Below are 71,674 nucleotides of genomic sequence, written 5' to 3'. Positions count from 1 at the left end.
CAGAAGTCTAGAGCTGACCTCCCCTCACCACAAGGCCAAGTTGTTTTTGTTTTTATTTTTTCAGAAAGAGTTTTGCTCTTGTTGACTAGGCTGGAGTGCAATGGTGGGATCTCGGCTCACTGCAACCTCTGCCTCCCAGATTCAAGTGATTCTCCTTTCTCAGCCTCCTGACTAGCTAGGATTACAGAAGCATGCCACCATGCCTGACTAAGTTTTGTATTTTTAGTTGAGACAGGGTTTCATCATATTGGTCAGGGTGTTCTTGAACTCCTGACCTCAGGTGATCCGCCTGCCTCAGCCTCCCAATGTGCTGGGTTTTCAGGTGTGAGCCACCGCACCCAGCCAAGGCCAAGTCTTTTACTGTTGGAGAGACACATGTTACATATCAGGCATATGAGATGATGCTCCTCAGTGATCACGATGGACCAGGACAAAAACAAGGGCATTTTGTAACTGTATTTCTAAAACTGGTAGAAGTAAACATATTTCAAATCATAAACATGACCAAAATTTTTATCTTCTTACCAATGTGACTTGTAATTCTCATACATCCCATAGTCATTTATGTCTTCTGGTCATATTTATCACTATGGCATATTACACCCTTGCTGACAGCAGGTATGGCACTGCTGGTTTTGGGGAAGAAGGTACTCAGAGGTACATGAGATAACTTTTGGTATTATGAGTGAAAGAAAAATTAGGGTTGAGGCAGGGCGCAGTGGCTCATGTCTGTAAATCCAGCACTTTGAGAGGCTGAGGCAGGAGGATCACAAGGTCCAGAGTTCGAGACCAGCCTGGCCAATATGGTGAAACCCCGTCTCTACTAAATAATACACAAAATTAGCCAGGTGAAGTGGTGCATGCCTGTAGTCCCAGCTACTCAAAAGGCTGAAGAAGGAGAATTGTTCAAACCTGGGAAGCAGAGATTGCAGTGAGCCAAGATCGCACCACTGCACTCCAGCCTGGGCAACAGAGTGAGGCTCTTTCTAAAAAAAGAAAAAGAAAAAGGAAAAGGAAAAAAAAGAAAAATTACGGTTGAAATAAAAATTAAAGTACATAAGCATGAAAAGTAAAATTTACATGAGGAAAAATATGCCTGGCATTGAATCCAGGTAATGCTGATTCACAATGTCCAAATAACAACAATGTAACATTATAAGCTTGATCTAATACATGACACCAATGGATATTTTATTATAGCTTCTTAATTATTTAAAAAGAATAACATTTGTTAGTATACAGTTATTATAAACAGTTAATTGTTTACATTCATTATTTGTATTCAAAGAATCCTGGCCGATCTGAAGGCTTTCCCATACTGCTTACATTCATAGAGTTTCTGCCAAGTGTGAGTGCTTCCATGCATTTGAAGTCATGAGGCTGATCTGACGGCTTTCCCACATTGCTTACATCGATACGGTTTCTCCCCAGTGTGAGTCCTTTCATGATATTGAAAAGAACTGGAAGAAGTGAAAGCTTTTGCCACATTGCTTACATTCATAGGGTTTCCTTCTGGTGCGTCTTTACATGTCTATGAAAGCAACTAAGCAAGCTGAATGCTTTCCCACAATCCTTACATTCATACGGATTCTCTCTCGTATGAGTCCTTTCATGTATATGCAAGGAAGAAAAATAATTGAATGCTTGTCCGCATTCCTTACATTCATAGGTTTCTCTCCAGTGTGTGTTTTGCATGTATTCAAATGATCTTGGCAGATATGAATGCTTTCCCACAATGCTTACATTCTTAGGGCGCCTCTCCTCTGTGCACCTTTCATGTATTTGAAAAGAAGAGAAATTATGGAACGCTTTTCCACATTTCTTACATTCATAGGGTTTCTCTCCATTGTGTGTCCTTTCATAAATTGAAAGGTTCTTGACAGATCTGAAGACTTTCCCACACTGCTTACACTCATAGAGTTTTTCTCCACTGTGAGTCCTTTTAGATATCGAAAGGAACTGGAACAATTAAGGCTTTACCACATTGCTTGCATTTGTACGGTTTCTCTCCAGTGTGAATTTTTTCATGTGTTTGAAATAACTTGGCAGAATAAAAGTGTTTCCCATATATCTTATATTTATAAGGTCTTTCTCCAGAGTGCATTCTTATGTGTTTGTGTCCTTTCATGAAATCGAAAGTTCTGGACATATCTGAAGGCTTTCCCACATTCCTTACATTCATAGGGTTTCTCTCCAGTGTGAATCCTACGATGCATTCGAAGTTGTGAGGCAGATCTGAAGGCTTTCCCACATTCCTTACATTGATACGGTTTCTCTCCAGTGTGAGTCCTACCATGCAATTGAAGGTTTCGGGCAGATCTGAAGGCCTTCCCACATTGCTTACACTCATAGGGTTTCTCTCCAGTGTGAGTCCTTTCATGATATCGAAAGGAACCGGAACGAGTGAAGGCTTTACCACATTGCTTGCATTTATAGGGTTTCTCTCCACTGTGAGTTTTTTCATGTCTTTGAAATGACTTGGCAGAATAAAAGCCTTTCCCACATGTCTTACATTCATAAGGTCTTTCTCCAGAGTGCATTCTTATGTGTGTTTGAAAACTTGTAAGAGAGGATAATGCTTTCCCACACTGCTTACATTCATAAAGTTTCTTCCTAGAGTGGGTCCTTTCATGTCTACGAACATAACGGGGACACGTGAATGCTTTTCCACATTCCTTACATTGATAAGCCTTCTCTCCCGTATGACTCCTTTCATGTCTGTGACAGGATCTGGGACTATGGAATGCTTTCCCACATTTCTGACATTCATAAGGCTTTTCTCCAATGTGAGTTCTTTCATGTATTCGATGGGTAGCAGAGTAACTAAAAGATTTACCACATTGTTTACATTCATATGGTTTCTCTCCAGTGTGAGTTCTTTCATGGATAAGATATAAACTGAGACAATGGAACGCTTTCCCACAAAACTTACATTTATAAGGTCCATCCCCACTGTGCACTACCATGTGTCTTTGAATGCTTGAATGGTAAATAATGTTTTTTCCACATTCTTTACAAGCATAGGGTTTCTTTCCAGTGTGATCCCTTTCTTGTGTTCTAAAGGAGGGGTGATATCTGAATGTTTTTTTAGGTTGTTGAGTCTTACATGGCTTTGGTCCATATTCCTGACATTCATATGCCTTGTGTCCAATGTCACCTCTGATGTTCATATTAAAAGATGAGTTACCTAGGCCAACTTCTGCACACACAAAGCTGTCACATGATTTTACTTCAGGAGAAGCTTTCTTCTTCTGGAAGTTCAGCCTGTCATCTGGAACTGGGGTAAAAGTTTCTCCACAATGACTGTCTTGTTTAATTTCATTGACTTTCTCTTCTATGACACTCCTGTCAAAAATGAGAAACAAATTATGAAGAGTTTGTTTATAAGTAATTTTATATTAATCAACAAGTATTGCACTTGCATTTTTAACACTGTCCATCAAAGTGTAGGCTTTCTGCCCTGTCTGAATTGTTTGAAGGTGACTGGACAACACATTCTACAAGGTGACCCAGCCATACCTATTATTTAAAAAAATGTTTATAAGAGGCTTCTTAATACTCTTCCCATGTAAACTATTTTACAAATACTAAACACTCTGTGTCATTTTTCTTTTGTTTCAGGGTCTTGTCCTGTTGCCCACACTGGAGTGCAGTGATATCATCATAGCTTACCGCAGCCTTTAACTCCTGGGGGCTCAAGTGATCCTCATGTCTCAGCCTCCTGAGTAGCTGGGACCACGGATGCATACCACAATGCCCAGCTAATTTTTTGCTGTTGTTGAGATATGGTCTCGTTATGTTGCGCAGGCTGTTGTTGAACTGCTGGCCTCAAGCTATCCTCCTATCTCCATGTCTCAAAGGACTGGGATTATAGGAGTGAGCCCTCAGCCTTGATCACATTTAAATATATATTTTTAGATAAAATATTGTATGAATAAATGAATTTGGTCCTGGACTTAGTTCTTTGTTTTACTTATTTTTAACATAGTCTCATATTCTAAGATCGTGTAGAGAGACACTGCTTTCTCTTATAAGTGCAAATTACCTGAAGTTTCTCCTGGGGTTTTGGTACTCATATTCAATGTTCTGGTCTTTCCACTTTTTTCCTAAAATACAAACACAGAAAAATAATCCTGAGGCAGTATAAAATTGTGAAAAAATTATTAGACCTATGCCCATGATTTACAGCAGCCATGCCTCATTTATTCATCAAAGTATTTCCTGTCTGTGTTCCAAATCACTCAACAGCATTGGTGAGCTAGAAACATTGGTAAACTAATGCACTGAGGGAAGGAATATTGTCATCCTTACCTATAGAGGTCAGGTTCCAGAAAGTTTCCAGCATCACTTCCCTGTAGAGATTCTTCTGGGAAATATCCAGCAAAGCCCACTCCTCCTGGGTGAAGTTCACAGCCACATCCTTAAAGGCCACTGGATCCTGAAACATCTCACATGTGTAGAGGAGGATGGGTGAGAGTGACAGCATTGGGGGCCTAGACTCTACTCCCAAGAAGTTCTCAGGATGCCGTGGACTCCAAACATTTATTCCCTGCTTTGGTCATCAGATCCCTTTCTCTCTATCTATACTTACTTTCTTCCATAAAGCAATTTTTTTTTAATTTTTTTGAGACAGAATTTCACTCTTATTGCCCAGGCTGGAGTACGATGGTGCAATCTCGGCTCACCGCCGGGGTTCAAGTGCTTCTTCTGCCTCAGCCTCCTGAGTAGCTGGGATTACAGGCATGCGCCAGCATACCCGGCTAATTTTGTATTTTTAGTAGAGACAGGGTTTCTCCATGTTGGTCAGGCTGGTCTCGAACTCCCAACCTCAGGTGATCCACCTGCCTCAGAGTCCCAAAGTGCTAGGATTACAGGCATGAGCCACCATACCCAGACAGCAATTTTTTTTTTTTTTTTTTTGAGATAGTGTATCGCTCTGTCAGCTGCCTGGGCTGTCCCTAATGTCTCTTTGGACTGTGGGTCTGTAGCACCTGTCATAACAGAGTACTATGAATTAATATGCAGAAAAAAGTTAACATTAGCAGTCCTGAAGCTGTGTATCCTTGAAAATGCCTGTTCCCAAAGTGTAATCTTTGATGACATTGTTAGAGAAGGCAGAGAGCTAGCCAAGAGCAGGAAGTGTAGCCCCTGGGAAATCCCACAACCCCAGGGACCACCCAAAACAGGCATGCTAGATATAAGCAGAGAGGAGGGGAGACACCTAAGTAGAAAGAAACATCCATTATGATGCCCAGGAATCATTCAGTTTGCAGTTATCCTGTCAGAATGTAGCTAGATAGATGCTGATAAGAAGGGCAAACAGGACATTACTAAAAAAAACAAGACCGTAATTACACAAGAGGGCAAACAAGAAACTCCTAAGAGATACCCACGTGTAATGAGCACAGATTTAACCACTATACGACCTTCCTGGGGTGGCAGTAATGAGCAATGCAGCCACCCACATATCCATTGATGGCTGAATGGATAAACAAAATGTGGTAAGCATATACATACAATGGAATATTATTTAGTCTTAGAAAATAACATCTTGGCCTGGTGCGGTGGCTCATGCCTGTAATCCCAGCACTTTGGGAGGTGGAGGCGGGCAGATCACCTGAGGTTGGGAGTTCAAGACCAGTGTGATCAACCTAGAGAAACCTTGTCTCTACTAAAAATACAAAATTAGCCGGGCGTGGTGGCACATGCCTGTAATCCCAGCTACTCAGGAGGCTGAGGCAGGAAAATTGCTTGAGGTTGGGGTCAGTCAATATTGTGCCATTGCACTCCAGCCTGGGCAACAAGAGTGAAACTGCATCTCAAAAAAAATAAAAAATAAAAATAAAAAAGAAAGAAAACAATATCTTGGCCCATACTACAACATATATGAAACCTCAGGATAATTGCAAAAGGCAAAATACAACAGAATTCATCTTAGAGAACTTATATAGATTTGTCAAACTATCTCAATTGTACATGTAAAATTCCTTAAGCGTGTTGGCTTATGCCTGCAATCCCAGCACTTTAGGAGGCCAAGGTAGGTGGTTCACTTGAGGTCAGCAGTGTGAGGCCAGCCTGGCTAACATGGTGGAACTCCATCTCTACTAAAAACACAAAAATTAGCCAGGCGTGCAGCGCGTGCCTGTATTCTCCGTTACTTGGAAGGCTGAGGTGGGAGAATCCTTTGAACCCGGGAGGCAGAGGTTGCAGTGAGCCAAAATCCCACCATTGCACTCCAGCCTGGGCGACAGAGTGAGACTCCATCTCAAATCAAACAAAAAATGAGAAGAATGTCCTAATAGAGGCAGAAAAGGCATGTGACAAGCCTTAACCCATTTGAGCCCACTGTTCCATTTCTGGAACGCTAAGCATGTGGGAGTTATTTGTATCCTACTGCTCAAGGTCATTACCAAAGTCTGATTTTTCACACGTCTGCAATTCAAAAAATTGCAACCTCTAGCATAAATGGGTTGATATCTCCTCATGATTAAAAACACTTAATAAACTAAATCTACAAGAGAAGATTCCATATGATCACAAGAGAGGCACTAGGAACATAGAAAAATCTACTATAAAGACAAGTATTAAAAATGCAAAACCGGAGGCCAAGGCAGACAGATCATTTGAGCCCCGCAGTTCGAGACCAGCCTGGGCAACATAGTGAGACCCTGTATCCATAATAAAATAAATAATTAGACATGGTGGCACAAAACAAATGGTACTGAAACACCTGGATTAGCAAATGCAAAGAAATAAATTAGACACAGAACTGCACCTTTTACAAAACTACCTCCTGATGAATCATTTACTTAAATGGAAAATGCAAAACTCACAACTTCTAGAACTTAACACTTGTGAAAACCAAGACAACCTTGGATTTGGCAATCAGGTTTCACACACAACACAAAAAACATGATCTGTGAGTGAGAAAATCTATAAATTGGACTTCATTCAAAATAAAACTCTGTTTGGGAAAAGAGTCTGTTAAGAGAATAAAAAGACAGGCGGCAGACTGGGACACAATATTTGCAAGACACCTATCTGATCAAGGACTGGTACCCAAAAGATATGAAGAACTCCTAGAATTCTATAAGAAAAAAGCCAACTAATCAAAAAATAAAAAGGCCGGGCATGGTGGCTCACGCTTGTAATCCCAGCACTTTGGGAGGCTGAGGAGGGTAGATCACTGAGGTCAGGAGGTTGAGACCAGCCTGGCTAACATGGTGAAACCCCGCCTCTACTAAAAATACAAAAATTAGCTGGGCGCGGTGGCATGAGCCTGTAACTCCAGCTACTCGGGAGGCTGAGGCAGGAGAATCACTTGATCCTGGGAGGCAGAGGTTGCAGTGAGCTGAGCCGAGACTGTGCCACGGCACTCCAGCCTGGGCCAGAGAGCCAGACTACAACTCAAAAAAAAAAAAAAAAAAAGCAAAATCTTTCCAAGCATACCTCTCTCTAAAGACATAATTATGGCAAACAAACATATGACAGGATGCTCTACATTACATGTTATTAAAGAGCAAATGAAAACAGGCTGGGCACGATGGCTCATGTCTATAATCCAACACTTTGGGAGGCCGAGGCAGGTGGATCACCTGAGGTCAGGAGTTTGAGACCAGCATGACCAACAAGGTAAAATCTCATCTCTACTAATAATACAAAAATTGGCTGGGCATGGCGGTATCTGCCTGTAATCCCAGCTACTTGGGAGGCTGAGGCAGAAGAATCACTGGAACTGGGGAGGCAGAGGCTGCAGTGAGCTGAGATCACGCCATTGCACTCCAGCCTGGGCAAAAAGAGCAAAATTCCGTCTCCAAAAAAAGAAAAAAAAAAAAAAAAACAGAAAACAACAATGAGGTAACAGTAAATACCTGTTGCGGTAGGTGAAATCCAAAACACTGATACTTCCAAATGCTGGTGACAGTGAACTCTCATTCACTAGGGATGTGAATGGAAAATTCTACAGCCAATTTGAAAGACAGTCTGTGGAGTTCTGAAGAAAATAAGCATGGTCTTATGGATTCAGTAGTCTCATTCCTACATATTGACCCAAGTGACCTGAAAACTGATGTCCACACAAAAGTCCTCCCACAAACATTTTTAGCAGCCTTACTCATAACTACCAAAATTAAAATCAAACAAGGTGAGTCTTAAAAAAAAAATAGAGGAGTTCTCACACTGTATCTACCAGGCTGTTCTCTAACTGCTGGCCTCAAGCAATCTTCTCACCTCCGTCTCCCATGTAGCTGGGAATTCAGGGATGAGGCATCACACCAGGCTCAAGATGAGCCTTTCAATAGATGAATAAAAAAACAAACTATGGTAACATCCGTACAATGGAATGTTACTCAGTGATGCAAAAAAATGAGTGGCCGGACATGGTGGCTCACAAGTGGAATCCCAGCACTTTGGGAAGCTGAGGTGGGAGGATCACCTGAGCTTGGGATTTTGTGACCCTGTCTCTAACAAAACAAAAAAATTTTTAGATAAATAAATAAAAACTAAATGAGTTGTCAAGCAACAAAGTTATCGCGAGACCTTCAATGCATATTTTTACATGAAAGAAGCAAGTCACCCCATTTCTGCCACCCAGGACCAAGAAAAGATAGGAGAGTGCACTAAAGACACAATACTCCTTTATGTTTCCAAAGGGGAGCCTCAACCAAAAGACAATCTGATCTCTGTTTCCACGATAGATGAAAGGAGGAGCAGCACACATACTTTTACAGGAGAGTGTCTGGTGGTGATTCCCTGAACATTTCACATAGAGGAAAGGAGAAGCGCTCAATGACGATTTCCCACCAACACGTCATTGTGTCCCCTGTGTACCCCCATGTATATTTTGCTTTTGCAGGCTATTGTTCCACCCTGTTGAAGTGGCCTTTCCTTTTCTTTTGGGATATTTCTCTCTTCACAGTTGAGACAATCCAGAAGACAGGAATCATTTCTGTTTTCCCTCAATAGCAACATCCAATTGGCTGACCGGCCATGTGTCTCCAATTAATGGAAACTGGAGTTGGGAGGGAGAAGCTGAGCACTCAGAGAATTGGTTATCTAGATGAAGCGTATACCAGGCATCTCTGTCACCATAAGGCATTCAGCTGCTCCCTTGGGAGGCCCCACTCCCCTAGGCACTGATACCCACTAGACCCTCCAGGAGACATGGCAGTTGTGGGGATCTTGAGTCAGCCCGAGGCAGTTCTAAAACCCAAAACCAGGAAAAGATAGGAGGGTGTACTGAAGACACATCACCCTGTACAGTTTCCAGAAAGGAACCGCATCCCAAAGACATCCTGATAAGGTGTCTGTGTCTCGGAAAGATAAGAGAAGGAGAGGCAGAAAGGTTTTTTCGGGAAATTGTCTAGTGGTTATTCTCTGCTTTCCTCTCATGTGAAATGTTCAGAAACAGATTTTACTGCAAGCCCTTGAAGAGTTAGGCTCCTGTATGAGGTTGGAGGATTTGCGGCCCTGTATCCCATATATTTGGAGAATGCAGGGGCAAACCAGTCGCCCTGAAGAGTATGAACAAATTTAAATAAGAAGCAATGAGGCCGAACTGTCTGTGGTGTCCTAAGGTCCTACCTAAGGGTTGGGAGCCAAAGACTTGAGGGTCGTGACCAACTCAGCATTCCACTGGAGGTTATATGATCATACAGTAAACTGTTTATCATAAATGCAGAATGTGGGCAAACTCGCGTCTGCGCCTGCTGCCAGAAGGTACACTGAGGACAATCACCCTGGCGCTGTGCTGCTTGAGGTTATCTACTGGGACATCTGGAGTCTATTGTTCAAAGAATGCAGTCATGCAGGCCTGCTCTAAATCAAGCAGCTGACCTACAACCACCCCCTTCTATCTCCTTTAATCAATAAATACGAAGGGCACTAGAAGCTCAGGGCCCTTGTTCACTAGAAGCAAGGTGCCCCTGACCGCTTCTTCCAAACACATTCTTTTGTCTTTGTCTTTATTCCCGCGTTCGTCCTCTGTTCAGTACAGCAGGGTCCGTGGCAAAGCGGCTCCCGTGAACAGGGACTTGAGGACGTGAACGAAGAAAGCTTGCTGGAGCAGAGGAAATGAAATTCACCACACAAACGGGGACCCCGGGATATCTGCCGGCAGCTGATATAAAGTCAGTGCCCTAAAGAGACACTGATCAGTGCCCTAAAGAGGTACTGGGAGCAATATAAGGTAGGTGCTCTAGAGAAGTACTGGGAATAGGAAGTTTCTGAATCAGGGTAACATGGGGCAGTATTTGTCTATTGAGGAGCAATAGACAATTTTTTTTTGTATTTTTTTTTGTATTTTTAGTAAAGACGGGGTTTCACCATGTTAGGCAGGATGGTCTTGATCTCCTGAACTCATGATTCACCCGCCTCGGCCTCCCAAAGTGCTGGGATTGAGGAGCAACATTATGTGCAGTTGCTTAAAGTTTTACTTAAACAGTCTGGTACTCAGGTTAGTTCTCAGACACTAAGATGCTGCAGGAGGTTATTATGCATAACCCATGGTTTCTGCAGACAGGCACTTTCCATGTGGAAAATTGGGACACAGCAGGTGAAGGATTAAAATGGGCTCATCAAAAAGGTCTAAAAGTTGATCCTTCTGTTTTCTCCACTCGGAGTTTAGTCCATACTGTCCTTCTGCCACTATCTCCTTCTTATTCTGCTAGACAGCTGGAATCATGTTCTGAGTTTAAAAATCTGAAAGAATCTGTTGTCCCACTCACAGCGCCAACTGAAAATAATAAACAGGAGAAGGAGGATAAAAACTGGCCTATACCGCCCCCTCCAATCGCAGAAACACCTGTACTGCCTCCTTCGGTAGCAGAAATAGAGACCTCAAAACAAACAACTTTATGCTCTGCTGCCATAGCTGGAGAGCCCTTAGGACCTTGCGTTTTTCCTGTTTCCATAAGGCCCGATTCAAATAATCCACAGCAGTTTATTCATGAACACACCCCCACTGGAGTTTAAGTTGTTGAAGGAATTAAAAGCTAGTGTAGTTAATAATGGAGTACAGAGCCCATTTACTTTAGGATTACCAGAATCTCTTTTTGGTGCTATGCGCCTTATACCCTTTGATGTAAAACATTTGGCTCAGATTTGTTTGTCTGCTAGCGCATACCTAACACGGAATTTAAATTGGGAAGAAATGTGTGCAGACCAGGCTAGACAGAATCGTGCTACTGGACATAGAGACATTACAGAGGATATGCTGTTGGGTAATGGCCCTTATTCAGACCTGGAACATCAAATGGCACTCCCAGACGCTGCTTATAAGCAGTGTGCACTGGCTGCTAAATGTTCCTGGGCCACAATTCCAGAGGAAGGGGTTCCAGTACAATCCTTTTTACATATCACACAAGGGTTGCAGGAGCCCTGTGCACATTTTCTTGAAAGATTACAAGAGGCAGTGAAGAAACAGATTCCTCATACCATGGCTGCAGAGATGCAAACTGTAACTTTAGCTTTAAAGAATGCAAATGTAGATTGTAAATGTGCACTAGCACCTGTGAAGTATACAGAAGAGTTGGGAAATTTTCTCAGAGCTTCTCAGGATGTAGGAACTGAGCTTTATCGTTCTACAATGTTAGGTCAAGCAATGGCTAATTTAGTAGTTGACAAATCTAAAAAGAGCCAAGGGTCAAACCCTAAAATGGGATATCAGAGCAGAAAAGGCTTAGAAAAGTCCCTACAGGGAAACCCTGATCCTATATCAATAAGTGGGCAAACAGATAGAAAAGGGCTAGGAGTCAGGATTTCTGATGGGGGTCATTGATACTTCTCCTTCACCTACTGCCTTACCATTAGAATGGCTCAGTGACAAACCTGTGTGGGTGGATCAGTGGCCCCTATCACAGGAGAAACTAACTCCACTTCAGCACTAGAAAAAGAGCAACTGGATGCAGGACATAAAGAGGAGTCGGTTAGCCACTGGAATTCACCAGTGTTTGTAATTCCAAAGAAGTCAGGAAGATGGCGACTGCTGCATGATTTGAGAGCTATTAATGCACAAATTAAACTGATGGGTGCATTACAACAAGGCTTGCTATCTGCAGCCATCATTCCTAGAGACTGGCCTCTTGTAGTAATAGACCTTTCTTTTTTTTTTTCGAGATGGAGTCTCGCTCTGTCGCCCAGGCTGGAGTGCAGTGGTGCCATCTCGGCTCACTGCAAGCTCCGCCTCCCGGGTTCACGCCATTCTACTGTTTCAGCCTCCCAAGTAGCTGGGACTACAGGTGCCTGCCACCATGCCTGGCTAATTTTTTTTTTTTTTTTTGTATTTTTTAGTAAAGACGGGGTTTCACCATGTTAGGCAGGATGGTCTTGATCTCCTGACCTCATGATCCGCCCGCCTCGGCCTCCCAAAGTGCTGGGATTACAGGCGTGAGCCGTCGCGCCCGGCATAGACCTTTCTTTACTATACCCTTACACGAGAAGGATAAGCCTGGATCTGCCTTCTCTGTGCCTTCTATTCATCCAAGAGAACCTGTTTCTCGTTATCAAAGGAAAGTTTTACCCCAAGACATGCTTTACAGTCCTACGCTATGTCAGCATTTTGTAGGACAAACATTGAAGGAGACTCTGAATATGTTTCCTACTGCTCACATCATTCATTTCATGGATGACATTCTTTTGGCCACTCCTACAGATCAAATCTTACATCAGTTATTCAGAGAAAGAAAGCAGGCTTTGACTAAATGGAATCTCAAAATTGGTCCAGAGAAAGTACAAACAACTTCCCCATACCATTACTTAGGCACTATTGTTACTGAAAGAAGTGTTCGGCCTCAGAAAGTAGTTCTCCATAAAGACAGGTTACAGATTTTAAATGATTTTCAACAGTTGTTAGGGGATATTCATTGGCTGTGCGCAATGCTAGGTATTGCAACTTATCGACTCAAACATCTTTATCAAACCCTGCAAGGAGACTCTTCATTAGATTTCCCCGCAGCAATTGATCAAAGAGGCAGAAGCTGAGTTGCAACTTGTAGAACAGATGCTTCAGCAGAGACATGCCTCATGGCTGTAGCCACAAAAGCCTTTGCTTATTCTTCATACCCCTCATTCTCCAACAGGACTCCTGGGCCAGTGCTTAGACAAGTCTGTATCAGTAATAGAATGGCTCTTTCTACCTAATCAAACAGTTAAAACCTTGCAAGTCTATCTTCCTTTAATTACACAACTTGTGACTATAGGTAGGCATAAATTAAAAGTGCTTATGGGATATGATCCAGATGCAATTATTGTTTCTTTGGATTCCCAACAACAGGCCACAGCATGGGAAATATCGACTGTGTAGCAAATTGCTCTTGCAGATTTTGTGGAAATAATAGACAACTACTCTCCATCGGACAAAGTTTTACAATTTTATAATGTCTATTATTTTATCTTCCCTGTGATTACTCATCACGAGCCTATTCCAGGTGGTCAGGCCTATTTTACCGATGGCTCTTCCAAAGGCGTGCAGCTATGTTGGGACCTAAACATACTCAAACAATAAGCATCTCTGGACTTTCAGCTCAACGCTCAGAGTTAATTACAGTCATTCTAGTTTTAGAGCTCACAGCTTCAACTCCCATTAACATTGTCTGTGATTCAGCCTATGTCGTAAATGTAGCCAGTCGCATAGAAACTGCTACAATTAAAAGCACACTAGAGCTAGAACTGCTTAGCTTGTTTCTAAGACTTCAACAAGCTGTTCGCTCTCATGCTGCTCCTTTACATATTTCTCATATTCGCTCTCACATACAACTCCCTGGACCACTATCTCTAGGTAATGATAGAGCAGATAAACTGGTTGGTTCTGTATTTCAACAAGCTCAAACTTCTCATGCAATACTGCCTCAAAACACCTCAGCCCTTACTCGTATGTTTCACCTGCCTCACAGCCAGGCTCGAACTATAGCGCAAGCCTGTCCCACTTGTCAGCATGTCCCTGGTGTTATACCTGTGGAAGGATGCAATCCACAGGGCTTGGCTCCAAATGAAATTTGGCAGATGGATGTTACACATATAGCAGCCTTTGGCAAGCTTAGCTATGTTCATGTAACTATAGACACTTAATCTCATATGCTGCATTCTACATGCCAAACAGGTGAGACAGCTGGTCATGTGCAGTGACATTGCCTGTCATCATTTGCTCATATGGGGATCCCTAAACCATTAAAAACTGACAATGGACCTGCTTATACTTAGTCATGTTTTTCAAAACTTTTTACAGTTATGGACAATCACCCACAAAACAGGAATACCTTACAATCCCCGAGGACAAGGCATTATAGAGCGGGCACATCAAACATTACAATGCATGTTGAAAAAACAGAAAGGGGGTATAGGAGACCAGCTACCACCTCAAATAAAATTACATTTAGCCTTATTTACTTTAAATTTTTTGACTCCTGGTCCGGATGGTAAGACTCCAGCAGAAAGACATTGGCAAGTGTTAGAGGAAAAGAGGAAAGTTTATCTGAAAGTGTTATGGAAATCCCTGGGAGAAGGACAATGGAAAGGTCCGGTGGATTTACTTACATGGGGATGAAGGTATGCTTGTGTTTCTACAGGAGATGGACACACCATGTGAGTGCCCTCAAGGTGCGTGCCACCATGGAATGGGAAACTGGAGGGACCCATGGTGGCCAACAATGGGCTTGGTCCCTCCGGTACAACCCATGAGCCAGCTGAGCCTGAGTGTGAAGACGGAGAGAAGGCTGACCGGAGTCACAACGACATCAACCCCCATAACCTGGGGACAACTCAAGAAAACCACGCAAGAAGCTGAGAAACTACTGGAGCATCAGGGACAGGCAAAAACCCCTGATGCCATGTTCTTGGCCTGTCAGCCATAATGTCCTGTGCGGTATGTTTTCCCTGTACAGAGGTAAAAACATATTGGGCATATGTTCCCAATCCCCCAGCAGTACGGCCTATACTTTGGAGTGACACTCTTTCTGAAATCTTTCATGATCAGGGAGCGTGGGCTCCAGGACCCCTAACTCCCCATGACATAGAACAGTTAGACTCTTAGAACAATGTCATCAATTATACCACCCCACTAGAAGGACTCCCTTTGTGTATCACCACAGAGATGTCACTCAACAGTAGCTGTCTTATAATTCAAGCTCAAGCATGGTGGAATCACTATGGAAAAGTCATGTGCTTATTATGTCTTGGTTCCATTAATGTAACTGGTGTGCTAACCAACCATTCCCGGCCCAGTCACCCCAACTGTGCTGACTATATGGAATGGATTCCCTTCCATAGTTCCTACCCCCCTTCATGGACCCAGAGTCTTGGCCCGTAGAAAACAATCTATGTTAACTGCAGACATTGTGGATTGGGGACCTAAAGGTCAACTAGATGGAAAAGATGAAAATTAGAAATCATGGCACAAACTTGGCTGGCATTGGTGGTAAGCTTTTAATGCTTATTCTTTATACCACACCGGGATCCAATCCCAGTCTGCTGCCCAGATTGCTTGGCGTGCAGCAGGCTTTAGCTCACCTCTTCCTCAGTGGCATTATCCAGGGAGGCAAGGACCAATCCAAAAGACGTTATGGAAGGCAGCACCTTCATTTATGAATGGCAGCATCGGGGTTGGGATACTATCCAATAATAGCAATAGTAAGCAACACAGTTTTAATGCTACACTTGTAAAGAATATCACCACTCAATTTACGGTTTGTGTTTTTAATCCTTATGTCTTTTTGACAGCTAAGAAGGATTAGCTCCAGGTAAACAATACCCAATTGACCTGTAAATCTTGTCAGTTATATCACTACATTAATCATAGCACATTGCAAACACACAATGTCTCTTTTTTTTTTTTTTTTTTTTAGACAGAGCCTTGCTCTGTTGTCAAGCTTGAGTGCAGTGGCACGATCTCGGCTCACTGCAACCTCTGCCTCCTGGGTTCAAGCGATTCTCCTGCCTCAGCCTCCTGAGTAGCTGGGATTACAGGTGCCCGCCACCATGCCTGGCTAATTTTTGTATTTTTAGTAGAGACGGGGTTTCACCATGCTGGCCAGGCTGGTCTCGAACTCCTGACCTCGTAATCCACCTGCCTTGGCCTCCCAAAGTGCTGGGATTACAGGTGTGAGCCACTGTGCCTGGCCACAAACACATAACATCTCTACTTTGATGATTTTGGGTTGCATCCCTAGGCTATGGATTCCCATTAATCTGTCCAAGCCTTGGTCTGCCACCCCTGCTTTGCACTTTGTGAAACTTCTTCTAACTCAGCTTACTCATCGTGCCCGTAGAGCCTTAGGCATGATAATTTTGGCTATTGTTTCCTTGGTCACACCAATAACTTCTGTTGTGATGTCCTCCATCACTTTGCATAGTTCTATTCAAACAGTTCAGTACGTGCAGAACTGGATGCGTACAGCCAACCAAGTGTGGCTACTTCATAATAGAATTAACACTGAGTTACAAACTGAAGTGGCAATGTTGAAATCCATAGTTCTATGGTTAGGGGAACAAGCACAAAGCTTACAATTGCAACGGCAATTGTGCTGTCATCTTAATCCCACTCATATTTGTGTAAACAACTTAGAATATAACCAAAGTGAGCATCCACGGGACCTTTGATATTGGTGAACTGCAAAACAAAATTCTGGACTTAAATAAGCAAACTCAAGAGTTTCAGCCTTCCTTAGAAGTCTGGAGTGAATTCCTGCAAGGCCTAGAGAGCCTCAATATTTGGACCAAGCTAAAGCACTACATTAACATCTCATATATAGTTATTGGAATGATGTTTTTTAGTCTCTGTTTTTTGTTCATAGTCTGTAAAATCAGATGGACCGCCAATCAGAAAATGAGAGCTGCTCAACCTGGCCTTACATTCATTCAATTAATGCATAAACAGAAAGGGAGAGATGTTGGGAGCCCAAGGCCCGAAGGTCGTGACCAACTCAGCTTTCCACTGGAGGCTATATGATAAACAGTGAACTGTTTATCATGAATGCAGAATGTGGGCAAACTCACATCTGCTCCTGCCGCCAGAAGGTATACTGAGGACAATCACTCCCTGGTGCTGTGCTGCTTGAGGTTATCTACTGGGACATCTGGAGCCTATTGTTTGAAAAATGCAGTCATGCAGGCCTGCTCTAAATCAAGCAGCTGACCTACAACCACCTGCTTCTCTCTATCCCCTTTACTCAATAAACATGAAAGGCGCTAGAAGCTCGGGGCCCATGTTCACTACAAGCAAGGAGCCCCCTGACCCCCTGTTCCAAACACATTCTTTTGTCTTTGTCTTTATTCCCGCATTCGTCCTCCTTTGTTGAGTCCAGTAGGGTCCGTGGTACCTAACGACCCTGAAATCAAATTGAAATACAACTCTTGAAAATTACTAATTTAGGCCAGGCGTGGTGGCTCACACCTGTAATCCCAGCACTTTTGAGAGGCCGAGGCAGGTGGATCATGAGGTCAAGAGTTCGAGACCAGCCTGGCCAACATGGTGAAACCAAGTCTCTACTAAAAATACAAAAATTAGCCAGGCGTGGTGGCGGGCGCCTGTAATCTCAGCTTCTCAGGAGGCTGAGGCAGGAGAATCGCTTGAAACTGGAAGGCAGGGGTTGCAGTGAGCCGAGATTGCACCACTGCACACCACCCTGGGCAACAAGAGTGAAACTTTGTCTCAAAAAAATAAATAAATAAAATTACTAATTTATAGAAAAATGAAATTTATGCTTAATCAGGCACAGTCCACCAATTAACCTCTGATTACATAACTAGAAATTTTCTACCTATATAGGCTGTTGCAAGAAGTAAGTCAGGCCAGCCATGGTGGCTCGCACCTGTAATCCCACCACTTTGGGAGGCCAAGGTGGGTGGACCACTTGAGGACAGGAGTTGGAGACCAGCCTGGCCAACGTGGTAAAACCCTGTCTTTACTAAAAATACAAAAATTAGCCGAGTATGGTGGCATGTACCTGTAATCCCAGCTACTTGGGAGGCTGAGGCAGGAGAATTACTTGAACCTAGGAGGTGGAGGCTGCAGTGAGCTGAGATTGCGCCACTGCACTCCAGCCTAGACGACAGAGTGAGACCCCGTCTCAAGACAAACAAACAAACAAAAACAACCAAGTAATTCAAATATTTAAGCTGGTGGATCTCTAAACTGTCTTGAAACAATGTGATCATGGGGTTGAGTCACGTGACACACAGCTTTCAAACAGCCAGCTGGAACACATCTTTCCTTGATTACAGATTCGCCTTCCTTCTTACCTATACTGTTTTATAAAATGTTGTAAATGACTGAAGGGAAACAGGAAAGACCCTTTCCCTCTTTGCTATTTTTAATTTATTTAATATGATTTTTCGCAATTGAGATGGTGGGGGGGGGTCTCACTATGTTGCCCAGGCTGGTCTTGAACTCCTGAGATCAAGCCATCCACCTGCCTCAGCCTCCCAAAGTGCTGGGGTTACAGGTGTGAGCCATCCCACTGGGCCCCTCTTCACTACTGATCTCTGTAGTAGACTAACTTCCCTCTTAACTTTCTCACACAAAGACTTCATGGTTATCACATTATCTTCAGCTGGAATGTTGAATTCACTCTTTTAAATTGAAAAGGAAATAAAAACCAGCTAGAAAGAAAAGAAAACAAGTGCTGGGGGAAAAAAGCAAACCATAACAAATTAAGTTGTTAGCCAGGTGCACTGGCTAACGCCTGCAATCCCAAGACTTGTGGAGGCCAAAGAAGAAGGACTATTTGAGGCCAGGAGCTAGAGACAAGCCTGGGCAATGTATCGAGACCCCACCTCCATAAAAAATTAAAAATTACCCAGGTGTGGTAGTGGGCGACTATAGTCTCAGCTACTTGGGAGGCGGAGGTGCTCAAGATGGGGAAGTCAAGGCTGCAGTAAGCCGTGACGGCACCACTGCTCCAGCCTGGGCCACAGAGCAAGACATTGCCTCAAAAAAAAAAAAATTAAATTGTTGTACCTCATACATCAGCCTTCTATGGAAAACGTAATCCTGTTATATTTATTTGCCTTTTGCCTATATGAGTGTTAGGGAAGCAGGTGCCTAGGGGAGCCAGAGTAACACCAATTTAAGTTCAGCTCCACCTTGACACTAACAAGAAACACTCCTTGCCAGTCACAACCCATGATCATAAAGTTTCCCATGAAGAAAACAGCCTGAAGATGCCTGCAAGTATCCTTACACTCCCACAACACCAGAATGTCCTGATGTCCCAATACCTATAACAATATGTGCTTTCAAGGTAATTATAGTTATGCTTTAATGCACTTGTGCACTAAAATGTAAAGGATAGTTTTCTTTAAATCAACAGAGTAATAAATTTTGTGACGCTGTCAGCCCACATGCAGGTAGGCACAGCTTAGTTTAGTCTTTACATAGACAAGATCCCTACATAAGAAAAGACAGTACATTCCTCCTCTTGCTGTATGAGGATGCCCTACTCTGTAACAAAGAAGCTTTCTTTCTTCTTCTTCTTCTTTTTTATTTTTTTAAATAGAGACAGGTTCTCGCTGTGTTGGCCAGGTTGGTCCTCAACTCTTTTTTGTTTGTTTGTTTTGTTTTTGTTTTTTGAGATGGGGTCTCACTCTGTTACCCGGGCTGGAGTGCAGTGGCGCATCCTTGGCTGGGCTGCAACCTCTGCCTCCCAGGTTCAAGTGATTGTCCCACCTCAGCCTCCTGAGTAACTGAGACTACAGGCACAGGCCACCACACCCGGCTAATTTTTCTTATTTTTGGAAGAGACGGGGTTTCACTAAGTTGCCCAGGCTGGTCTCGAACTCCTGAGCTCAAGTGATCCTCTCGCCTGGGCCTCCCAAAGTGCTTGGATTACAGGCCTAAGCCATCATGCTGGCCCAGAGTAGCTTTCAATAAACTCTCTTCGCACTGCACTTTGTGACTCATCTTGAATTCCTTCCTGTGTGAGATCCAAGAACTGTCTTGGGGTCTGATCAGGACCTCTTTTTTCAGTAATATAAGCAAGAACATAACTTCCAATTTTGGAGTACTGAGTCCATTTTTCTGGAGTCTGTGTTTTGGTCATTGCTATCTTTCTGCTTGAATAAACTCTTCCAACTGAAATCTGAACCTTTCGATTATTTCCGGTTGACAAGTCCACATAAGGCGACTGCATCTCTGCAACCAATCAAGCATTTATCTGGTTTGTCTCCCCATGTACCTTATAAAAGCCTAGCCTTAAACATGTAAAACAAAAATAAAAACATATCTTCTGGCATGGCGATGTGGCTCACATCTGTAATCCCAGCACTTTGGGAGGCCTAGGCGGGTGGATCACTTGAGGTCAGGAGTTTGAGAACAGCCTGGCCAACATGGTGAAACCCCATCTCTACTAAAAATACAAAAATTAGCTGGGGGTGGTGGTGCGTGCCTGTAATCCCAGCTACTCAGGAGGCTGAGGCAGGAGAATCCCTTGAACCCAGAAGGCGGAGGTTGCAGTGAGCCGAGATCGAGCCATCGCACTCCAGCCTGGGCGACAGAAGGAGACTCCGTCTGAAACAAAAACAAAAACAAACAAAGTATCTTCCCAGTTAAGTGAAGTGACCGGCTCTTGGCCAAGGGAACCCCCCAAAAGCCCTGAAAATTGAGTGCCTGTGTATGACAGGATGGGAGGTGAGACAGGCCTCCTGACACCCTCTCCCTTTAGGAGTTTAGATGCAGCAACTGACGCACATTCATGTAAAAATAGACATTCTCTGACTGGAAAAACAGACTCCTTGTGACAACAAGATACCAAATTACAAACAAGACCTAAGGCCACGCAAGACAAGGGTAAGTCACGCCTTAGAATTCATAAAATCTCGAGAAACAGGTCTGTTTTCTGGCTGGGATGGAATCAAGTGGCAGATAACAGACCCCCTTCCTTCAGCATTCCTTCCTACCTCCTCCAAACTTTAGACAAAGCTTCACACTCTCAACCAACTGCCACCTACAGAATCCCTCAACCACCTGTGCCTTCTAACCCCCCTTCCACAGGTCCCGCCCTTTCTGCTAATGGAACTTACACCTTCCAGCCTTGATCCATCATTTTCCCTGCAATTCCTGTCTCTCTGAAATGAATAAAACCAAACTGTCTTGAGCCGCCTCGGGACCACTTACTCCAGGCTTCCTGGGGTTGTGTTTCCCTCGGCCAAGGTCTCTCCTACTCGGCTCTGAATACACTTCTGTATTTTACATAGTCTGTTTTTTTTCCGTTGACAAACCACAAGCCAGGACCGGGTGTTTCTCATTCGTGAATGGCTGTTTCCTCAAATGAACTTTTTGTTAATGTACCTCGGTATAATTTTTAACAGGAGAAAGTGGAGGCTGTGGGCCCACAGACCGCTGCTCCTCCTACGGACGAAATCCACACCCGAGTCGAAATCCGCCCATGACCCTCCCGTGGCCCCTGCACAATCTGGGGAGACGTCGGGCTGCGGGCGCGGAGCTGCACAAGAGGGCTTCGGGGCCAAGGCCGCAGTAGACGGGCAGGGACGGGAGAGGACGCCCGGAGTCCCGGCTGCCGGCCCACCCACATCCAGCGGCCGCGGGGACCGAGGGCCGAGCAGCTCCAGGAGGACTCGGTCCCAGACCCCGGAGTCGCCCACAGGGAGACCCGGGTCCCGCCAGTTCCAGGCAGCCCCTCCCCCATCTCACCACTCCCGGGCCAGCACACGCACCATTTCCCGGGTTTCAGATGTCCCGGGGTCCTCTCTACAGCTCCTGTGAGTACAGCAGGGCATAGCGCAGGTGACAGAGCGACAGAAATCTGGGTAGAGGCACTAGGTCCCTCTCGGGGCTGGAAAGGCCAGATCCCAACCGCCGCCCTCGCAGCGACAAAGGTGACGGCAGGAATGCAACATCCTCCGTGCCTGGATGCACAGTGGGCAGGGCCCCGTCCCAGTGCCTCTGATTGGATGGAATGTTCGGCCCCGCCCCCCACGTCTAAGTGACAGCGGAAGCCCTGGGTATCAGGCCCTGCGAAGCCAGACTGACAGATTCTAGCAACAGCTTCTCTAAGCTTACACGAGCTGCTTCCTGCACTCGGGTTATTGGATAGTTGCATTTCAGCCAAACTTGATATTGTTAGAAGAGAACACTAGCGTCTTCCTCACTCAAAGGACTGTCCCCGCTCCTTCGTTCTGCACGGGGTCACAGGAGTGTGCCAGGAATTTCAGACTCAGTGTCCACAGGAGCCATCTCCTGCCTCAGAGCAGCAGGGGAACCGAGACCAGGCCAGGCAAGACTGCACCAGGGGGAGAGGCATATTTCCTCGAGCGGGCCGGAATTGGGGATGAGGCATGGCCAAGACTTGCTCACACACCCCCATCCCCTCCTCACAGTATGAAAATGCTCCGTCCTTCCAGATCTTCATTTTCACCAGCAGGAAACTCTCACCTGGGGTTAAGCTTCGGACCTAAATAAACTGTCAACCTCATAAACCCTTTATCCAGGTGAGGCCACCAAACAATTGTGTCTCTAGCCTGATTTTCACACATTTTCTTTATATATACAAATAACTCTGACTCCAGCGACCCCATGTATGTCAAACCCCAAACCCTGCCCAGAAGACAGCCCCAGGCTCCAGAGGTACAACACCAGAAAGGACAGAACCCCACAAATGCGTCTGCACGTAGGTCTTCTGCTTTCCAGGGCCCTACAGCTTCTCGGAATCCACACTCCTTCTGGAGCTGCTCTGAGCAGCTGGAGGCCACCTGTAGGGGACGGCGGGCTGCCCAGGAAGCCCCCAGGAGAGGCTCCTTTCCCTTCCTTTGCAGGCTCCAGACTGGCCTCAGCGTGGAGTCACTGGCCTCGGGCTCTGCTGCCCCTGCAGGTTATTCAGCTACTTCTCACCCCATTGATCAGTTCCATGACACAAACACCCTCAATCCCATTGTGTGAATAAGATACCAGCAGAGTCCCTGCTCTCCTCCTATGTTTATGTATAAAGTGGGGAATGAAAATTCTAAGATAACTTAAGTACATTTAAAAGACTTCCAGATCGCGGTGGAGGTGGCAGTGGAGGGACCCACGGTCAATGACACTGCAGCACCTCCAGGCCTGGCTGGTCAGAGAGAGGGTGGAAAGCTGGAGATGGATGTGGATACATGGAGGGAGCAGCCCTGGGAACTGGGCTCTGCAGCAGCACGGCTCTAGGGCCTGGAGCCCGGGAGAGCACAGATGGGGGCTCCTGGGACAGGACGCTCAAAGAAGAGTCAGGTAGCTTCCATGAAATGGGGTGCTATGGCAGCTGGTGAGGGCCTGTGGCTATCATAATTTGGGACGTGAAAACTTGGATTCCGTGGGAATTTATGAAGAGGAAGGCTCTGATGACAAAGAAGTCATCGATGAGGAGGGGGATGAGGGTCACTGGCAAGCTCGCTTCCTTATGGAAAGAAAAGTGAACAGTCAACTACTGCTGCAAAATGGGGTCAAAGGATGAGACTCTCACTGTCAGGGAATAAACTGCTGCAGAACTTTTAGAGATTGCAAAGACCTTTCAACAACAGCCTGGGAGGCCGGGTGCCATGGCTTACACCTGTAATCCCAACATTTTAGGAGGCCAAAGTGGGAGGATCACTTGAAGCCCGAAGTTGAAGACCACCCTGAGCAGTGAAGTGAGACACTCCCATCTCCATAATTTTTTTTTTTATTAGCCTGGAGAGGTGGTGTGTACCCATAGTCTCAGCTACTCAGGAGCCTGAGGCAGGAGGATTACTCGAGCCCCAAAGTTTGAGGCTGCTGTGAGCTTTGATCAGGCTACTGCACTTCAGCAAGACACTGTCTCAAAAAAAAAAAAAAAAAATCCCACCAAATTCCCTGGGGAAACCCTGACCCCCTTGGATGGTCTAATTCTAAAACACAGAGGGTGGTGACGTTTCCTTATGGACTGGATCATTCTAGCCATGTAAGAGGCTTGGCCTACTGAGGATTTACCAGGCGGGATGACCTCCTTGCTGTCAATGTAAAAGGCCCCTGGTGAAACCATCCCTTTAAACTTTATCAAATTCATCAGGGAGGAAGGGAGGAGGAAAACTTAAACCAAGCTTGCAGCACCTTCAGCATTAATCATTAAGTCAGCTTGTTCTCTGACCTTCCTCATATTTGTTTCATACCTAGTGTCCTAGAATCCCATAGACCCTAAATGATAGTTCCCGTTAACTGCTCTATAGACATCAACTTGAACATTAGATGTTCTCCCTTTGAATTTCCATTCGAAATATTTCCTTTTCAGGGCTGGGTGCATTGGTTCATGACTGTAATCTCAGCACTTTGGGAGGCTGAGGTTGGGGAATCACTTGAGCCTGGGCGTTCAAGAACAGCCTGGAAAATACAGTGAGACTCCATCCATACAAAAAAATTTATAAACAATTGGGCATGGTGGCATGTGCCTTTATTCCCTGCTACTTGGGAGGCTGAGGCAGGAGGATCCCTTGATCCCAGGAGTTTCTGCAGTGAGCTATGATCCCACCACTGCACTCCAGCCTGGGAAACAGAACCACACTATGTCTCTTAAAAAACAAAAAAGAAAAAAGAAATCCAGACATTTGTTGGTCTCTGGATTATTGGAGAGCATTTATCTGACACTTAGCCCAAAGTTTGATACCAATATATAGAATTATTAGAAAGGGGCACTTTGAGACTGGGACACAGCTCTGCAGGAAGTTTTCGACAAGTTAATGTGTTAGTATGCTGCCATACTAACTTCAGCAAGACCTGGTCTCAAAAAAAAAAAAAAAATCCCACAAAACTCTCTGGGAAAACCCTGACAACCCTTGGATGGTCCAATTATAAAACACAGCAGGTGGTGATATTTCCCTATGGACTGGATCACAAGCCTCAGGGACACCTTTAGAGGGTAGAGCTGTGACTTGGGATGATACAGCTGCTGCTGCAGGTACAAATTGGGCCTTATGGCAAACACAGTGTGGTAAATCAGTTCCTTTAGGATTTTGGTTGTAATTATGACATAGAGATGAAACCAGACACTCTTGAATTGAACAAGTGCTGGCAGTATATAATGCTCTCAAGTAGGTAGAATCCTTAAAAAAGAGCCTTTCTATGACTGTGAGAATGGGACTACCATGCCTGGCTAATTTTTTGTATTTTTAGTAAAGACAGGGTTTCAACATGCTGTCCAGGCTGGTCTTGAACTCCTGAGCTCAAGTGATCCACCCGCCTCAGCCTCCCAAAGTGCTGGGATTACAGGTGTGAGCCACTGTGCCAGGCCTCCCACTAAGTTTCTTTCATTTGGCCTGGCACAGTTTCTCACGCCTTAATCTCAGCACTTTGGGTGAGCGAGGTGGGTAGATCGCTTGAGCCCAAAATCTTGGGCTATGACCACCCTGGGCAACATAGTAAGACCTAGTTTCTATTTACTTTTATTAAAAAAGAAAAAATATATATACACACACATATAAAAGAGGCTGAGCGCAGTGGTTCACACCTGTAATCTTAGCGCTTTGGGAGGCCAAGGCAGGTGGATCACCTGAGGTCAAGAGTTCGAGACCAAGCTGGCCAACATGGTGAAACCCCGTCTGTAACTAACAAAACGAAAATTATCCTGGCGTGGTGGTGCACACCTGTAATCCAAGCTACTCGGGAGGCTGACGCAGGAGAATCGCTTGAACCCAGGAGGCAGAAGTTGCAGTGACCCGATATCGCGCCATTGCACTCTGGCCTGGGCAACAAGAGCAAAAACTCCATTTCAAAAACAGAGAGAGAGAGAAAGGAAGTTTCTTTAACTCCCTAGTTGTTATGGGCTATCACTACTATCACCAGAAGTTGCCTATGAAGCAAAACCTATTCTCACAATGGGTACAAGAGGAAAAGTAGAAGACTTGGAGACATTCCAGGTAGATCCAAATGCAGCACTTGTACAACAGTATATGGTTAATGTGAGGACTCTTGGGGTGACTTAGCTCAGGCTGGTATAACAAAATACCATGGACTCAGTTTCTTAAATGGCAAACATTTGTTTCTCACAATTCTGGAGTGTGGGAAGTCCAAAATCTTGCTGCCAGCAATTTTGTTCCCAGTGAAGGCTATCTTCCTGGCTTACAGCTAGATGCCTTCTTGCTTTGTCCTCCCATGCTGCAGAAACAGAGAATTCTCTCTCTTCTTACTAATCCCATTATGAGGGCTCTCCCTTATAAATGTATGTGATCTCCTAAAAGGTCTGTGTCCAAATATGACCCTGTTGGGGTTTAGGGCTTGTAAGTATACATTTTGTTTTAGAGACAGGGTCTCCCAGTGTGGCCCAGGCTGGTTTTAAACTCCTGGGCTCAAGGGATCCTCCTGCCTTGGCCTCCCAAAGTACTGGGATTACAGGCATGAACCACCGCACCCGGCCTCTAAGTACACATTTTGAGGAGAGTAAATGCAGGACACACCAAGGGGTAAATAGAAGTCCATAAAAGAGGCTTTGGAAACAATGTAATCAGACAGTGTTGGAGGCTGAAAGAATGGGGGTCCCGATCAACTCAGTATACCACTGGAGGCTAATGAGCAAACAGCAAACTCTTCTCATGAATGCAGCTTGTTGGCAAACTGACAAACTACGTCTGCCACCCAGAAAGAATGCTGAGGGCAGTTACGCCCCAAGCGCAGTGTTTCTTGTGATTATCTACAGGCACATCTGAAGCCTGTTGTACAAAGAAAGTAATCATGTGAACCTGTGATAAATCAAGCAGCTGACCAACCATTACCTCCTCCTCCCTGCTCTTTCTACCCAATAAAAACAAAGGGCTATAGAAGCTCAGGGCCCTTGCTCACTAGAAGCAAGGAGCCCCCTGACCCCTTCTTTAACATAGATCTTTTGTCTTTATTTCTGCATCTGTCCTTCTTTGTTCAGTCCCATAGTAACCATCACAAGACAGGACTTTATCACATAGCAGATGGGGAGCTAGAGTTAAAAAGGAGTGAGGTCCAATTTCAGAATGCCAGAGAGAATGGACATCAAGGTAGCTGTATGATTGCATGAAGGATCAAAATGCATGCCAGGGCCACTACATGGAAAATTATTGTAATGATCTAGGAAAAAATGAGAATAAGAAAGAAAAACAAGTAGTCATAATGAAAATGGAAAACAGAAAATGAAAAACAGAATAACCTTTGTTAATATGTAGTTCTTAAAGATTTTAAATAAAATATTGGTCAGAAACATGTACGGATATCTTGTTTTTTTTAAAAAAAAAAACAACCCTCATTGCTGAGTGTGGTGGCTCCTATTTGCAATCCCAGCACTTTGGGAGGCTGAGGCAGGAGAATTGATTGAGCCCAGGAGTTCGAGAGCAGCCTGGGCAAAACAGTGAGATCTCTGTCTCCACAAAAAAATTTTTAAAAATTAACTGGGCAGAAAGCTGAGGTGGGAGGATTGCTCAAGCCCACGAGCCTGATGCTGCAGTGAGCAGTGAGTGACCACTGCACTCCATCTGGGCTACGGAGCAAGACTGTCTCAAATTAAAAAAAAAGAAAAAAGGGAAAAAAAGCCCTACAAATTAGTCAAATGTAAGAGGATGACTGGAATCTGCTACACAGAAGATGAAAGATCATATAAGAAAAATGCTCAACCAACGGCAACAAGTAAAAAGCAAAAAGAAACACAGAGATTCTGTCTAAGAGTAGACGTGCAACAAAAAGCGAGTCAAAGTGTTGGCAAATCACAAGAATAAAGACGTGCATGAAAGGTGAGATGGTTAACTCATAAGTTACATTCATACTCTATCCACATTTCCTAGTAAATTTGAATTTATCCATAGTCTACAACCCAGCAATTGTTTCCCAATGTGTAAAAATTTGTGTTGTATTTCCAATTAGGAATAAAAACAAGAAGAGCATTATCAATAAGATCAAAAGATAAACTTGAACCAACTCAAGTCCCATTAAGCAGTGGAATGGGCAAGTCAATTACGTGACCCACAGCTTCACGGAGCAGCATGTTTGCAACAGGCTCAGGCAAGAAAACCAGAAAGACACCCTCTCAGCATAATACTAATGGTGTATTAATGGTAATATTCTGTTACTAAAAATTCAAAAGTGGCAAAATTCTGCTTTGTGACAAAGAGATGACAAAGCTACAAAGAATAACGAAAAGAATCAAAATTTTGATCACCTTTGCGTATCAAAAATAAGTGAGACACACCAGAAATGCCCAAGGCCTATTTATTTTTTGGGGTGGTATGTGTCTGAGTATTCATATTTTTATTATTTTGACTTGGCATAAAACAGCTTATTTCAAGAACTCATTTTCCTTCTTCAAACATTATCAAACTATTCACTAAGGTTCCAACCAGCTAATTAAAATCCTAACACTCAAATCATAAAATAAAATTCTTAAATGTGGCCAGGTGCAATGGCTAATGCCTGTAATCCCAGAACTTCGTGAGGCCGAGGCAGGTGGATCACTTGAGGTCAGGACTTTGAGACCAGCCTGATCAACACGGTGAAACTCCGTCACTACTAAAAACACACACAAAAATGAGCAGGGTGAGGTGGCATGTGCCTGTAGTCCCAGCTACTCAGGAGGCTAAGCAAGGAGAATCGTTTGAACCTGGGAGGCAGAGGTTGCAGTGAGCCGAGATTGCGCCACTCTACTCCACCCTGGGCAACAGAGCGAGACTCTGTCTCAAAAAAAAAAAAAGAAAGAAAAGAAATCCCCCATCCTTTGTGTTGTGCAAGAGCACCTTACTGCAATGAAACACCCTTCACATTATGACTTAAATGGTGCCACGTTTGTTACCTATGACAAACCCGATACAGACTAGACATTCCAGTATTTACCTCACAAACCATTAGGTGAATAGCTTTGTCTTTAGTGATCAGTCAAAATGAAATATCTATTAACCAAAGCATGCTTCAGTTTCTCTCCTTCCTCCAGGTCCCTGAACTTTTTTCTTTTTTTGAGACAGTCTTGTTCTGTAGCCCAGGCTGGAGTGCAGTAGCATGATCTTGGCTCACTGCAACCTCCGCCTCCCTGGTTCAAGTGATTCTCATGCCTCAGTCGCCAGAGTAGCTGGGTTACAGGTGTGTGCCATCATGCCCAGTTAATTTTTATATTTTTCGTAGAGATGGGGTTTCATCATGCTGGCCACACTTGTCTTCTGACCTCAAGTGTTATCTGCCCACCTCAGCCTCCCCAAGTGCTGAGATTACGGGCATGAGCCACCAGGACCAGTGGCCCCTGAATTTTTGACTGACCCATTCTAAGCCTATATACAATCCCATTTATTTATTTATTTTTTTCGGGGGGACGAAGTCTAGCTCTTCTACCCAGGCTGGATTACAATGGCGTGATCTTGGCTCATTGCAACCTTCACCTCCCGGGTTCAAGCGATTCTTGTGCCTCAGCCTTCCGAGTAGCTGGGACTACAGGCGCCCGCCACCACACCCAGCGAATTTTTGTATTTTTAGTAGAGACAGGGTTTCTCCATGTTGGCCAGGATGGTCTTGAACTCCTGACCTGGGGTGATCTGCCCGCCTCAGCCTCCTGAAGTGCTGGGATTACAGGTGTGAGCCACTGGGCCTGGCCTTATTTAATATTTTTATTTTTACTTACAAGTTCAGTACCTAGACTCCTTTTATGACCTCTCCTAATGGCAAGCTGACGTCTTTTTTTTTTTTCTTTGATACAGAGTCTTGCTCTGTTGCCAGGCTGAAGTGCAGTGGCATGATCTTGGCTGACTGCAACCTCCGCCTCCCATGGTCAAGCGATTCTCCTGCCTTAGCCTCCCGAGTAGCTGGGACTACACGCATGTGCCACTACACCCAGCTAAATTTTGTATTTTAGTAGACAGGGTTTCACCATGTTGGCCAGGATGGTTTCAATCTCTTGACCTCGTCATCAACCTGCCTGGGCCTCCCAAAGTGCTGGGATTACAGGCGTGAGCCACCGTGCTCAACCCGCAGGACAAGCTGGCTTCAAGGTCTAGAATTAAAAGTTATTTCTTACCTAAACTCACATTTGTTTCACTACAAATGTCTAGGAAAAGCCCCATGACAAAAATTATCACTTGCGGAGGGCATCACTGACTACTGTATCTGCCTGTGGATCCCTAGCTTTCCAAGGATCTCAGATTCTCTCAGTATAAAGGGCTCCTCCCATGGTCAATGTGAGTAGCTGGGGCACCTGCAGGGGAAGAACCAAGTGAGCTTTCTTTTTTTTTTTTCCTTTGAGACAGAGTCTAGCTCTGTCGCCCGGGCTAGAATGCAATGACATGATCTCAGCTCACTGTAACCTCCGCCTCCCGAGTTCAAGCGATTCTCATGCCTCAGCCTCCTAAGGGATGGGATTACAGGCATGAGCCAATACACCCGGCTAATTTTCGTATTTTTAGTAGAGATGGGATTTCGTCATGTTGACCAGATTGGTCTCGAACTCCCGACCTCACATGATTTGCCCACCTTGGCCTCCCAAAGTGCTGGGATTATAAGTGTGAGCCAATGCGCCTGGTGTGAGCTTTCAATGACCTCTCTTTGTAGGCTTGTCATTGGCCTTAGCTTGCAGTCCCTGGACTCAGGCCTCTGTTTCAATGAGAAAATACCCACTGTTTGAAGAATCCAGCAAAATCTCTCAAACTCAGTTTATGTTTACAGGCAGGCAGGAATTTATAAGGCACTTACCTTTCATCCTCATCAGGGAAAGTAAAAGTATCTAACCCTTTCAGTCAATAAACATATTGAGAAATGTGTTTACACTACTATGTAATTGCTCCTTCCCTGGGCATGTCAAAAAGATTCTCTTCCTTGTTCTTAGGCTGTAAATGATTAGAAAAGACAGAGAAGAGCCAGAGGTAGGATCCTTTTGAGACCACTACCCCTCCTTACAAAAAGTTAAAGCAGGCTGGCTGCAGTGGCTCACGCCTGTAATCCCAGCACTTTGGGAGGCCGAGGCAGGCGGATCATGAGGTCAGGAGTTTGAGACCAGCCTGACCAACATGGTGAACTCCGTCTTTACTAAAAATACTAAAATTAGCCGGGCGTGGTGGCACATGCCTGTAATCCCTGCTACTCAGGAGTCTGAGGCAGGAGAATTGCTTGAACCCGGGAGGTGGAGGTTGCAGTGAGCTGAGATTGCGCCACTGCACTCCAGCCTGGGCGACCGAACAAGACTCCATCCAAAAAAAAAGTTAAAGCAATCATCCTAGAAATTTGGTAGCTGCAACCTGTCTAATCACTGAAATGTGTGCACTGGCCTTGTATGGAAAATGTCACCCTGTTAAGCTTCATTTTGCCCTATAGAAGAGAAGACTCAACTTCCCCGTGTTGGAGCACTGACCCCACTCTTCAGGATATCTGTTTCCCCAGTGGCTATCCTCAAACTGTGTGCTCAGATAAACTCAGCATTTAATCATATTCTCTGAATCTTATTATCTTATTAAGGTGCACAATATCATTTCATTATTACTTCCATGATAACAAAGCACATACTACACATTAATCATATGTGAACACAAACATATGACAACAGTTGCCAGCCAGGTCTTACCCCACAGATAACAGGAAGAAGAAGAGTTATCCACCATTACAAGTTCCCCAACCTGCAAAGGAGGACTGGTATTTTGCTGAATCTTTGTAATTCACCAATTTATCTACTATACTTTGTTGTGAAGATTATTCATTTTCTGAAGCTGTAATAAAAGATTTTCTCTATTTCTTTTCCCAATCAGCATTCTCAATGCTATGCACTGAAACTCTGTTACAAATCATCCAAAAATGGCCATGCACTGTGGCTCAAACTTGTAATACCAGCACTTTGGGTGTAGTGGTGTGTGCCTGTGGTCTCAGCTACTACGGAGGCTGAGGTGGGAGGATAGCTTGTGCCTGGAAGATGGAGATTGCAGTGAGCTGAGATTGTGCTACCGCATCCCAGTCTGGGCAACAAAGCCAGACCCTATCTTAAAAAAAAAAAAAAAAGAAAGAAAGAAAGAAAAAGAAATAAAGAAATCATCCACAAAAAAGGACAGACTTAAGAAATGTACTACACCACATCTGAAGAAGAAAAAAATTAAGAATTTTGAGAACAGGTGCGGTGGCTCACGCCTGTAATCCCAGCACTTTGGGAGGCCAAGGCTTGTGGATAACAAGGCCAGGAGTTCGAGACCAGCTTGGCCAATATTGTGAAACCCCATCTCTACTAAAAATATAAAAATTAGCCAGGTGTGGTGGCACGTGCCTGTGATCCCAGCTACTCAGGAGGCTGAGGCAGGAGAATCACTTGAACCCAGGAGGCAGAGGTTGCAATGCCCCGAGACCACACCACTGCATTCCAGCCTGGGTGAGAGAGTGAGACTTTGTCTCAAAAAAAACCAAATGCTATATAAGACTAATGATTTATTTCTGACATCTATTTTTATCTTGGCTCTGTGCAAAATTTTCTTATTTTTCCAGCTGTAGTGAAAATGCAATTTACAATTAATTTTAAAAATCTGAAGCTGCAATAAGTGAACATACATATATATATATATATTTTTTTTTTAGAAGGGCTCTCACTCTGTGGCCCAGGCCAGAGTGCAGTGGTGCAATCACAGTTCACTGCAGCATCAATCTCCCAGGCTCAGGTTATCCTTCTGCCTCAGCCTCCTGGATAGCTGGGAGTACAGGTACGTGCCACCATATCCAGCTAATTTTTTGTATTTTTTGTAGAGAAGAGGTTTTGTCATGTTGCCATGGCAGGTCTTGAGCTCCTGGGCTCAAGTGATTCTCCTTCCTTGGCCTCTGTGAGCCACTGTGTCCAGCAACGAATAATTCTTTACAAGGGAACAAACCCTGTCTGGGTATGGTGGCTCATGCTTGTAATCCTAGCACTTTCGGAGACTGAGCTGGGAGGATTGCTTGAGAAAAAGAATTAGAGAACAGCCTGGGCAACATAGCATAATCCTGTCCCTATTACTTAAAAGTCTAAATAAAAGTCTGAAAAGCAGCATTTCCCACCTATTCTCTATGAGGGAGCCTTCATCTACATAACAAGGTCTCCTTAGCTACACACGAGGTAAGCTTCTTCCTTTCCTCTTCCCTAATCTGTCTTGCCATTAAACCTGACTTACCCACCAAACCCGGGATTTTTTGGCCAGCCAAGTCTGCATTCTTTCTTGGCCTCAGAATGGTATATAAGCTTTTTTGTCTTATTGTTGGGTGGGTCTTCATTCTGAAGGCTCCCATATAGACATGTTAAATAAATTTGTATGACTCTTCTATTAATCCAAGTTCCGTGATCTGAAAAAATTTTTCCTGTCTTTTCACCTTATTTTATAAAAAAAAGTGCAAGACCATGTATATCTAAAAATGAGCATTTTTGTATCTCAGAAATCAAGATATTTTCCATATATAACCAGAAAATGGTATTCATATTTAAAAATGTCCTAATATCAACCCATTGAGGGATATTAAAATATCATTAATAGTGTAAAGTGGAATTCTGGAAGCTTAGCTTTGAATACATTTCATTTTGTCTGTTAAACATTGAAGAGAGTATGTGGTGTTAGGATATGTATTTGGTTTTCATCTAGGGTAATAATGTTGGGTATGTTAGGCCTCCGGGAAAGTCCTTGACCTTCTGCTGCCCTCCTTCCATTCTAATGTTTCCCCACGTTTTTGATTGTGGGTCTTAAAACGCTCCCATGAGAGGGTCCCACTGATTTCATGAAGTTTTTTCCTACAGAGTGTAGCCTTGGAAATACTCATTATATACCCTATCTGTAGCTGTGTGTCTGAAGGTAGTTCCAGAATAAACCATGAGTGTGAGGATTGCTTAAATAACTTATTTCTAAATGCTGAAACAAAAATTTCAGATTTCCTTGTCTAACCAGATGCAGAAAAGCATATGTTATAGATAAAGCATCAGGACTCAAGCAGGCACTAATGTCCCTGACTTCCAAAATTAGTGGCCTTCCTGGCTTGTGAACACCCTTTGGGCCTGTGCTCCAGTGTTCTCTTTGGGGTGCTCCTTGGGCTGTTTGTGAAGCATCAAGACACCCCCATAGTCTAGGCCGATGTCAGGCTCTCCAGTGTGTCCTGTTCATCACCCTCAGCCTGCACTTTCATTGTCATTGTCATTGGCCATTCCAACACTGTGCTTGCATCCTGTGGAAAGTCACATTTGGGATCAAGTGAATGGTGTTGTTTCTACTCTTTGGTGAAAAGTATCAGGGTGTATTTGGCCTTCAAGGGAGAAGGATGAGGCAGCGGTTGGATTCAGGTGCATCCAACTCTTTCTTTTTTTCTTCTGGAGACAGAGTCTCGCTGTGTCGACTAGACTGGAGAGTGCAATGGTGTGATCTCAGTTCACTGTAACCTCTGTCTCCAGGCTCAGGCCATTCTCCTGCCTCAGCATCCCGATTAGCTGGGATTACAGGCACACACCACGATGCCCAGCTAATTTTTGTATTTTTAGTAGAGACAGGGTTTCACCATGTTGACTAGGCTTGTCTTGAACTCCTGACCTCAAGTGATCCACCCGCTTTGGACTAGCAAAGTGGTGGGATTACAGGTGTTAGCCACTGTGCCTGGCCAGGTTTCACTGCCCTGTCTTCCCTGCTCTGAGTCACTTTGTGTGATCTGACAATCAACGACTCCACCCTTCACTGATGTGGATACATTATCTGGGACTGGGTATGTCATCTCCACACACAGACAGGGTTTGGTCAGTGGCTGATGCTGCATCTTGTGGCGCCTGGATTTTGATCTTAGGGAGTTTGAAATAAGCGTTTCTGAAGAGCAGCTTCATTGGTACCTTAAAGGAAGTGACTGAATTGTTCTAGCCATTGCATAATATATAAAAGAAACTTTTCCATGTTGCTGTTAACTTTACACTGCTGAGATAAGCAGGCTGTTGACAAGTTAGCCTCAGCAGCACATTATCAGAGAAAGACAGGCTTGTATTTAGACAATTTACACAAATTTATTAGCCTCCTACGACTCAGTAAAGCAATTTGAAAAAATATAGCTTTATAAGGCATAAACAAATTTATATGTTTTAACTAAGGTACTTTCTGGTAAACAGTGCCCGTACATTTTAGGAAATATTTTAGTCTTTAGAGAATAAGTAAGGCAAAAACAGGTCCAGGAGTTTACACATGCCCTCCCCTCACCACAAGGCCAAGTCTTTTTTTTTTTTTTTTTTTTTTTTTGAGATGGAGTCTTGCTCTGTCGTCCAGGTTGGAGTGCAATGGTGCGATCTCAGCTCACTGCAAGCTCCGCCTCCCAGGTTCACACCATTCTCCTGCCTCACCCTCCCAAGTAGCTGGGACTGCAGGCGCCTGCGACCACGCCCCGCTAATTTTTTGTATTTTTTAGTAGAGACTGGGTTTCACTGTGTTGGCCAGGATGGTCTCCATCTCCTGACCTAGGGATCTGCCCGCCTCGGCCTCCCAAAGTGCTGGGATTATAGGCGTGAGCCACCGCACTCGGCCCTAAGGCCAAGTCTTTTTTGTGTTTTTTGAGACAGAGTTTCACTCTTGTTGCCCAGGCTGGAGTACAATGGTGCAACCTCTGCTTCCTATATTCAAGCAATTCTCCTATGTCAGCCTCCTGAATAGCTAGGATTACAGGAGCATGCCACCATGCCCTGCTAACTTTTGTATTTTTAGTAGAGACAGGGTTTGATCATACTGGTCAGAATGGTCTCAAACTCCTGACCTCGGCCTCCCAAAGTGCTGGGATTACAGGCGAGAGCCACCATGCCCAGCCAAGGCCAAGTCTTTTATTGTTGGAGAGACACGTGTCACATACCAGGCATATGAGACGATGCTCCTCAGTGACCATGATGAATCAGGACAAAAACAAGGGCATTTTGTAACTATATTTCTAAATGTGATAGAGGAAAACATATTTCAAATCATAAACATGACCAAAATTTTTCTCTTCTTACTAATGTGACTTGTAATTCTCATACATCTCACAGTCATTTATGGCTTTTGGTCATATTTATCACTATGGTATATTACACCCTTGCTGACAGCAGGTATGGCACTGCTGGTTTTGGGGAAGAAGGCACTCAGAGGTACATGAGATAACTATTGGTATTATGACTGAATGAAAAATTAGGGTTGCAGCTGGGCATGATGGTTCATGTTTGTAATCCCAGCATTTTGGGAGGCCGAGGTGGGCAAATCATGAGGTCTGGAGTTTGAGACCAGCCTAGCCAATATGGTGAAACCCCGTCTCTACTAAAAAATACAAAAAATTAGCCTGGCATGGTGGTGCATGCCTGTAGTAGTCCCAGCTACTCAGGAGACTGAGGCAGGAGAATCACTTGAACCCTGAAGGCAGAGGTTGCAGCAACCCGAGATCATCCCACTGCACTCCAGCCTGGGTGACAGAGTGAGATTCTTTCTGGGGGGGAAAAAAAAGAAAAAGAAAGAAAAATTAAGGTTGAGATAAAAATGTAAGTACATAAGCATGAAAAGTAAAATTTTCGAATAAAAAGATGTCTGGCATTTTATCCACATGGTTATACTGACTCACAATGTCCAAATAATAACAATTTAACGGTATAAGGTTGATCTAATACATGACACCAATGGGATATTTTATTATAGCTTCTTATTTAAAAAGAATATCATTTGTTAGTATACAGTTATTATAAACAGTTAATTGTTTACATTCATTATCTGTATTCAAAGAATCTTGTCAGGTCTGAATGCTTTCCCACACTGCTTACATTCATAGGGTTTTTCTCCAGTGTGAGTCCTTCCATGCATTTGAAGGTGCGAGGCTGATCTGAAGGCTTTCCCACATTGCTTATATTCATAGGGCTTCTCTCCAGTGTGAGTCCTTTCATGATATCGAAGGGAACTAGAAGAAATGAAGGCTTTCCCACTTGGCATACACTCATAGGGTTTCTCTCCCATGTGAGTCCTTTCATGATATTGAAAAGAAGTGGAAGAAATAAAGGCTTTCGCACATTGCTCACATTGATAGGGTTTCTCCCTAGTGTGAGTTCTTTCATGATAATTGAAAAGAACTGGAAGAAGTGAAAGCTTTGCCACATTGCTTGCATTCATAGTGTTTCCTTCCAGTGTGAGTCTTTTCATGTCTATGAAAGGAAGAAGGCAAGCTGAAAGCTTTTCTGCATTCTTTACATTCATAGGGTTTCTCTCCATTGTGTGTTCTTGCATGTATTCAAAGGATCTTGGCAGGTATGAATGCTTTCCCACAATGCTTACATTCACAGAGCTTCTCTCCTCTGTGCATCCTTTCATGTATTTGCAAAGAAGAGAAATTATGGAATGCTTTTCCACATTTCTTACATTCACAGGGTTTCTCTCCAATGTGTGTCCTTTTATGAAATCGAAGATTTTTGACAGATCTGAAGGCTTTCCCAAATTGCTTACACTCATAGGGGTTCTCTCCAGTGTGAGTCCTTTCGTGATATCGAAAGGAAGTGAAAGAAACAAAGGCTTTCCCACATTGCTTACACTCATAGGGTTTCTCTCCAGTGTAAAATTTGTCATGTATTTGAAATGACTTGGCAAAATAAAAGCCTCTCCCACATATCTTACATTTATAAGGTCTCTCTACAGAGTGCATTATGTGTGTTTGTGTCCTTTCATGAATTCGAAGGTTCTGGGCAGATCTGAAGGGTTTCCCACATTCCTTACATTCATAGGGTTGCTCTCCATTGTGTGTCCTACCACATATTCAAAGGTGTGGGGCAGATCTGAAGGCTTTCCGTCATTGCTCACACTCATAGGGTTTCTCTTCAGGGTGAGTCCTACCATGCATTCAAAGGATTGAGGCAGCTCTGAAGGCTTTCCCACATTGCTTGCATTTATAGGGCTTCTCTCCAGTGTGAGTCCTTTCATGATATCAAAAGGAACTGGAACTACTGAAGGAACTACTGAACGTTGCTTGCATTCATAGAGTTTCTCTCCAGTGTGAGTTTTTTCATGTCTTTGAAATGATTTGGGACAATAAAAGCCTTTCCCACATATCTTACATTTATAACGTCTTTCTCCAGAGTGTATTCTTATGTGTGTTTGTGTCCTTTCATGACTTTGAAGGTTATTCACATATCTGAAGGCTTTCCCACATTCCTTACATTCATACGGTTTCTCTCCAGTGTGAGTCCTACTATGCACTCGAAGGTGTGAGGCAGATCTGAAGGCTTTCCCACATTGCTTACACTCATAGGGTTTCTCTCCAGTGTGAGTCCTTTCATGATATCGAAGGGAACTGGAATGAGGGAAGGCTTTACCACACTGCTTACATTTATAGGGTTTCTCTCCACTGTGAATTTTTTCATGTCTTTGAAATGAATTCACAGAACAAAAGTCTTTTCCACATATCTTACATTCATAAGGTCTTTCTCCAGAGTGCATTCTTATGTGTGTTTGAAAACTTGTAAGAGAGGATAATGCTTTCCCACACTGCTTACATTCATAGAGATTTTTCCTAGAGTGGGTCCTTTCATGTATACGAACATAACGGGGACACGTGAATGCTTTTCCACAGTCCTTACATTGATAAGCCTTCTCTCCCATATGACTCCTTTCATGTCTACGATAGGATCTGGGACTATGAAATGCTTTCCCACATTCCTGATATTCATAAGGCTTTTCTCCAGTGTGAGTTCTTTTATGTATTCGATGGGTAGCAGAATAACTAAAGGATTTACCACATTGTTTACATTCACATGGTTTCTCTCCAGTGTGAATTCTTTCATGGATAAGATATAATCTGAGACAATGGAAGGCTTTCCCACAAAACTTACATTTATAAGGTCCATCTCCACTGTGCATTACCATGTGTCTTCGAACACTTGAATGGGAAATAAAGGTTTTTCCACATACTTTACAAGCATTGGGTTTCTCTCCAGTGTGATCCCTTTGTGGTGTTCTAAAGGAGGGGCGGTATCTGAAGGCTTTTTTAGGTTGTTGACACTTACATGGCTTTGGTCCATATTCCTGATACTCATATGCCTTGTGTCCAATGTCACCTCTGATGTTCATATTAAAAGATGAGTTACCTAGGCCAACTTCTGCACACACAAAGCTTTCACATGATTTTACTTCAGGAGAAGCTTTCTTCTCCTGGAAGTTCAGTCTGTCATCTGGAACCTGGGTAAAAGTTTCTCCACAATGACTGTCATCTTTAATTTCATTGACTTTTTCTTCTATGAGACTCCTGTCAAAAATGAGAAGCACATTATGAAGGGTTTGTTTATAAGTACTTCTATATTAATCAACAAGTATTGCACTTGCATTTTTAACACTCTCCATCAAAGTGTAGGCCTTCTGCCCTGTCAGAATTGTTTGAAGGTGACTGGACAACATATTCTACAAGGTGACCCAGCCATAACTATTATTTAAAAAACTGTTTACATGGGGTATCTTAATACTTTTCCCATGTAAACTATTTTAAAATACTAAATACTCTGTGTCATTTTTCTTTTGTTTCAGGGTCTTGTCCTGTTGCCCACACTGGAGTGCAGTGATATCATCATAGCTTACTGCAGCCTTTACTGGCTCAAGTGATCCTCCTGCCTCACTCAGCCTCCTGAGTAGCTGGGACTACAGACCACAATGCCCAGCTAATCTTTTGCTGTTGTTGATATGTGGTCTCGTTATGTTGCCCAGGCTGTTCTTGAACTGCTGGCCTCAAGCTATCCTCCTATCTCCACTTCTCAAAGGATTGGGATTACAGGAGTGAGCCCACAGCCTAGGTCACATTTACATATGTGTTTTTTGATCAAATATTCTAAAAACAAATTAATTTGATCCTGGACTTAGTTCTTTGTTTTACTTATTTTTAATATATTGTCATATTCTAAGATTGTCTAGAGACACTGCTTTGTCTTGTAAGTACAAATTACCTGAAGTTTCTCCTGGGGTTTTGGTACTCATATTCAATGTTCTGGTCTTTCCAACTTTTTCCTAAAATACAGACGCAGAAAAAATAGTCCTGAGGTAGTATAAAATTGTGAAAAAATTATTAGATTCTATGCCCATGTTTTACTGCAGCCATGCCTCATTTATTCATCAAAGTATTTCCTGTCTATGTTCTAAATCACTCAACAGCATTGATGAGCTAGAAACACTGGTTCACTAATGGACTGAGGGAAGGAATATTGTCATCCTTACCTATCGAGGTCAGGTTCCTGAAAGTTTCCAGCATCACTTCCCTGTAGAGTTTCCTCTGGGAAATATCCAGCAAAGCCCACTCCTCCTGGGTGAAGTTCACAGCCACATCCTTAAAAGCCACTGGGTCCTGAAACATCTCACATGTGTAGAGGAAGATGGGTGAGAGTGACAGCACTGGGGGCCTAGACTCTATTCCCAAGAAGTTCTCAGGATGCCGTGGACTCCAAACACGTATTCCCTGCTTTGGTCATCAGATCTCTTTCTCCCTGTGTATACTTACTTTCTTCCATAAAGCAACTTTTTTTTTTTCACTCTTGTTGCCCAGGCTGCAGTGCAATGGCGTGATCTCGGCTCACTGCCGGGGTTCTAGCACTTCTTCTTCCTCAGCCTCCTGAGTAGCTAAGATTACAGGCATATGCCACCATACCTGGCTAATGTTGTATTTTTAGTAGAGACAGAGTTTCTCCACGTTGGTCAGGCTGCCGACCTCAGGTGATCCGCCTGCCTCAGGCTCCCAAAGTTCTGGGATTACAGGCATGAGCCACCATGCCCAGCTAGCAGTTGTTTTTTTTTCAAGACAGCGTCTCATTCTGTTACCCAGGCTGGAGTGTAGTGGCACCATCTTGGCTCACTACAACCTCTTACTCCTGGGTTCATGCAATTCTCATGCCCCAGCCTTCTGAGTAGCTGAGACCACAGGCATGTGCCACCACACCTGGCTAGTTCATAAAGCAATTGTGATGCTAGAACTGAACAAAGGCTAAAGCCACAGCAGGATAGGAAATGTATTTACTGAACCCAGGGAGAAAAGCGGGTTGCCTGGGCTGTCCCTAATGTCTCTTTGGACTGTGGGTCTGTAGCACCTGTCATGATAGAGTCCTACGAATTCATAGGCAAAACAAAGTTAACATTAGCAGTCCTGAGGCTGTGTATCCTTGAAAATGCCTGTTCCCAAAGTGTAATCTTTGATGATATTGTCAGAGGAAGCATGTAGGTAGCAAAGAGCAGGAGCGGGAGCCCCTGGGAAATCCCACACCCCCAGGGACCACCCAAATCAGGCATGCTAGATATAAGCAGAGAGGAAGGGAATCACCTAGGTAGAAAGAAACTTCCATTATGATGCCCAGGAATCATTCACTTTGCAGTTATCCTGTCAGAATGTAGCTAGATAGATGCTGACAGGGCAAAGGGGACATTCCTAAGCAAAACCTGGCACCGTATGTACACAAGAGGGCAAACAAGAAACTCCTAAGAGATACCCAGGTGTCATAAGCACAGATTTAACCACTATACGACCTTCCTGAGGTGGCAGTAATGAGCAATGCAGCCACCCACCTATCCATCGATGGCTGAATGTAAAAACAAAATGTGGTAAGCATATACATAAAATGGGATATTATTTACTCTTAGAAAATGACATCTTAGCCAGGCGTGGTGGCTCACGCCTGTAATCCCAGCACTTTGGAAGGCCGAGGTAGGCAGATCACCTGAGGGTTGGAGTTCAAGATCAGCCTTACCAGCATGGAGAAACCCCATTTCTACTAAAAATACAAAATTATCCGGGCGTAGTGGCGCTTTCCTGTAAACCCAGCTACTCAGGAGGCTGAGGCAGGAGAATTGCTTGAACCTGGGAGGTGGAGGTTGTGGTGAGCCAAGATTGCACCATTGCACTCCAGCCTGGGCAACAAGAGTGAAACTCGATTTAAAAACAACAAAAAAAAAAAAAAAGAAAGAAAAAGAAAAAGAAAAAGAAAAAATAACATCTTGGCCTATACTACAACATGCATGAAACCTCGGGATAATTGAAAAAAGCAAAATACAATAGAATTCATCTTAGAGAACTTATGTAGATTTGTCAAACTATCTCAACTGTACATGTAAAATTTCTTAAGCTGATAAGTTTTACATTTTGTTTTAAGATAAGTAATGATAATAAATCATGGTAGCAGCCAGGCATGGTGGCTCATGCCTGTAATCCCAGCACTTTGGGAGGTTGAGGTGGGCAGATCACTTGAGGTCAGCAGTTTGAGACCAGCCTGGCCAACGTGGTGGAACTCCATCTCTAAAAAATACAAAAATTAGCCAGGCGTGGTGGCACGTGTAGTCCCAGTCACTTGACAGGCTGACGTGGGAGAATCATTTGAATCTGGGAGGCAGAGGTTGCAGTGAGCCGAGATTGCGCTACTGCACTCCAGCCGGGGCAACAGAGTGAGACTCTATCTTTAAACAAACAAACAAAACACCACAAGAATGTCCTTAATAGAGGCAGAAAAGGCATCTGACAAGCCTTAACCAATTTATGCCTAGTGTTCCATTTTTGGAACGCTAAGCATGTGGGAGTTATTTATATCCTACTGCTCAAGGTCATGGCCAAAGTCTGATTTTTCACACGTCGGCAATTCAAAAAAGTGCAACCTCCAGCATAAATAACTTGATATCTCCTGATGATTAGAAACACTCAATAAACTAAATATACAAGAGAAGATTCCATAAGATGACAAGAGAGGCACTAGGAACACAGAAAAATCTACTATAAACACGTGTATTAAAAATGCAAGCCGGAGGCCAAGGCGGACAGATCATTTGAGCCCCGCAGTTCGAGACCAGCCTGGGCAACATAAGGAGATACCCGTCTCCATAATAAAATAAAAAATTAGACATGGTGGCACAAAACAAATGGTATTGAAACACCTGAATTAGCAAATGCAAAGAAATGAATTAGACACAGAACTGCACCTTTTACAAAACTACTTCCTAATGAATCGTTTACTTAAATGGAAAATGCAAAACTCACAATTTCACACTTGTCAAAACCAAGACGACCTTGATTTGGCAATAAGATTTCACACACAACACAAAAAGCATGATCTGTGAATGAGAAAATCAATAAATCGGACTTCATTCAAAACAAAAATGTTTTGGAAAAGACTGTTAACAGAATAAAAAGACAGGCGGCAGACTGGGACAAAATATTTGCAGAACAGCTATCTGATCAAGAACTGGTACCCAAAAGGTATGAAGAACTCCTAAAATTCTATAAGAAAAAAACCAACCAATCAAAAAATAAGCAAAAGGCTGGGTGCGGTGGCTCATGCCTTAATCCCAGCACTTTGGGAGGCAGAGATGGGTGGATCACCGAGGTCAGGAGTTTGAGACCAGCCTAACATGGTGAAACCCCGTCTCTAGTAAAAATACAAAAATTAGCTGGGCCTGGTGGCGTGAGCCTGTAATCCCAGTTACCCAGGAGGCTGAGGCAGGAGAATCACTGGAACCCGGGAGACAGAGGTTGCAGTGAGCCAAGATCACGCCACTGCCCTCCAGCCTGGGTGACAGAGCCAGACTCAGTCTCAAAAAAAAAAGAAGCCCAATCTTTCCAAGTATACCTCCCGCTAAAGAATGTAATTATGGCAAACAAACATACGACAGGATGCTCTACATTACACGTTATTAAAGAGCAAATGAAAACAGCCCGGGCGCAGTGGCTCATGCCTGTAATCCAGCCCTTTGGGAAGCTGAGGCAGGTTGATCACCTGAGGTCAAAAGTTTGAGACCAGCCTGGCCAACATAGTGAAACTCTGTCTCTACTAATAATACAAACAGTGGCCATGTGTGGCAGCATACACCTGTAATCCCAGCTACTCGGGAGTCTGAGTCAGGAGAATCGCTTAAACCCAGGAGGCAGAGGCTACAGTGAGCTGAGATCGCACCATTGTACTCCGGTCTGGGCAACAAGAATATGAAACTCTGTCTCCAAAAAAAAAAAAAAAAAAGGAAAAAAAATTAAGAAAGGAAAACAACAATGAAGCACCAGCAAATACCTGGTGGAGTAGCTAAAATCCAAAACACTGACATTTCCAAATGCTGGAGACAGTGAACTCTCCTTCACTAGGGATGTGAATGGAAAATTCTACAGCCAGTTTGGAAGACAGTCTGCGGAGCTCTGAAGAAAATAGGCATGGTCTTACTGATTCAGTAGTCTCATTCCTACATATTGATTCAAATGAACTAAAAACTGATGTCCACACAAAAGTCCTCCCACAAATGTTTTTAGCAGCCTTACTCATAACTGCCAAAAACTAGAATCAAACAAGGTGAGTCTTAAAAAAAAAAAAATACATAAGGTCTCTCTAACTTCTGGCCTTAAGCAATCTCATCTCAGTCTCCCATGTGCTGCGAACTCAGGGATGAGGCATGACACCAGGCTCAAGATGAGCCTTTCAACAGGTGAATAAAGAAACAAACTATGGTAACATCCGTACAATAGAATGTTATGCAGTGATGAAAGAAAATGAGTGGCCCTGGCCGCGTGCGGTGGCTCACGCTTGTAATCCCAGCACTTTGGGAGGCTGAGCAGGTGGATCACCTGAGGTCAGGAGTTCGAGACCAGCCTCAACATGGAGAAACCCCATCTCTACTAAAAATACAAAATCAGCCGGGCGTGATGGTGCATGCCTGTAATCCCAGCTACTCGGGAGGCTGAGGCAGGAGGATTGCTTGAACCTGGGAGGTGGAGGCTGCAGTGAGCCAAGATCGCACCAATGAACTCCAGCCTGGGCAATAAGAGTGAAACTCCGTCTCAAAAAAAAAAAAAAAAAAGAAAAGAAAAGAAAAGAAAAAAAAAAAAGAAAATGAGTGGCCGGACATGGTGGCTCACAAGTGGAATTCAGGCACTTTGGGAAGCTGAGGCGGGAGGATCACCTGAGCTGGGGTGTTTGAGACCCTGTCTCTCACAAAACAAAAATCTTTAGATAAAGAAAGAAAAATAAAAAATAAATGAGTTGTCAAGCAACAGAGGTATTTAGAGACCTTCAAAGCATATTTTTACATGAAAGAAGAAAGTCTGAAATGGCCACTTACAGTATCATTCCAAATATGTGATATTCTGGAAAATGCAAAACTCTAGAGGCAGGAACATCATCATTTGTTGCCAGGGATAAACAGGGGTGGCAAAAGAGGGAGGGGAGAGGTATGATTAGAAGGAGCACAGGGGATTTTGAGGGAAGTAAAACACTTCTGTATAAGACTGTGATGATGGATACAAGACACATGTAGTTGTCTTAAACCACAGAACACAAAGAGTGAAGCCTAATGTAAAAGATGGACTTTAGGTAATAATAACACTGGCTTCTTCAATTTCCATCATGTTCACATGTAATATATTCTTGCATCAGTTGCAGGATACACTACACAAAGTCAATATGGTTTCTTTGGTTTCAAACAGTTTTTATTTTTTATTTTTTATTATTTTTTATTTTTTTTATTTTTGGAAACAGGGTCTTGCTATGTTGCCTAGGCTGGCCTCCAACTCCCGAGTCCAAGCTGTCCTCCTGCTTTGGCCTACCTAAGTGGTAGGATTACAGGTATGAGGCTCAGCACCTGGCCAGTCAAGATGTTTAAAATAGGGGGAACTATGCTGGGTAGGGTGGCTCACGCCTGTAATCCCAGCACTTTGGGAGGCTAGGTGGGCGAATCACAAGGTCAGGAGTTCGAGACCAGCCTGGTCAATATGGTGAAACCCTCTCTCTACTAAAAAATACAGAAATTAGTTGGGTGTGGTGGTGTGCGCCTGTATTCCCAGCTACTCGGGAGGCTGAGGCAGAAGGATTGCTAGAACCCAGGAGGCAGAGGTTGCAGTGAGCCGAGATCGTGCCACTGCACTCCAGCCTGGGCAACAGAGCAAGATTCTGTCTCAAAAAAAAAAAAAAAAAAAAAAAGGGTGGTGGGGGGAACTATGAGCCTGGAAGAAAAATGCTGGAACTCTGTGGATTATCTGCTCAGTGTTTTGGGGAAACAACCACTGTTCTAAATAATAAAATCCATTAAATAAGAAAGTGAATTAACTATCATTCCATATAAGGTTCATAACTGAGTTAAAATAAAATCCGATATAAAATATCACAAATCGGTTATCATTTGCGTAAAAAACATGCAAAAATAAAACACACTGATGAGGATGCACACCCAGGTTGAGAAAGTATAAGGAAAAGTAAGGCAGTTATCTTATTCCCAATACTGGCTCCATCATTATTTGAATTCATTGTGCAATTCTTTTATGTATTTTGTGCATACGTAATATTTTTAGTAAGTTTCTAGAATGCACACTCTATACAGAAATAAATCTCAGCGAATTTTAATTATCAGCAACAAGTTGCTGAATGTAATTTTTAAAAGACAGCATACCCTATTGAAACTAATTTTTTTCTTTTTTCTTTTTTTTTGAAACAGGGTATCATTCTGTTGCCCAGGCTGGAGTGTAGTGTTGCAATCATAGCTCACTGCAGCCTCGAACTCTTAGGCTCAACAGATCCTTCTACCTCAGCCTCCTGAGTAGCTGGGACTACAGGCACACATCACAATGACGAGGTAATTTTTTGTATAGGCAAAGTTTGCCATGTTGCCAACGCTGGAATAATCTCTTTATTTTTATTTTTATTTTTTTGAGACGGAGTTTCACTCTTGTTGCCCAGGCTGGAGTGCAGTGGTGCGATCTTGGCTCACCGCAACCTTGGCCTCCCAGGTTCAAGTGATTCTCCTGCCTCAGCCTCCCGAATAGCTGGGATTACAGACATGTGCCACCAGGCCTGGCTAATTTTGTATTTTTAGTAGAGACAGGGTTTCTCCATGTTCGTCAGGCTGGTCTCAAACTCCTGACCTCAGGTGATCCACCCACCTTGGCCTCCCAAATATTGGGATTACAGGCATGAGCCACCACGCCCAGCCACTAATTTCTATTAAAACTAATTTTCTTGAAGTCCAAAAAAGTCTCAGGAAGGATATAAAATGATTATTATGCAAAAAGTCTACACTGAAAAACATCAATATAAAATGAAATAAATGGAAAAATGTCATGTGTCCTTAAAAGGAGATTAAATAGCACTATGATGTAATGTTTCTGAAATGTGACTACAGTTATATTTTAGTCCATGAAATTTACAAGGCAGTTTGTTTTTTTCACTAAAATTAAGAAAAAACTACTTCTAAAAACTGAAATACAACACAATGACTAAGAATAGCTAAGATGCTCTATAGAGTATGGTTGGGGGGGTGTTACAGCATGAATATTTGCATCACTCCAAAAAAATCACATATTAATAACCTAGCCCCCAATATAGTATTAGAAGTTGACATCTCTGAAAAGTAATTAGGATTAGATGACAGCGTAAGAGTCGATCCTTTCTGAATGAGATTAGTGCTCTTATGAGAAGACACAGGAGAGCCGGCTTCCTCTCCTCTGTCATGTGAAGAAACACAAGAAGATGACCATCTGCAAAACCATGAAGCGGGCCCTTACCAGACACTAGATCTGCCAGCTCCCTGAACATGGACTTCACAACCTCAAGAACTGCCAGAAAGAAATGTTTATCCCTTAAGTCACCCAGTCTATGGTAATTTGATATAGCAGCCCAAGATGACTAAGATAGACAGGCAATATACCCACTAAACACCGCAGCTTTGAATGCTATACTAATTAAGAGAAAATGGTATTATCAGAGAGATGGAAAGATAGACCAATGGAAAACAGCAAATTGTGAAACCAGGGCATCTTTTTTTTTTTTTTTTAATGGAGTTTCACTCTTGTTGCCCAGGCTGGACAGCAATGGTGTGATCTTGGCTCACTACAACCTCCACCTCCCAGGTTCTCGTGATTCTCCTGTTTCAGCCTCCTGAGTAGCTGGGATTACAGCCATGTACCATCACGCTTGGCTAATTTTGTACTTTTAGTAGAGACGGGGTTTCACCATATTGGTCAGGCTGATCTTGAACTCCTGACCTCGGGTGTTCCACCCGCCTCAGCCTCCCAAAGTGCTGGGATTAAAGGCATGAGCCACCGTGCCCCAGTCTGGGCATCTGTTCAAGGTAATGTGAAACTATGACAAACCAGGTATTGCCAGCCAATGATACAAGTGGTGAACACTTAACAGAAAAAGCAGCGACAAATGGTTATCTACAGGAGAATAATCAATCCACTACCTGTCATCTCCATATACAATAATTTAATTAATTCTAGAGTTGCCTGTTATACTGAGTTCTTATATGTTACCTTAGCAGCATTTTCTTTATGGATTTAACTTTCTCATAACAGAAGAAAACTTTATTCAAACTCAACAGAGTTTCTAGTTCTCCACCTCCTCCCATTTCCTCCATGTGGTCAGCTCACATATATTTCTCACACGACTGCATTCTGGTGACCACCTCCCTGTGGGACAGCTAGATATAACCAATTTGACTTGTTCCACTAACCCTTACACCCCACATGGATGGCACAGACCACCTCTTAATCACAGTGCGACTTCACAGAACTAGTGCCTGCTTGCTCTAAATCCACCAGAAACAACTCCTCAAGAGACACCTTGGTCAATTCCCTAGACCCCAAGAAACGCTTTGGCCCACAGGTCCCTGTCTGTCTTGCTCCCCACCTGCTGGTTGAATGTGCATCCTGGATGTTCCCCCCACTCTGTGTTGCTCTGCAGCTGTGCTGCTCTCATCTCCTGGGATTGTGAGTCATGCACTGTATGTCATGGGCTTTGCTGAGTTGCCTCTTCTGTGTCTCACTGACCTACGCAATCATTCTTGGATTTGGTTCTAGTGACAAATGCAATGTAAAGTTAATTTGAAACACTCAAGCTGCAGTCTATGAACAATTCTTTACAAGGGACAAGCCCACAGAGGGGCAGTGCTGACTGGAACACAGTGATGTCTGACTCATGCGTCAGCACAGGTCACCCTATCACGAGACATCTCTCCACCCCCATCCTGCTCACCGAAGTGCTCAATGACTACTTTCCACCAACACTGCACTATACCCCCCTGTGTACCCCCTTTCATATTCTGATTTGCAGGCTACTCATCCACCCTGCTGGGGTGGTCTTTCCTTGTTTTTTGGGGTTTTGTCTCCCTTCACAGTTGACACAATCCAGAGGACAGGAATCATTTCTCTTTTCTCTCAATAGCACCATCCAACTGGCTGACCAGCCATAGGTCTCCAAGTTCAGGAAACTGGGGTTTGGAAAGAAATGCTGAGCATCTCGAGGGGTTGGCTATCTAGATGCAGAGTATACTAGGAGTCTCCTTCCATCACAAGGCATTCAGCTGCTCTCTTGGAGTCCCCATTCTCCTACCTCAGTCTGTCCCCTGGGAGGAGTGACTCAGGGGCTGATACTCACTAGACCCTCCAAGAGACATGGCAACTGTGGGCATATTAGGTCACCCCAATTCTGCCACCCAGGACCAAGAAAACATAGGAGAGTGTGCTGAAGACATAATACATAATACATGAGGAGACAACAGATAAAGGTACTCATGTACCTTTGAAGTTGTCTCCTGTTGTCTCCTCATGTACCTTATAAAAGTCCAGCCTTCAACCTGTAAACTAAAAATAAAAACACACCTTCTGGCCTGGTGAGGTGGCTCACACATGTAATCCCAGCATTTTGGGAGGCCGAGGCCAGTGGATCACTTGAGGTCAGGAGTTCAAGAACAGCCTGGCCAACACGGTGAAACCCCATCTCTACTAAAAATACAAAAATTAGCTGGGTGTGGTGGCACATGCCTGTAATCCCAGCCACTTGGGAAGCTGAGGCAGGAGAATCGCTTGAACCCGGAAGGTGGAGGTTGCAGTGAGCCAAGATAGAGCCACTGCACACCAGCATGGGCGACAGGAGACTCTGTCTCAAACAAAAACAAAAACAAAGTACCTTCCCAGCTAAGTGAAGTGACCGGCTCTTGGCCAACAGGACCCCCAAAAAGCCCTGAAAATTGAGTGCCTCTGTATGACAGGATGGGAGGTGAGACAGGCCTCCTTACACCCTCTCCCTTTAGGAGTTTAGATGCAGCAACTGACGCACATTCATGTTTACATGAATAGATATCATCAGAATGGAAAAACAGACTCCTTGTGACAACAAGATACCAAATTACAAACAAGACCTAAGGCCACGCAAGGCAAAGGTAAAGTTACGCCTTAGAATTCATAAAATCTCGAGAAACAGGTCTGTTTTCTGGCTGGGATGGAATCAAGTGGCAGATAACAGACCCCCTTCCTTCAGCATTCCTTCCTACCTCCTCCAAACTTTAGACAAAACTTCACATCTCAACCAGCGGCCACCTACAGAATCCCTCAACCACCTGTGCCTTCTAACCCCCCTTCCACAGGTCCCGCCCTTTCTGCCAATGGAACTTACACCTTTCAGGCACTGATTCATGATTTTCCCTGCAATTCCTGTCTCTCTGAAATGAATAAAACCAAACTGTCTTGAGCTGCCTCGGGACCACTTACTCCAGGCTGCTTGGGGTTGTGTTTCCCTCGGCCAATGGCTCTCCTATTCGGCTCCTAATAAACTTCTTTATTTTACATAGCTTGGCTTTTTCCGTTGACAAACCTCAAGCCAGGACTGGGTGTTTCTCATTCGTGAATCGTTGTTGTTGTCTTGAGATGGAGTCTCGCTCTGTTGCCAGGCTGGAGTGACGCCGTCTTGGCTGACTGCAACCGCCGCCTCCTGGGTTCAAGCAATTCTTCTGCCTCAGCCTCTCAAGTAGCTGGGATTACAGGCACGCGCCACCATGCCCAGCTAATTTTTGTATTTTTAGTAGAGATGAGGTTTCACCATGTTGGCCAGGCTGGTCTTGAACTCCTGACTTCCTGATCCGCCCGCCTCGGCCTCCTAAAGTGCTGGGATTACAGGCGTGAGCCACCGCGCCCGGCCCTAAACTCTTTAATTGTTAACGTACCTCAGTTTAATTTTTAACAGAAAAAAGTGGGCACTGGGGACCCCAAAGACCGCTACTCCTCCCACACGAACCTGTCAGAGGTGATAAATTACTTTTCTAAAAGCTTTAGTAAGCTGTTCTTTGTTTCTTGAGACCGACTTCCTTGTCTCCTAGCTACCTGTTCTGTAAACAACCTTCCCGCTTTTGCCGCGCCCAGACAAGTCCAGATACGCCTTCCCGCCTAGTAACGGACAGTCCCTGTTCCGTCCCGTCTCATAGACCCTATTTAATATGTGTGTGTGTGTGTGTGTGTGTGTGTGTGTGTGTGTGTGTGTGTGTGTGTGTGTGTGTGTGTGTGTGTGTGTGACGGAGTTGCCCAGTTGTCTCGCTCTGTTGCCCAGGCTGGAGTGCAGTGGTGCGATCTCGGCTCACTGCAAGCTCCACCTCCCGGGTTCACGCCATTCTCCTGCCTCAGCCTCCCGAGTAGGTGGAACTACAGGCGCCCGCCACCACACCCAGTTAATTTTTTTGTATTTTTAGTAGAGACGGGGTTTCACCGTGTTAGCCAGGGATGGTCTCGATCTCCTGACCTCGTGATCCGCCTGCCTCGGCCTCCCAAAGTGCTGGGGTTACAGGCGTGACCCACCGCGCCTGGCCAGACCCTATTTAATTTTAAACCTTAGCCAATCGAGTTAGCTTAGATTGTGAGGTCCAACCCTAGCCAATGAAGAAAGGACACAGAAGTGCTAGGAACTGCGTTAAGGAGAAAAACCCCTGCCCTACCCCGCTCGCTGTGCTCTTGTGACTGGCGCAAGCTGCACCCTTGTGTAGAAATAAATTTGCCTTGCTGAGGAATTTTCTGCCTAGATGCTGGTTTTCTTTGCGGCACCGGGCACTTGTTTCTAACAAACCCCACACCCGAGGCGGGATCCCCCCATATCCCTCCCGTGGCCCCCGCATAATGTGGGGAGACACGGAGCTGCCCAGATTGGGCTCGGGGGCCGGGACCGCAGTCTCCGTGAAGGGACGGGACAGGAGGTCCGGGATCCCGGCTGCCGGCCCAGCCCCACCCTGCGACCGAGGGAACTCGCGCCCAAGACCCCGGAGTCGCCGCGTGGAGGCCCGGGTCCCGCCTCAGCCGGTTCCGGCCGATTCCAGCCCCTCTCCCAGTCGCCCGGACGCCAGCCCCCTCACACACACCATTTCTCGGCTTCCAGGGTGTTCCGGCGTCCTCTGCGTGGCTCCCGCGACTAGTGTAGGTCACAGTGCAGGTTACAGAGCGACAGAAGCTCTGGTGGAGGCACCTAGTCCCTCTAGAAGCAAGAAAGCCGAGAGCCTGACCTCAGTCGGAGCAGCACTAAAGGAATGGACGGAGGGCGACTGTCCCTTCCCCCTTCCCCGGATGGACAGTTGACAGGGCCCCGCCCCAGCACCCCTGATTGGATGGGGCGCCAGGCCCCGCCTCCTCCGTGCTGAGTGACAGCAGAAGCCCTGGGTAACCGGGTCCTGCAGATCTTGTCTGACTTGTTCTGGCCACAGCGTCTCTGAGCGAGCAGCCTCTCTAAGCGAGCAGCCTCTCTAAGCGAACAGCCTCTCTAAGCGAGCAGCCTCTCTAAGCGAGCGCCTTCCTTGCGCCCTGGTCATCAGATATTTGCATTTCAAGGCGACTTGCTCCTTATTGTTAGAAGAGGCACTGTTAGCTTCCTCATTCAAGGGGCTGTCCCTGCTCCTTCCTTCTGCACGGGATCACAAGTGTGTGCAGGGCATTTCAGACTCAGTGTTCAATGGAGAGATACGCTTGCCTCAGAGCAGGAGGGGAGCCCAGACCAGGCAAGGCACGACTGCACCAGGAGAGAGAGGCAGATGTCTTCCAGGGTGCGGGAAATGGGATGAGGCATGGCCAAGGCTTCCTCACACTGCTATGGACTGCAGCAAGGTTTTCCTTGTAAGGGAGCTAACCAAGCCAGAACTTATTAAAGATTTAGAGGCTCTCAGTACTATGTATATCTATCCCTGGTGCGTTGACAGTGACTGAAGACCCATTTTTCAGGACATGCTGCGTAGGACTGAGCCAGGGAACATGATATAGCATGGCACTTTTATCTCACATATAACCCCAAGGAGCAGGGTTAACTGAAATGAAAGACGGTCTCAGGGGAAGCTGTAAATGAGAAATTCTGTCATAGAAATTATGACTTAGGCAGGCCGGGCGCGGTGGCTCATGCCTGTAATCCCAGCACTTTGAGAAGCTGAGGCAGGCAGATCACGAGGTCAGGAGTTCAAGACCAGCCTGGCCAACATGGTGAAATCCTGTCTCTACTGAAAATACAAAAATTAGCCAGGAATGGTGGCGCATGCCTGTAATCCCAGCTACTTGAAAGGCTGAGGCAGGAGAATTGCTTGAACCGGGAGGCAGAGGTTGCAGTGAGCCAAGATCGTGCCACTGCATCCCAGCCTGAGACAGAGTGAGACTCCGTCTCAAAAAAAAAATTATGTTTTAGCCATCTTTTTTTGAGACGGGGTCTCACTCTATCGCCCAAGCTGGAGTGCAGTGGTGCGATGGCTGCTCACTGCAGCCTCAACCTCCCAGACTCAAGCAATCCTCCCACCTCAGCCTCCTAAGTAGGTGGGACTACAAGTGCCTGCCACCATGCCTGGCAAGTTTTTTATTTTTGGTAGAGATGGGGTCTCATTCGGTTGTTCAGGTTGATCTCAAACTCCTGAGCTTAAGTGATCCTCCAGCCTCAGTCTCCCAAAGTGTTGGGATTACAGGTGTGTGCCTGGCCTCTTGGGCATCTTCATTGCTCCACACCTTACAATGATAAATTCAATATTCTGTGAATATTTCCTGGAGAAATTAGCACAGCCATAACTTGTGATAGGGCAAATCAGGTGTTGAAATTTGAACATTCCTGGAAACTTCATTTAATAAACCTAATTTTGCTTATGTGTGAAAGTATTCATACATATTCATTGTTCAGACACAGATAACCATGGCAAGAAGATGAGGTGCTATGAAAAACTATGTTGGGACAACAGGTACTATCAAGGATTATCATTGGCAAACCGGGACACATGGTCAGATGATTTCTGAGGCAGTTTTGTACCTTATGTAAACGTAGAAAGTGTTGGAACTAGAAGACATCGAGCTGGAGTCAGTTGCAGAATTGATGCTTTGCTTGGTATGTGGGGGACACTTCTCAAATATTTGCATTTGGTCACAGAAGTATTCCATGTTGTGTGAGAGCAGAGGAAAAAGAGTAGACTTTTTTTCCACTCTTAAGTCTCAGCACAACTCAGAAATCCAGTCCCCCAGACAGGATGTGTGGATGTTAAAGTCGCCCTCACCACAAGAGGGAGCTTCATTGACTTCCCCTATGTGGAAAATGGCTCAAAGCTGTTTTCTAAAGGACTTTTTAATGTAAGGCATACTAGTTATTAGAAATAAAGGTAGGACAGGTGTGGTGGCTCACACCAGTAATCCCAGCATTTTGGAAGGCCAAGGTAGGAGGATCTCTTGAGGCCAGGAGTTTGAGACCAGCCTGGGCAACATAGTGGGACCCTGTCTCTACCGAAAAAAAGTTAAGGTAACATCACTGAATTTGGTTTCATTTACATGATTTTTCTTTTCTTTTCTTTTTTCTTTCTTTTCTTTTTTTTTTTGACAAGGTCTCCCTCTGTCACCCAGGCTGGAGTACAGTGGTGCAAACAGAGCTCACTGCAGCCTCGGTCTTCCGGACTCAAGCAATTCTCCCACCTCAGCCTCCCAAGTAGCTGGGACCACAGGTGTGCGCCACCACGCCCAGCGAATTTTTGTATTTTTTGTACAGGTGGGGTTTCACTGTGTTGCCCAGACTGCTCTCCAACTCCTGGCCTCAAGTGATCCTCCCACCTTAGCTTCCTAAAGTGCTGGGATTACAGGTTCTGAGGCACCATGCCTGGCCAATTTAACTTTTCATAGATTGATTTTTAAAAAGTAATGAACCTGGCTGGGCATAGTGGTCATGCCTGTAATCCCAGCACTTTGGGAGGCTGAGGTGAGTGGATCACCTGAGGTTGGGAGTTCGAGACCAGCCTAGCCAACATGGTGAAACCCCATCTCTACTAAAAATACAAAAATTAGCTGAGTGTGGTGGTGCATGCCTGTAATCCCAGCTACTCAGGAGGCTGAAGCAGGAGAATCGCTTGAACCTGGAAGGTGGAGGTTGCAGTGAGCCGAGATCACACCATTGCACTCCAGCCTGGGCAGCGACAAAGCGAGACTCTGTCTCAAAAAAAGAAAAAGAAAAAGAAAAAGCAATAAACCCTGTGAACTTTGATTGGATTTCCCAGATCCTAAAAAGTGCAGTGTAACAAAAAACTGAATGGAAAGAAGTAGGACTAACTGAGGTGAGCGGAAGAACCCTCTGTGGAGGTGACATTTGAGGTGACCTGATATAATGTATTAGTATAAAGGAAATGTTAAAATGAAAATTATGGGAGGCCATTGTTTTGGACTGAGCTTCTGCACTAGGCACTTAGAAACCAGATCAGACCAAAATGGAGTCACTCATGCTAAATGCCACATAACGAAACTGAAACTTAAAGGAAGCGAATAGATCCCTATACAGATGAGTTTTTCCATTGAAAACCAGTTCAGTTTCCTGTTGGCCAGACTGGTCTCAATTTGAGAAACATCAAGACACCTCCATAGTCAAGGCTAATAATGTCCAGGCTGTGTCCTGTTCATCACCTAAACCTGCACCTCTAGCGTTCCTTACCTTCACTGGCCATCCCAACACAGTGCCCGCCTCCTGTAGAAAATCACATCTAGAGTGAAGTGGGTGGCGTTGTTTGTACTCTAACCAAACTCTCAGAGTGCATTTGGCCTTCAAGGGAGAAGGATGAGGCCGTGTTTGGTTTCAGACACACCTAACTCTGTATTACCATCTCTTTCTTGATCTAAGCGACACTCTATAAAAACTGATAGGCAATGGGCTGGGTGCAGTAGCTCACGCCTGTAATCCCAGCACTTTGGGAGGCCGAGGCAGGTGGATCACAAGGTCAGGAGTTCAAGACTAGCCTGGCCAACATGGTGAAATGCCATCTCTACTAAAAATACAAAAATTAGCCGGGTGTGGTGGCAGGCACCTGTAATCCCAGCTACTTGGGAGGCTGAGGCAGGACAATAGCTTGAACCCAGGAGGCAGAGGTTGCAGTGAGCCAAGATTGTGCCACTGCACTCCAGCCTGGGTGACAAAGTGAGACTCCATCTCAAAAAAAAAATGACAGGCAATGACAGTACCTTTCACTTATGTTGATACCTAATCTGGGGATGGATGTGTCATCTGCACATAGAGTCAGGGGTTGGTCACTCATTGCTGCTCTGTCCTGTGGTACCAGGTTTTGACTCTAGGGGGTTTCAAACAGGCTTCTCTGAAGAAGAGTTTGGCTGGCACTTCAAAAAAGTGATTGGATTGTTCCATGCCACTGTATAATATATAAAACTAACTTTTCCATGTTGCCTATTACTCTACAGTGTGGCATAAAAGGGTTGCTGAACTCCTGTTCGAGATCAGCCTGGGCAACATGGTGAAACCTTGTCTCTAAAAAAAAATACAAAAATTAGCTGGGCATGGTCCCAGCTACTTGGGAGGCTAAGGTGGGAGGATCGCTTGAGCCCAGGAGGTGGAGATTGCAGTGAGCCGAGATCATGCCACTGCACTCCACATAGCCTGGGTGATAGAATGAGACCCTGTGTCAAAAAGAAAAAAGAGGGTTGCATCAAGAGCATATTATCTGAGCAAGAAAGACTTGGTTGGAATAGTGATGCTGACTTTCATCCTTCCTAGGCGTGCATTCAGACGGTTACATAAATATATTGACCGCACTTGACTCAGTAAGGAATTTCTTTAAAAGTATTATATAGCTTCCTAAGGAGTAAGTGACTTTATATATTTTTAACTGGAGCATTTTGTGGAACGGTGTTCATACACTCTAAGAAATATCTTAGGTTTTGGAGAATAAGTAAAGCAAAAACAGGTCCACAAGTCTGGGAGCTGCCTCCCCTCACCACAAGGCCAAATCTTAAGCCATGTCAGACACCTGCAGTGTGAAACAGTGCTCCTCAGTGACCATGATGGAGCAGGACAAAAACGAGGGCACTCTGTAACCACGTCCCTAGATGGGATAGAAGAAAACATATTTCAAATCATAAAAATTACCAAAAATTCCAATTCCCCTCTTCTCATAATGGACTGACCAGCAATTGTCTTCAATTAGGTTTACCTCCAATCCATTCTTTCTCCTTCTAGGTGAGAACTACTATGATTAGCAGTGGTACAATTAAGTTCACATCCTGACAGCATCCAATATACAAAAATGACTCACCTCCTTGAATAGAGAACAATGCACCTAAAACAGAAATCCTGTAAGAAATTCTACGGAGAACACTCATTGATATGTTCTGCAGTCATTTATGGCTTGTGGTCATATTTATTACTACAATTTATTACATCCTCTTTGACAACAGTTTTTTTAGTACTGGTGGTTTTGGGCAAGAGAGCACTCATAACAGCAAGATTTAACTTCGGGGATTATAAAAGAATGACAAATTATGGTCAAGATAAAAATTGTGGCTGGGAACAGTGGCTCACGCCTATAATCTCAGCACTTTGGAAGACTGAGACAGGAGGATTGCTTTGGCCCAGGAGTTGGAGACTAGCCTGGGGAGCATAACAAGACCTCCTCTGTACTAAAAATTAAAAAAAAAATTAGCCAGGCATGATGGTGCACACCTGTAGTCCCAGAAACTCAGGAGGCTGAGGCAGGAGGATTGCTTAAGCCCAGGAGCTCAGAGCTGCAATGAGCTATGATTGCACCACTGCACTCCAGCCTGGGTTATAGGGCAAGACCCTGTCTCAAAAAAAAAAAAAAAAGGTAAAAATTATAAGTAGATATGCATGAAATGTATAATTTACATCAGGAAATAAATGAGGTTTGTACACATGGTGATATTGATTCACAATATCAAACAAATAATTTGGTAACAGTATACATTTGATCTGATCCATGTTGACAAGGGATATTTTAATAGAGCTTCTCAGTATACAAAAAAAAGAGAACAACATTTGTAAGTACACAACTGAAGAACAGTGAATAAACTTTTTTTTTTTTTTTTGAGACAGAGTATTGCTCTCTCGTCCAGGCTGGAGTACAGTGGCGTGATCTTGGCTCACTGCAACCTCCACCTCCCAGGTTCAGGAGATTCTCCTGCCTCAGCCTCCCGAGTAGCTGGGATTACAGGTATCCACCACCACACCCAGCTAATTTTGGTACTTTTAGTAGAGATGGGGTTTCACCGTGTTGGCCAGGCTAGTCTCAAACTCCTGACCTCGTGATCCGCCCACCTCGGCCTCCCAAAGTGCTGGGGTTACAGGCATGAGCCACTGCACCCAGCTGAATAAACTATTTTTAAGAAATATGTACAAAACTCTTTGCTCCCTCAAAAATATACATTGTCAATCACATATAATCAAAGATAACTGAAAATGAACTGAGGCATTACATTTTCCTGTGGATAACAGGAAACACTAGACATTTCCTGACCAGAGCAAGGTGTTCCTTCTCACATGAGAGTCCTGGATGAGACCAGTCACTGCACAGGGCAGCAGAGCTCTCATCAAGTTGGTTCTGATGGCAGCATAGTAGCTGTCAGGCTGAATCAAGAACAAGGTCACTACCAGCAGGAACAAAGGTGGATGTAAACAAATCACACCTCCTACCAACTCAATCTGCAGACTAGGGGAGTTGAGCATCAGAGAACATTCCCCACCCATGACAGTCTGCATTATCTCTCTGGTATAGACATTACAATACTTAAAGAAAAACCAAACTGTAGATAGAACTTGAATGTGGAGCTTCTGGGGACATCTTTGGAAACCTACACCTCTGAAAAAAGGACAGTCAAGAGATTTGGAGGATACTCTTGATTGACAAGCCAGAGAATCAGGAAAATGGGCTAGAATCATGGGGCCACACAGCCCATGTGAATTTGGCTGGCTCTAAAATGTGACTAAGGCCTTCCTCATGTCTGCCTTCGAAATCATATGTAAGATAGGCCACCAGTGAATCCCAGCGTGGCATCACCTAACTCCATCTCTACATTTTATTGCTTTCCTTTATTGACACCTCAAGCTGGGAGGGATGCTTGAGGCCAGGAGTTCAAGACCAACCTGGACAAGATAGTGAGACCCTGTCTCTATAAAAATAAAAATTAAAAAATAGCATTTCTCTCATATATTAATAGTGTGAGTTCTTTCACGTTTTCGACAGTAACTGGAATGAATGAAGGCTTTCCTACATTCCTTACATTGGTAAGGTTTCTCTCCAGTGTGAATTCTTTCATGTATTCTAATATATATGGAACAAGTGAAGGCTTTCCCACAATGCTTACATTCATAAGATTTTTCTCCAGTGTGAGTCCTTTCATGTCTATGAAAGGAGCTGACACAATGAAATGCTTTCCCACATTGCTTACATTCATAGGGTTTCTCACCAGTGTGAGTCCTTCCATGTATTCGAATGTACTTGGCAGATCTGAAGGCTTTCCCACATTGCTTACACCCATAGGGTTTCTCTCCAGTGTGAGTCCTTTCATGATATTGAAATGAAGTGGAACAAGTGAAGGCTTTCCCACATTGCTTGCGTTTGTAGGGTTTCTCTCCAGTGTGACTTCTTTCATGCCTTTGAAATGAACTGGGAGAGTAAAAGGCTTTCCCACATATCTTACATTTATGAGGCCTCTCTCCAGTGTGCATTCTCATGTGTCTTTGAAAGCTTATAAGGCGAGATAATGCTTTCCCATATAGTTTACATTCATAGGGTTTTTCTCCTGTGTGAGTCCTTTCATGCCTGTGAAAAGAACTGGGACAACTGAAGGCTTTCCCACATTCCTTACATTTGTACGGCTTCTCTCCTGTGTGTGTCCTTTCATGTCTGCGAAAGGAACTGGAAAAATTGAATGATTTCCCACACTCCTTACATTCATATGGCTTCTCCCCAGTGTGAGTTCTTTCATGGATTCGAACAGAACTGTGCCAACTGAAGGCTTTACCACATTGTTTACATTCATATGGTTTCTCTCCAGTGTGAGTTCGTTCATGGGTAAGGTATAAACTGAGACAATCCAAGGCTTTCCCACAAAACTTACATTTATAAGGTCCATCTCCACTGTGCATTACCATATGTCTTCAAATGCTTGCAGGAGAAATGAAAGATTTTCCACATTCCTTACAATCAAAAAGTTTCTCTCTAGTGTGAGGCCTTTCATGTGTTCGAAAGCAGTGGCTATGGCTCAAGGCTTTCCCAAGTTGTTTATGTTTATATGGCTTCTCTAAAAATTTCTGACGCTTATATGGTTGGTGTCCAGTGTCAGTTCTGATGTTCCTATTAAGGGATGAATATCCCATGAAGACTTCTCCACATGTACCACTTTCACATGATTTTACTCCAGGAAGAGTTTTCTTGTTCAGCATGTCTTCCAGAACCTGGGTGAAAGTTTCTCCACACTAACTACCTTCTGTACTCTCAAAGAGTCTCTCTCCCATAAAATTTCTGTGAAAAATGCCAAGCACATAATTAAGGGTCTGTTTATAAGCAATTTAATATTCGTTAATAAGTATTACACTTGCATTTTTAATGTTTTTGTTTTTTTGGTACAAAGTCTCACTCTGTTACCCAGGCTGGAGTGCAGTGGCGTGATCATAACACACTGCAGCCTTCACCTCCTGGGCTCAAGTGATCCTCCCACCTCAGGCTCCCCAGAAAGTTGGACTACAGGTGTGTGCCACCATACCCAGCTAATTTTTTATTTTTGGTAGAGATAGAGTCTTGCTGTGTCTCCCAGGCTGATCTTGGGCTCTTGACCTCAAGTGGTCCTCTTGCCTTGGTCTCCCAAAGTGCTGGGATTACAGGCATGAGCCACCATGTCCAGCTGCATTTTTAACATTATCCCATGAAGTGTAGGCTTTCTGCCCTGTCTGAATTGTTTAAACATGAATGGATCACACATTCTACAAGATGGCCTGTCTATATCTATCATCAAAAAAAGAATATTTACATGAGGTTTCTTTTTTTTTTTGAGACGGAGTTTTGCTCTTGTTGCCCAGGCTGGAGTGCCATGGCGTGATCTCAGCTCACTGCAACCTCTGCCTCCCGGATTCCAGCGACTCTCCTGCCTCAACCTCCCGAGTAGCTGGGATTACAGGCATGTGCCACCACGCCTGGATAATTTTATATTTTTACTAGCGACAGGGTTTGTCCATGTTGGTCAGACTGGTCTTGAACTCCCGACCTCAGGTGATCCGCCCACCTTGGCCTCCCAAAGTCCTGGGATTACAGGTGTGAGCCACCACGGCCAGCTGAGGTTTCTTAATACTATTTCCAAGTAAACTATTTTATGAACATTAAACCTCTATATCACATTGAAATATATGTTTTTCGAGAAAACTTTCTAAGAATAAATACATTTTATGCTGAGCTTATTTCTTTTGTTGGCTTCTTTTTAACAATTTCTGACAATCTGAGATTTTCTTTAGAGACATTTCTTTGTCTTGTGAGTGTAAATTATCTTAGATTTCTCCTGGGATGTTTGTATTGATCTTCAATGTTCTGGTCTTTCCATTTCTTCCCTAAAAAATAGTCCTGAATTAGTATAAGATTATTTAAAAATCATTAGATTCCATGTTTATGGGACACTGCAGCCATGCCTGATTTATTCATCGAAGGATTGCCTATCCATATTCCAAATCCCTGAATAGCACTGATGAACTAGAAACATGTGTTCTTCAATTCACTGAGGGAGGTAATATTGTCACCCCTACCTATAGAGATGAGGTTCCTGAAGGTTTCCTGCATCACATCTCTGTAGAGATTCTTCTGGAAAGGATTCAACAAGGCCCACTCCTCCTGGGTGAAGTTCACAGCCACATCCTCAAAGGCCACTGGGTCCTGAAACATCTCACATGTGTAGAGGAGGATGGGTGAGAGTGACAGCACTGGGGGCCTAGACTCTATTCTCAAGAAGTTCTTATGATGCTGTGGACTCCAAACATTTATTCCCTGCCTCTGTCATCAGACCTCTTACTCCCCTGTCTACACTCACTTCCTCTCAAACAGCAATTTTGATGCCAGAGTGTAACTATGGGTAAAGCAATAGCAGAATAGGAAAATGTAGCCTTCTGCCACGTGAGGACACAGCAAGAGGATGGAGTTCATGAGGAATGGACCCTCTGGACATGGTACCTGCCAGTGCCTTGATCTTTTTTTTTTTTTTTTTCTGAGATGGGGTCTCACTCTGTCACCCAGGCTGGAGTGCAGTCGCGCGATCTTGGCTCACTACAACCTCTGCCTCCCGGGTTCAAGCAGTTCTCCTGCCTCAGCCTCCTGAGTAGATGGGATTACAGGCATGCGCCACCATGCCCAGCTAATTTTTGTATTTTTAGTAAAGACGGGGTTTCACCATGTTGGTCAGGCTGGTCTCAAACTCCTGATCTCGTGATCTGCCCGCCTTGGCCTCCCAAAGTGTTGGGATTATAGGCGTGAGCCACCGCGCCTGGCGTGCCTTGATCTTAGACTTCCCAGCCTCCAGAACTAAGGAGCTGAATTGGCCCTCCTCCCTTGGACCTGTGCTGGGCTTAGTGACTCACTTCCAAAGAACAGAGTATGGAAAGGGGTAAAAATAGTAACTTTAAAGTGGAAAAACCTGACAAACACTGCTTCATTCAAGTGATCAAGGTTACTGTCACCAGGTGTATCAAGTGATGAGCCTGGACACTTCACCTTTGTGGTATTCTCCCGCAAAACACCTAACTCCAGTCTAATCATGAGAAAAATTCCAAATTGAGGAACATTCTATGGAATACCTGACCAGCACTCTTAAAACTGTCAAAGTGATTTTAAAAAACAAGGGAAGACTGAGAAATTGTCACAAAGCAGATCAAGGAGACATGAGAACTAAATACAGTGGGGGTATACTGGATTGGGTCCTGGAATAGAAAAAGGATATTAGTGGAAAAACTGTTGAAAATCTGGAATTTCATTAATAGTAATATACAAATGATAACTTCTTAGTTTTGTTGGACCATGGTTATGTAAGATGCTCACATTAGAAGAAAATGGGTGACGGGTATATGGGAACTTTGTAGATTATCTTTGCAAGTTTTCTATAAATCTAAAATTATTCCAAAATAACAAATTTATGGCCAGGTATGGTGGCTCACGCCTGTAATCCCAGCACTTTGGAAGGCCAAGGCAGGCAGATCACCTGAGGTTAGGAGTTCAAAACCAGGCTGGCCAATGTGGCAAAACCCCATCTCTATTAAAAATACAAAAATTAGCCGGGTGTGGTGGCAGGCGCCTGTAATCCCAGCTACTCAGGGAGGCTGAGGCATGAGAATCGCTTGAACCCAGGAGGCAGAGGTTGCAGTGAGCCAAGAGAGAGCCACTGCACTCCAGCCTGGACAACAGAGTGAGACTCCACCTTGGAAAAAAAAAAAGAATAGGAAAATGTCTCTTTTTGGTGAATCCGGAGAGAAAGATGTGTTTCCTGGGTACCCCAATGTCTCTCTGTACATTGGGTGTGTAGCATCTTTTGTAACAGAGTCCTACTAATTCATGTGCAGAAAAAAACTCACAACAGCAGTCCTGAGACTACATATACTTGAAAATGTGTGTTCACAAAGTTTAACCTTTGATGGTATCTGGAAAGTGGATTTGATTCTCATTCAAACAGCACAGGCAAATCCAAAAACAAACAAAAACCGAATTTTGCATGGGATCTCACCAACCCAACTGATTAAGAGAGTCATAACTAACTGAAACAGAAACCCATGACCAAAACCATTATGGGAAATAATACTGGGGTAAGACAACATAAATTGTAATTGATGAAGTGCTGAAGGATGAATGGGGACAAGGTTTAGAGGTAAAAACTCTGTGGGGGGGGCAGTCTTAACAAAAAGGTAATGTGATTTATGAAAATTAAGAACTTTTGTGCAGGGGAACACACTATCAACAAGGGAAAAGAAAACTCATCAATTTGGAGAAAATGTTGGTAAGTCATATATCTGATATGGTCTTAATATTCAGCAAATATAAAGAATTTCCATAATTCAACTACAAAAAACACATCAAACATGCCAAATGGAAAGCTTTGATGAGCATGCTGACAAACTGGAACCTATGTACACTGTCCAAGGGATTGTAAAATGGCTTACCTATGAAAAACAGTACGGCGGTGCCTCAAAAATTAAAAACAAAATTACCAAATGTTCCAGCAACCCACTTTTGGGTCGAATTATATTCAATTCAAAAGAATTGAAAGTAGGATCTCAAAGAAATATTTGAAAACCATCAATGGCTGGGTACAGTGGCTGATGCCTGTAACCCCAACACTTTCAGGAGGCTGAGGCAGGAAGATCAATTGAGCCCAGGAGTTTGAGACCAGCCTAGGCAACAGAGTGAGATCCAATCTCTATAAAAAATAAAATAAAATGAATTGAAATCCATTGTTCACCACACCCGACAGGTAGATCAACCTAAATGCCAATTGATGGATGAATGGATAATGAAAATGTACATATATACACAACAGGATATTATTTATTCTTATAAAATGACATCCTGTCCCATACTACAACAGGCATGAAACTTCATGATACTATGCTAACTGCAAAAGACCAGTCAGAAAAAGAAAAATGCGGTATGACTCATCTTAGAGAAGTTATATAAAATTGTCAAACTAACTCAATGGTACACTTAAAATGCTTGAGCTAGTAAAATTTTTAAGGTTTTTCTTATTGTAATTAACTAGAAAAATTATTGTACCAAAAAGAAAACTAATTTACTAAAATATGGGCAATGGCGTGATCTTGGCTCACTGCAACCTCTGCCTCCCAGGTTCAAGAAATTCTCCTGCCTCAGCCTCCCGAGTAGCTGGGACTATAGGCACGCACCACCATGCCCAGCTAATTTTTGTATTTTTAGTAAAGACAGGGTTTCACTATGTTGGCCAGGCTGGTCTTGAACTCCTGACCTTGTGATCCACCCGCCTCAGCCTCCCAAAGTGCTGAGATTATAGGCATGAGCCACCACATCCAGCCAAGCAATGGATTTTAATGACATTTCTCCCAGACATACACAAATGGCCAACAAACACATGAAAAGATGATCAATCAGGCATGGGGTTTTACCCAATGTCGTTTTGGGTAGTTACTGAATAGTTTCCTCTCATAAAAAATATTCATAAACAAAATATAATTTTTTTCTTTTTAAAATTTTATTTATGTATTTAATAGAGACGGGGTCTCTCTATGTTGCTGAGCTGGTCTTAAACTTCTGGACTCACGTGATCCTCCCACCTCGGCCTGCCAAAGTGCTGGGATTACAAGTGTAAGCCAGCATGCCAAGCCCTAAAGTTTTTGCTTTTTGAGGAAAATTTTCACCCTGTCTCCCAGGCTGGAGTGCAGTGGTGCCCTCAAGGCTCACTGCAGCCTTGGATCTTCGGGGCTCAAGCGATCCTCCCGCCTTAGTCTCCCGAGTATAGTAGCTGAGACTACAGGAATATGACACCATGCCCAGCTATTTTGTTTGTTTGTTTTCAGTAGAGATGAGATCTTGCTATGTTGCCCTGCCCACTCTGGTCTTGAACTCCTGGGCTCAAGCAATCCTCCCACCTGGGCCTCTGAAAGTGCTGGGATTACAGGAGTGAGTCACTGTGCCTGGACTAAAATTTTTAAAAAATGTTTTCTTTCCCGTGTCTCTACTAAAAATACAAAAATCTGCCGGGCATGTCGGCACATGCCTGTAATCCCAGCTACTTGGGAGGCTGAGGCAGGGGAATCGCTTGAACCCAGGAGGCGGAGGTTGCAGTGAGCCAAGATAGCACCATTGCACTCCAGCCTGGGCGACAGACACAGTGAGACTGTCTCAAAAAAAAAAAAGTTTTCCTTATTTTCAGAGGTGTTGATAACATTTTTAAATAGTGCCATTCATTTGTCTGTGGAAAAATGATAAAATATGGCAGCTGTTTCAAATGTAGCATGGGAAACACATAATTGATAAGGATGTCAATTGGTGAGGGGAAGTTGGTGTTTTTGAATGTGAGGAGAAAACCAGAAATTTAGGGATTTACTGTCATACCTGGGAAGAACTAGGCTGGGGGAGGGGTCCCAAAAACTCCCTCTTTGATCAAACTAGTCAGGCTCCTCAGAGCCCCCCTCTTCTTGAGTAGACTTTGGCCTTTTCCTGCAGAGCCCTGTGGTAGCAAAAACCCTTCTAAGGGAGTTTAGAGAAAATTCCCCCAAACCTGATATCCAATCAAGTCCCTTTTCCCTACGTTTGACAATCTCTTCCCTAATTCTTGACACTAAACCAACTTCCATCCTCTCCCTCACCTTGCCTATTAGCTGTAAATTCAATACTGTCGTTGATGCAGCCTTCACCTCCTGGGCTCAAGCAATTCTCCTGCCTCAGCCTCCAGACTAACTACAGAAGCGGCCATCATACCTGACTAATTTTTTTTTTTTTTTTAACAGAGTCTCGCTCTGTCGCCAGGCTGGAGTGCAGTGGCACCATCTCGGCTCACTGCAACCTCCGCCTTCTGCGTTCAAGCGATTGTCTTGCCTCAGCCTCCCGAGTAGCCGGATTACAGGCACGTGCCACCACGCCCAGCTAATTTTTGTATTTTTGGTAGAGTCGGGGTTTCACCATGTTGGCCAGGATGGTCTCGAATTCCTGACCTCGTCATCCGCCCGCCTCGGCCTCCCAAAGTGCTGGGATTATAGACGTGAGCCACTGCGCCCGGCCATACCCGACTAATTTTTTAAAATATTTTGTACAGACATGGGGTCTCGCCATGTTGTCCAAGCTGGCATCACCTTGCCTTACGCTGGAATGTTAAATATACTCTTTAAAATTGGAAAGGAAATGAAACCCAAATGTAAAGAAAAAAAAAAAAAGCTCTATGGGGGCGGGCCAAACTCTAATTAAATTGTTGTGCCTCACAAACTAGCCTTGTATAAAAAACGTTGTAATCCTGTTAAATTTCTAGCCTATATAAGCAAGAACTTAAACTTTTAAATTTGAAACACTGAGCCCATTTCCGTGGATCCTGTATTTTCCCAAATGGGCCATTCCCAGCTTCTTGCTTGAGTAAACTTTAAAAAACTGGAATCTGATTCTTTTATTTCAGGTTGACAAGTCCACATACGGCGACAGCATCACTGTAACTAATCAAGTATTTAATCCTGTTTGCCTCCTTATGCAACTTATAAAAGCCTTTTCTTCAATCACAAGCCATGACCGGGTGTTTCTCTCTCGGAATCGCTGTTGCTCCAACAAACTCTTTAACTGTTAACAGAGCCTCAGTTTAATTTTTAGCAGAAGAAAGGCGGGACACATCCGACCCCCCATGACCCTCCCGTGGCCCCCGCACAATCTGGGAAGACGCCGGGCTGCGGGCGCGGAGCTGCCCAGAGAGGACTCCGGGGCCGGGGCCGCAGTCGCCGCGTAGGGACGGGACAGGACGCCCGGGGTCCCAGCTGCGGGCCCAGCCTCACCTGGCGGCCGAGGGGACCGAGGGCCAAGCCACGCCATGGGGGACGCGGGTCCCAATCGCCGGGGTCGCCCGAGCGGAGGCCTGGGTCCCGCCACAGCAGGATCCTGTTGGTTCCACCCAGCCCCTCTTCCACGTATCTGGACGCTAGGCCGGGCACTTTACCATTTCCCTGCTTCTTGGTGTCCCGGCGTCCTCTTTATGACTCCGGAGCAGGTCACAGCGCAGGTGACAGCGTCACAGAAGCAGTGGCGGAGGCACCTGGGGCCTCTCGGAGCAGCAAGGACTGGATGCAGAACGCAACGGACGCCAGCAACAAAAGAGTGCAGAAACTCTGAGCGCGGCCTTCTGCTTCCCCGGATTGACAGTTGGCAGGGCCCCGTCCCAGGGCCCCTGATTGGATTGGGTTCCAGGCTCCGCCCCTCAGCCCTGAGTGACAGGGTAAGCCCTGGGTAACGGAGCCCTGCAGAGCCCGGCTGATCAATCCTAGCTACAGCCTTTCTAAGGCTAAGCTCACTCCCGGCGCCCTGGTCATTGGATATCTGCATTTCAGCCAAACTTGCTACTTATTGTTAGAAGGGGCACTGTTAGCTTCCTCGATCTTTCAGAAATGTGTGCTGGGAATTCCAGACTCGGTGTTCAATGGAGTCATTCCTTTGCCTCATAGCAGGAAGGAAATCCAGGCCAGGCCAGGCCAGCCAAGACTGCACCAGGAGGGAGAGGTAGGTGTCCTCTACAGGGCGGGAATTGGGGATGAGACTTCCTCACACTCCCCCCGTCCCACCCCTGAATATGGAACCGCTTCCTCCCCCTAGACTTCATTTTCACCAGCAGAAGTTCTCACCTGGGGTCAGTTTAAGCTTCTAATCTAAGTAAACTATTACCTTCACAAACCCTTTCTCCAGGTGACATGTCAGACAAATCTTACTGAGCCTGACCTTCACAGATTATCTTTGTATGTACAAATTACAGTCTGTCGCCGGGACCCTTTGCACGTAAAAACCAAACACTGCCCCCGCAAAACGTCCCTAGGCTCTAAGTACAGCCCCAGTAAGGACAGAACCTCCCCCCAACCCCCCTACACAAAGTGCACCTGCACGCGAGTCTCCTGCTTTCCAGGGCTCTGTAGCTTCTCAGGATCCACATTCCTTCTGCAGCTGTTCTGAGCAGCTGGAGGCCACCTGCAGTAGAGGGCAGGCTGCCCGGGAAACACCCAGGGGAGCTCCCTTTCCCTCCCTTTGCCGGCTCCAGACTGGCCTCAGCAGGGAGTCACTGGCCTTAGGCTCTGCTGCCCCCTGCAGGTTATTCACCTCATTGATCGGTTACCTGAGACAAACACCCTCAGTTCCACTGTATGTATGTATAAAGCGGAGAAGGAAAATTCCAAGATAATTGAAGTGAATTAAAAGACTTGCAGGCAGGGTGCGGGGGCTCACGCCTATAATCCCAACCCTTTTGGAGGCTGAAGCGGGAGGACTGCTTGAACCCAGGAGTTCATCATCCTGGAAAACGTAGCCACACCTCGTCTGTACCAAAAATTTAAAAATTAGCAGTGCGTGGTGTCCTGAACCTGTAGTCCCAGCTACTCGGGAGGCTGAGGTGGGAAGATCTTGAGCCCAGGAGTTTGAAGCTTCAGTGACCTATGATCTCGCCACTGTGCTTCAGCAAGAGTTGTGACAGTTGTATCAGATAAAATAGACTTTAAATAAAAAACAGTACAAAAAGACAAAGAAGATCATGAGATACTGATAACAGAATCAATTCAGCAAGATAATATAATAATACTAAATATATATGCATCCAACATTGGAGAGGCCAAATTAATAAAGCAAATATTCCTAGACCTAAAGAAAGATATAGATAGCAATACAATAATAGTATGGGACTTCAGCACCTCACACACAGTAGTAGATATATCATCAAGACAGACAGTCAACAAAAAAATTGGACTTAAGTTGGACTTTGGACCAAATGGAGCTAACAGACATTTACAGAACCCAACAACTGCAGAATCTACATTCTTCTCATCAGTACGTGAAACATTCTCCAAGGTAGACCATATGTTAGGCCACAAAACTAGTCTCGACAAATTTTAAAGTCAAAATCATTTCAAGCATCTTCTCAGACTGCTGAATAAAACTAAAAATCAATACCAAGAGGAACTTTGAAAACTGTATAAATACATGGAAATTAAACAATGTGCTCCTGAATGATCTCTGAGTCAAAGAAGAAATAAAAACAGAAAATAAAAATTTTGTTTGAAGTGAATAAAAATGGCAACACAACATATCAAAACCTCGGGGATATAGGAAAAGTCATGCTAAGAGGGAAGTTTATAGAATTATATGCCTCTGTCAAAAAAGTAACAAATTAACAACCTAACATGGTACCCCATGGAACTAGGAAAACAAGAACAAAACAAATCCAAAGTTGGCAGAAAAGAAATAACAAAGATCAGAGCAGAATTAAACAAAATCAAGACTAAAAAACAACACAAATGATCAATGAAACAAAAAGTTGGTTCTTTGAAAATATCAACAAAAGTAATAAACTGCTGGCTAGACTAACCAAGAAAAAAAGAAGATTCAAATGAACAAAACCAGAATTGAAAAAGAAGACATTACACCAATACCACAGAAATACCATCAGAGACTACTATGAACAACTATATGCTCACAACCTAGAAAACCTATAGGTTTTTTTGAAACGTATAACCTCCCAAGATTGAACCAAGAAGAAACAGATATCCTGAATAGACCAATAATAAGTAGCAATATTGAATCAGCAATAAAAAAATTCCCAAAAATGAAAGCTCTGGGCCAGACAGATTTATACCTAAATTGTACCAAATAGGCCAGATGTGGTGGCTCATGCCTGTAATCATAGCACTGTGGAGCCTGAGACAGGAGGATTGCTTGAGGCCAGGAGTTTGAGACCACCCTGGCCAACATAACAAGACCCCATCTCTAAGTAAAAAAATAAGAATTTAAAAATCAACATTAAAAAAATTATACCAAACATACAAAAAGAACTATACTAATAATCCTGAAACTGTCCCTAAAAATCACAGAGGAGGGAAATCTCCCTACCTCATTCTATGAGGCCAGTAACATCCTAATACCAAAAACAGGCAAGGACACAACAACAAAACTACAGACCAATATACCTGATGAACACGGATGTGAAAATCCCCAGCAAAACACTAGCAAACTGAATCCAACAGCACATTAAAAAGATAATACAGCATGATAAAGTAGGTTTTATACCAGGAATGCAAAAATGGTCCAACATACACAAGCTAATATATGTAACACATCACAAAAACAGAATGAAGAATAAAAACCATATGATCATCTCAATAGATTTAGAAAACACACTTGATAAAATTTAGCATCCTTCATGATAAAAGCTCAAAAAACTAGGTATAGAATGAACATATCTCAAAATATTAAAAGCCACACATGATAAACACAGAGCCAACATCATACTGAATGGGGAAATAGTTGAATGATAAAAACTAGAACAAGATTAAGGATGCCTACTTTCACCACTCTTATTCAACCCTAGTATAGGAAGTCCTGGCCAGAGCAATCAGGCAAGAGAAAGAAATAAAAGACATGCAAATTGGAAAAGAGGAAGTCAAATTATTCCTGTTCAGTGATATATAATCTTACATCTAGAAACCCTTAAGACTCCACCAAAAATCTCTTAGATTAGTTAAATTAATTCAGGAGTTTCAGGATACAAAGTCAGTGTACAAAAGTCAGCAGTGTTTCTATACAGCAACAACAATCTAGCTGAGAACCAAATCGAGAAAGCAATACCACTTACGAGAGCTACCAAATAACATCCCACCCCAAATGGGAATATATTGCACCAAGGAGGTGAAAGGCCTCTACAAAAAGAAAAAATCTATAAAACACTGATTAAAGAATTATAGATGACACAAACAAATGGAAAAAACATTTCATGCTTATGGAAAGAAATAATATCAGAAGAATTAATTTCATTAATTATTCAGAAAGAATTAATATCATTAATTATTCAGAAAGAATTAATATCATTAAAATGACTATACTTCCCAAAGCAATCTACAGAGTCAATGCAATTCTTATCAAAATACCAATGTTAGTTTTCACATAATTAGGAAAAACAATCCTAAAATTCATATAGAACCAAAAAAGTGCCCGAATAACCAAAGCAATCCTAAACAAAAAGAACAAAGTTGGAGGCAACGTTACAGGACAGGGGTCTCAATCCAGACCCCAAGAGAGGGTTTTCGAATTTCCTGCAAGAAAGAATTCAAGGCGA

General features: G+C 44.0%; 4 protein-coding genes and 1 long non-coding RNA gene across 6 annotated transcripts in view; all 5 read right to left on the bottom strand.

Moving 5' to 3' along the window:
* The window catches only part of LOC101128351 (zinc finger protein 439-like), a 22,261-nt gene extending 201 nt beyond the window's left edge, over positions 1–22,060 (bottom strand). The window contains 8 exon segments of the mRNA XM_019016472.4: positions 1–1,480; positions 1,482–1,512; positions 1,514–1,969; positions 1,971–2,117; positions 2,119–3,345; positions 4,046–4,106; positions 4,312–4,438; positions 21,664–22,060. The exon segment at positions 1–1,480 is cut by the window's left edge and continues 201 nt beyond it. Coding sequence (XP_018872017.3) covers positions 1,283–1,480; positions 1,482–1,512; positions 1,514–1,969; positions 1,971–2,117; positions 2,119–3,345; positions 4,046–4,106; positions 4,312–4,438; positions 21,664–21,726 — 2,310 coding nt within the window. The 5' untranslated portion in view covers positions 21,727–22,060 and the 3' untranslated portion in view covers positions 1–1,282.
* A 12,795-nt stretch (positions 22,061–34,855) lies between these two features.
* On the bottom strand, positions 34,856–37,434 carry LOC134757658 (zinc finger protein 878-like). Its single transcript, XM_063701025.1, has one exon. It carries the CDS (start codon positions 37,432–37,434, stop codon positions 36,598–36,600), a length of 837 nt encoding a protein of 278 aa, XP_063557095.1. The 3' UTR covers positions 34,856–36,597.
* Positions 36,475–52,186, bottom strand: ZNF440 (zinc finger protein 440). Of its 2 annotated transcripts, none has more exons than XM_004060066.5 (4): positions 51,970–52,186; positions 40,063–40,198; positions 39,795–39,855; positions 36,475–39,106 (listed from the first exon to the last, which is right to left on the bottom strand). In XM_004060066.5, exons 1-4 carry the CDS (start codon positions 51,970–51,972, stop codon positions 37,510–37,512), a joined length of 1,797 nt encoding a protein of 598 aa, XP_004060114.3. In that variant the 5' UTR covers positions 51,973–52,186; the 3' UTR covers positions 36,475–37,509. The 2 variants fall into 2 exon arrangements, with proteins under 2 accessions (XP_004060114.3, XP_030860411.2); XM_031004551.3 differs by having other exon boundaries at positions 40,063–40,189; positions 51,970–52,185.
* Positions 52,187–57,222: 5,036 nt separating this feature from the next.
* LOC101126415 (zinc finger protein 491) lies at positions 57,223–60,356 on the bottom strand. Its single transcript, XM_004060063.4, is given in 1 exon segment — positions 57,223–60,356. A coding segment is annotated over 1 exon segment (1,314 nt). The 3' UTR covers positions 57,223–59,042.
* A 6,620-nt stretch (positions 60,357–66,976) lies between these two features.
* LOC134757657 (uncharacterized) lies at positions 66,977–67,339 on the bottom strand. The gene is made up of 2 exons (XR_010131893.1): positions 67,244–67,339; positions 66,977–67,158 (listed from the first exon to the last, which is right to left on the bottom strand). It is a non-coding gene; the product is annotated as an uncharacterized lncRNA (long non-coding RNA).
* Positions 67,340–71,674: the final 4,335 nt, after the last annotated feature.

The sequence above is a fragment of the Gorilla gorilla genome, chromosome 20, assembly GCF_029281585.2.
Source record: "Gorilla gorilla gorilla isolate KB3781 chromosome 20, NHGRI_mGorGor1-v2.1_pri, whole genome shotgun sequence".
In the NCBI taxonomy this organism is placed as follows: Eukaryota; Metazoa; Chordata; class Mammalia; order Primates; family Hominidae; genus Gorilla; species Gorilla gorilla.
This window is presented reverse-complemented; position numbering and strand designations above follow the sequence as displayed.

What these genes read in the sequence shown, in the direction of transcription:
- LOC134757658 (XM_063701025.1), bottom strand. Translation starts at nt 37,434, where the DNA reads ATGACAAATTTTACACTGGAGAGAAACCCTATGAGTGTAAGCAATGTG.
- ZNF440 (XM_004060066.5), bottom strand. An exon ending in CAGGAACCTGACCTCGATAG is followed by an intron (nt 39,856 to 40,062) that starts GTAAGGATGACA and finishes TCTGTATTTTAG; the next exon opens with GAAAAAGTTGGAAAGACCAG. An exon ending in AACCCCAGGAGAAACTTCAG is followed by an intron (nt 39,107 to 39,794) that starts GTAATTTGTACT and finishes CATTTTTGACAG; the next exon opens with GAGTCTCATAGAAGAAAAAG.